Source organism: Trachemys scripta, chromosome 8, assembly GCF_013100865.1.
Source record: "Trachemys scripta elegans isolate TJP31775 chromosome 8, CAS_Tse_1.0, whole genome shotgun sequence".
In the NCBI taxonomy this organism is placed as follows: domain Eukaryota; kingdom Metazoa; phylum Chordata; order Testudines; family Emydidae; genus Trachemys; species Trachemys scripta.
In genome coordinates, this window is record NC_048305.1 from 57,217,941 (window position 1) to 57,290,029 (window position 72,089).

General features: G+C 41.7%; 1 protein-coding gene across 1 annotated transcript; it reads right to left on the reverse strand.

Annotated features, from left to right (window-relative positions):
- Positions 1 to 25,104: 25,104 nt before the first annotated feature.
- PTGS2 (prostaglandin-endoperoxide synthase 2) lies at positions 25,105 to 35,607 on the reverse strand. Its single transcript, XM_034780027.1, has 10 exons — positions 34,957 to 35,607; positions 33,569 to 33,685; positions 33,277 to 33,420; positions 32,363 to 32,506; positions 31,669 to 31,850; positions 30,768 to 30,851; positions 30,243 to 30,489; positions 28,372 to 28,658; positions 27,526 to 27,673; positions 25,105 to 27,340 (listed from the first exon to the last, which is right to left on the reverse strand). The coding sequence occupies exons 1-10, from the start codon at positions 35,006 to 35,008 to the stop codon at positions 26,931 to 26,933; spliced, it is 1,815 nt and encodes a 604-aa protein (XP_034635918.1). The 5' UTR covers positions 35,009 to 35,607; the 3' UTR covers positions 25,105 to 26,930.
- Between the last annotated feature and the right edge of the window lie 36,482 nt (positions 35,608 to 72,089).

Consider the following 72,089-nt stretch of genomic DNA (forward strand, 5'->3'; position numbering starts at 1 on the left):
GGAAAGGGGAAGAGAAAAAAAGAAAGAGATGCAAAACCAAACAAGAATAGGGATGAAATAGATGTGAAAATAAAGTGAATGGGGTAAGAAGAAGAGTAGGTGAATAATGATATTTAAAGGGGGGAGGCAGCAGTAGCACACAAATATCTCAAGTGAACCAATGTGTTCCAATCATCATCTTTTATGACCTAGAGAGAGGCCTCTGCCCTCTTCCCCTCAAACACACACAACCCTTCACAGCCCTTAGATACATGTTAAACAATTCTAATTTCACAGTTTGAAAGCTGGACTTTTTCTGTCAACTGATTGGTTGGTTGTTTGCTCCTGGCTTCTTCTTCTTCTTCTTCCTACTGTTCAGTCTACTCTTCTTCCTTTGTTTATCCCCACCTCCTTCACAGTCCTTCCATTGCAGGCCTCACTCTCCCCCTTCTTTCCTCCCCGCCCCCATCTTCCCTTTTCTTCCTCCCTTCTTAATGTCTCTCTTTATCATACTCCCTCCCAGTCCCTTCCTCCTCTTTACTCCTATCTCCTGCCATTCCCCCTCATTCTATCCCTGCCCCCATAATAGAAAAAAGAAATTGGTAAATAAAAGAGAAGTGAAACTAGCCAGACCATGACTTGCTCCCAACTTTGCACTGACCTTCATGCTTGGAAACTTCACCCCTTCTCCACCTTGTCTTTTTAGAGGGTAAGCTGTTCAGGGCAGGGATGGTCTTTCACCCTGTGCTTGTACAGCATGCTGTGCTAGGAGATCTTGTTCCTGCCTGAGGTCTCTGGGCACTATGTCACTATCAATAATAATTAATGAAGCGCTACACGTACGGAAGAGGTAGGCGGGTTGACGACATGGACTGACATTTGGGAACATATATGGCCGTTAATAAAAGGCTGTTACAGAGATTTCTACTGTTATTGCGTAAGGCATTAGCTGCTTAAGACTGCCATTAAATTCCATGAGTTACACATTAACATATGAGAAATGATCAGAGCTGCATGTATTTGACTGTTGGAGAATTCTACGCATAAGTGAGTTTAATGAATGGTAGCTGTAGATTGAAGTAAACACCTTGGGCCAGATCCTCAGAGAGTGTAAATTGCCGCAGCTCTGATGTTAGTGGAGCTATGCCAATTTACATGAGCTGAGGAGCTTGCTGATAGTACAGTGTTGTACTCCTAGAAATTCTTATACAAAAAGGTCAAGGCTGGAGTACAGGGGTATTTTGGGGTCTCCTCGGTGTATTACAATGCCATGTCTAGCCATCATTACTAAATGGTGCTTTTTGAAAAAGAACAAGCTATATAGGAGAGAGATAACGAACCAGAAACAAGGGGTGAAGACTGACACCAGTGTATACTTCCATAGCTTTTGTAGGGGAAACCTTTTCTATTTTCCACAGCCATGGAGAACTCCAGACACACCACAACGGGTTGAGGAGAGATTTGGGAGGCACAGTACTGTGAGGTTTCTCTCGGCATCCTTAAAGAATGGGGTTTGGGTAGGAAAGCCAGAGAAGTGAGGGCAGAGCTAGTGGATCTATCATACGATAGAATATTTGTGTTCCACGCCTTGCTGTGACAGGAGGAGGTTGAGTGAGCTCACTCGGCTCACTCCTACACTGCAGAAACTTGCCAAAGAGCCCTCCAGCTATGGCTAATTAGGAACAGGAAATAAAAGGAAGTGACAAGGTTAGCTACAGATCTGTCTTAGGAACACCTAAGTGGCCACATGGCTTCACTGCTATTGTTGTTCAAGCTAGCAAGATCAAAGCTAGTTTGGGTATGCCTACATGTACTGCATTCAGACCTTTGATTGCAGTGTATACATACCCTATGAGGAAGTGAAGACACTCATTCACACTGAGAGTAATGAAACAGAGACAGACAGATGCAAGATGGCTACCAACTGAATGCAGCTGTGACTTCCGTCTCATTGAGAACAATGGGAGATAGCATCCATTTTGAAAGAGGCAAATTTTTTGTGGAATTCTTTGTAGTAAACCATTGTATCTAATGCAAAAAAACACCAACCTTTCAGTTATGAAGCATCATTGGAAAGAATTAGCATTAATTCTTTAAAAAAATAGTGTATCCTACCTACAAGACTTCAGTGAGTTTTAACTATATGGGAACTTTGAAGAAACTGTTATTCTGTTACTGAGATCATTAGAGACAGAAGAAGTTGGGCAGTAAGATTCTTAAAGGACCCATTTGTAATTAATTGTAATTACTAAACTAACACATTTAAATTTTTCAAAGAGCCAATGCTGGGATTTTGGGGAGGATATGCTGGCTTTTTTCATACATAATAGAGGTTGGAAACCCTTCTCTGAGTGCAAAACTCAACACTGCTTAACTGTAGAGGTGTTATTGCTACCTCCATGATGTTTATCATCTTGATATATTAATTTTCTCTTCTTTTCTCTCTTGATCTTAAAAACTGTATTTGTAAAAGTTGAGATTTTGAGTTAATTGGCCTGAGTCATATCTGATCACCAGATAGCTTCGCACACCATCCCAAATAGTTTTGAGACAGCAGCAATCTCTCACCATATATGGCATAGAGTAGACAGTATCTTTGCCACATTGCTAGTGCTTGTTCAGTATTTCATGTTTCATAATGAAACTTTAAAATGATACCATTCTGGTTAATCACTGCCAAAAAAGTACCTGTAAACCACAAAAATGCTATGGCAAGTGTTTGCACTTACAGTAAAATATTAACAGGTATCCTGTAAAACAACAGCAACAAAACATTTAAAATGTATTGGATTTTCTGTCATGCTAAATTTGTTTATTTCTTTGAATAATAAAAATATGCCTATACAATGTTGTAGATACCCTATAACTACTAATATTACAACAAAACTTGAGTGGCATTCTTCTTATTCTTTGATTTCCTGTCTTTCAGCTCAATAGTTACGATGAGGCTGAATGAAGTCTTTCCGCCACATTTTATCTTGTTCCAGCTTTGTGACTTTTTTCATCATTTAATGTTCTTCACTGCATCTATCCTATGCATCCTTGGTCTTCCTCTATTTCTAGTTTCTTGTACTCTGGTATGTATCACCACGTATGGTATGCTTCCTGGGTCTATTCTTGACACATGACCAATCCATCTCAGTCATTTTTCTTTAATCATCTGTAATAGTGTTATTTCTTGCCGCCATTTTTTTATATCTTCATTTTTTTTTATTTTCAGCAGTCCTTAGACTCTCAGTATTCCTCTCAGGCAGTTCATTTATTCAATCAGATCATTCATTCATCAGCTTTCCTCTACCTCAGCATTCCGACCCATACAGCAGTATCGGCGTGACAGTTGTCTCATATTTGCTGATTTTTGTTTTTATCAAACTGACTCTAGCCTTTTAGTCATTTAGCAGCATTAAAATCTTCAGAAAGAACTCTGCCAGCCTGTTCCTTTTCACCCCTTTCTCGCTGTGGGGAAGCCCTCTCCAAAACCCCTGTCTTTTGAAGTGTGCTTGGAAGGCCCCCAATTTGGTCTCATTGAGACTGGGGAGAAGAAGTTTCAGAATCTGAACCCTCACAGATAATTATCTACCAGCCATTCCCCTCTTTTAGATGAAGGGGAAATCCAGCTCAAACGCCTTTGCTGACTACAGCGGTGGCAGTGTGGCATGGGAAGAGAGGTGATCTCTGGGGTAGGCCATGTATAGGTGATAACCAACATGTTAAACTCTACCAATGGCCAGTCAGTGCAGATCTCAGCACACTGGTGTCAGACGTTCCCAGGGAGGTGCTCCGGTGAGTTACAAAGCCACTGAATTCTGTACTAGCTTCAGTTTCTGTTTTAAGATGTAGCCCCAAGCAGAGTGCATGAAAACAGTCTGATCTGGTGGTAACAAAGGCATGGATAACAGTGGCAAGGACCACATCTGAAAGGAAAAGGTTGCATGCTCCTAGCCAATTAGTAAATCCTGGGTGGGATTTTCTAGAAAGGAAAGTGTTTATAAAATAAGTGTTTTTTACAACTTACTTTTCAATTGTATATGCATTTCAATAACACTCATCATGTTAGCATCTGAGTTCTCAGGGTCATATTTACAGACAATTGGGAGTAAGTGGACGTATGTGTTCTTATTAAAGCACGGAGAACTTGTATTTAACAATTAAATTATTTTTATTTAAACATTAGAAAACACAGCAACAAGAGTCTGACCAGTGGTTAGAAGGTACAATCCATAGCAACAGTAGACTCTTCTATTTACATGTTATAACTGGCTTTGTGCCTTATCTAACAAATCTAGACTAGCTTAAACTCCTGATGATAGATTGCTCTCTTTAAGAATTATTCAAGTGGATACTTTTATGACAATGTAATTTGAAATGCAAATATCTTATTTATCATCTCACATTCCACCTATCTCATTCATGCTACTGAATTATAGTAATTATCTAAGGGAATATGCTACCATTGTAGCCTGAACTATAAACAAACAAATGAGCAATTGTATTAGTTACTGATTTCTTATGTAAAAAATGCAACCTTCTCCTTTATTTCCCCAATCTCTTCCTGTAAAAGGGCTCGGTCGAGGCTCGTCCCTCTGTGGGGCTGTGGGGTATCCCACCGCCTCGCAACAGTTCCCTATGGGCCCAGGCCCTGTGTCAGGGCAGGGCAGCAAACAAATAGTCAGGAGCTCAGGCCTTTAGGCAGGAACTGAGTGTCTGGTGCGAGGGGGAGACTGCCACCCATAAGTGGGGTGACAAGGGGGATGCAGGCCCACCCACTGCATCCCAGCCCAGGGCCCTAGCAGCGACAGAAGACTCGCTGCTATCAGTGGGGATCCTGACCGCAACACACTGACATTGGTTCTGGCAGTGCTGCGGCCAGACCAGGGTCGGTTGCCCCCGGGCTACTTCCGGACTCCAGCTCGTAAGGTACCTGGATTAGGGCGGTGTCCTCGGAGGTTTCCAGGGCCATCAGTTCCTCGGGGTAGCCGGCGAGAGACAGGCCCGGCTGGCCTGGCCAGTCCTCGGGTCGGCCGCGGCCTGCCGGCATTCCCCAACCCGGAGCTAGGCCACAGGCATCTGGCCTCTCCGGTGGCTGGCGTTCAAGTGAGCTCTGCAGTTGGGCTTTTCTACTTCCTGTCCTGCACCGTGACCTCTGAGGGGCGGGCGCAGGATCCACTGGCTCCGCCCATGTTGATGCTAGGGGAAGCTCATCCCTCCGCGGGGGTGTGGGGTATCCCACCACCTTGCTACACTTCCCAATAAACTTTGTAATTCCAACATTATGCACATTGGAAAACTTAATCCTAACTATAGATACAAAATGATGGTGTCTAAATTAGCTGTTTTTATCAAACTGACTTTAGCCTTTTAGTCATTTAGCAGCATTAAAATCATCAAAAAAACCTCTGCCAGCCTGTTCCTTTTCACCCCTTTCTCGCTCTGGGGAAGCATTCTCCAAAACCCCTGTCTTTTGTAGTTAGGATGACCGGATGTCCCGATTTTATAGGGACAGTCCCGATTTTTGGGTCTTTTTCTTATATAGGCTCCTATTACACCCCACCCCCGTCTCGATTTTTCACACTTGCTGTCTGGTCACCCTGTTTGAAGTGATCTTGTAATCATCATGGATAGTTCTCTGAAAACATCTGCTCAATGTGCAGCAGCAGTCAAAAAAGCTAACTATGTTAGAAACTATTAGGAAAGAGATAGTTATTAAGATAGAAAATATCATAATGCCACTATAGAAATCCATGGTATACCAACCTTAAGTACTGTGTGCAGTTCTGGTCACTCCATCTTAAAAAAAAAAAAAATTAGAAAAGATATAGAGAAGGGCAACAGAGATGATTAGGGGGTTGGAACAGCTTTCATATGAGGAGGGATTGAAAGAGTGGGACTGTTCATCAAAAATTACGACTAAGAGGGGATATGATAGAGGTCTATAAAATCATGAATTGTGTGGAGAAAGTGAATAAGGAAGTGTTATTTACCCTTCACATAACATATGAATCAAGGGTCACACAATGAAATTAGTTTTAAACCTGCTGTCTATTAACATGGGAAGTACTTCTTCACACAATGGATGGTCAACCTGTGGAACTTCTGTGGCCAAGGGATGTTGTGAAGGCCAAAAGTATAACTGGGTTAAAAAGGAATTAGATAAATTCATGGATTATAGGTTCAACAATGGCAATTAGCCAAGATGGTCAGGGATGGAACCCCATGCTCTGGGTATCCCTAAACTTCTGATTGCCAGAAGCTGGCACTGGATGACAGAGGATGGATCACTTGATAATTGCCCTGATCTGTTCATTCCCTAGTAAGCATCTGGCACTGGCCCCTATTGAAAGACAGGATACTGGCTAGATGGACCATTGGTCTGATCCACTATGGCCATTCTTATGTTCTTATGTAGGTAGTTAGGGATGGGCCAATGAGATTGGAGTGAGAGAGAAACACATTCCATATCTTTCTTTCAAAACTTGGCCTATTTCTCCAACTGTTGGAGAAATATGCATATCCTTTTTCTGAATTTCTATAGGTACTAATGCGGAGAGTGGACTAGATGACCCATCTGAGGGAAGGGAGCGGAAGGAGACTCCACCGATTGGAAGGCAAAAGATGCACTGTCCTAGGGATGGGGGTTCCACGACCACCACTCCCAAGAGGAGGAGGAGCGTGGTGGTGGTCGGGGACTCCCTCCTCAGGGGGACTGAGTCATCTATCTGCCGCCCCGACCGGGAAAACCGAGAGGTCTGCTGCCTGCCAGGAGCTAGGATACACGATGTGACGGAGAGACTGCCAAGACTCATCAAGCCCTCGGATCGCTACCCCTTCCTGCTTCTCCACATGGGCACCAATGATACTGCCAAGAATGACCTTGAGCGGATCACTGCAGACTACATGGCTCTGGGAAGAAGGATAAAGGAGTTTGAGGCGCAAGTGGTGTTCTCGTCCATCCTCCCTGTGCAAGGAAAAGGCCTGAGTAGAGACCGTCGAATCGTGGAAGTCAACGAATGGCTACGCAGGTGGTGTTGGAGAGAAGGCTTTGGATTCTTCGATCATGGGATGGTGTTCCAAGAAGGAGGAGTGCTAGGCAGAGATGGGGTCCACCTAACGAAGAGAGGGAAGAGCATCTTCGCCAGCAGGCTGGCTAACCTAGTGAGGAGGGCTTTAAACTAGGTTCACCGGGGGAAGGAGACCAAAGCCCTGAGGTAAGTGGGGAAATGGGATCCTGGGAGGAAGCACAAGCAGGAGAGCACAAGAGGGGAGGACTCCTGTCTCATGCTGAGAAAGAGGGACAATCGATGAGTTATCTTAAGTGCCTATACACAAATGCAAGAAGCCTGGGAAACAAGCAGGGAGAACTGGAAGTCCTGGGACAGTCAGGGAATTATGATGCGACTGGAATAACAGAGACTTGGTGGGATAACTCACATGACTGGAGTACTGTCATGGATGGATATAAACTGTTCAGGAAGAACAGGCAGGGCAGAAAAGGTGGGGGAGTTGCATTGTATGTAAGAGAGGAGTATGACTGCTCAGAGTTCCGGTATGAAACTGCAGAAAAACCTGAGAGTCTCTGAATAAAGTTGAGAAGTGTGAGCAACAAGGGTGATGTCGTGGTTGGAGTCTGCTATAGACCACCAGACCAGGGAGATGAGGTGGACGAGGCTTTCTTCTGGCAACTAGCAGAAGTTGCTAGATCGCAGGCCCTGGTTCTCATGGGAGACTTTAATCACCCTGATATCTGCTGGGAGAGCAATACAGCAGTGCACAGACAATCCAGGAAGTTTTTGGAAAGTGTAGGGGACAATTTCCTGGGGCAAGTGCTGGAGGAACCAACTAGGGGCAGAGCTTTTCTTGACCTGCTGCTCACAAACAGGGAAGAATTAGTAGGGGAAGCAAAAGTGGATGGGAACCTGGGAGGCAGTGACCATGAGATGGTCGAGTTCAGGATCCTGACACAAGGAAGAAAGGAGAGCAGCAGAATACGGACCCTGGACTTCAGAAAAGCAGACTTTGACTCCCTCAGGGAACAGATGGGCAGGATCCCCTGGGAGAATAACATGAAGAGCAAAGGGGTCCAGGAGAGCTGGCTGTATTTTAAAGAATCCTTATTGCGGTTGCAGGAACAAACCATCCTGATGTGTAGAAAGAATAGTAAATATGGCAGGCGACCAGCTTGGCTAAAAGGTGAAATCCTTGCTGATCTTAAACGCAAAAAAGAAGCTTACAAGAAGTGGAAGATTGGACAAATAACCAGGGAGGAGTATAAAAATATTGCTCAGGCATGCAGGAGTGAAATCAGGAAGGCCAAATCACACTTGGAGTTGCAGTTAGCAAGAGATGTTAAGAGTAACAAGAAGAGTTTCTTCAGGTATGTTAGCAACAAGAAGAAAATCAAGGAAAGTGTGGGCCCCATACTGAATGAGGGAGGCAACCTAGTGAACGAGGATGTGGAAAAAGCTAATGTACTCAATGATTTTTTTGCCTCTGTCTTCACGAACAAGGTCAGCTCCCAGATTGCTGCACTGGGCAGCACAATATGGGGAGAAGGTGACCAGCCCTCTGTGGAGAAAGAAGTGGTTCGGGACTATTTAGAAAAACTGGACGTGCACAAGTCCATGGGGCCGGATGCGCTGCATCCGAGGGTGCTAAAGGAGTTGGCGGGTGAGATTGCAGAGCCATTAGCCATTATTTTTGAAAACTCATGGCGATCAGGGGAGGTCCCAGATGATTGGAAAAAGGCTAATGTAGTGCCCATCTTTAAAAAAGGGAAGAAGGAGGATCCGGGGAACTACAGGCCAGTCAGCCTCACCTCAGTCCCTGGAAAAATCATGGAGCAGGTCCTCCAGGAATCAATTATGAAACATTTAGAGGAGAGAAAAGTGATCAGGAACAGTCAGCATGGATTCACGAAGGGGAAGTCGTGCCTGACTAACCTAATTGCCTTCTATGATGAGATAACTGGCTCTGTGGATGAGGGAAAAGCAGTGGACGTGTTATTCCTTGACTTTAGCAAAGCTTTTGATACGGTCTCCCACAGTATTCTTGCTGCCAAGTTAAAGAAGTATGGGCTGGATGAATGGACTGTAAGGTGGATAGAAAGCTGGCTAGATCGTCGGGCTCAACGGGTAGTGATCAATGGCTCCATGTCTAGTTGGCAGCCGGTTTCAAGCGGAGTGCCCCAAGGGTCGGTCCTGGGGCCAGTTTTGTTTAATATCTTTATTAATGATCTGGAGAATGGTGTGGACTGCACTCTCAGCAAGTTTGCAGGTGACACTGAACTAGGAGGCGTGGTAGATACACTAGAGGGTAGGGATCGGATACAGAGGGACCTAGACAAATTAGAGGATTGGGCCAAAAAAAACCTGATGAGGTTCAACAAGGACAAGTGCAGAGTCCTGCATTTAGGACGGAAGAATCCCCTGCTCTGCTACAGACTAGGGACCGAATGGCTAGGTAGCAGTTCTGCAGAAAAGGACCTAGGGGTCACAGTGGACGAGAAGCTGGATATGAGTCAACAGTGTGCTCTTGTTGCCAAGAAGGCTAACGGCATTTTGGGCTGTATAAGTAGGGGCATTGCCAGCAGATCGAGGAACATGATCGTTCCCCTTTATTCGACATTGGTGAGGCCTCATCTGGAATACTGTGTCCAGTTTTGGGCCCCACACTACAAGAAGGATGTGGAAAAATTGGAAAGAGTCCATCGGAGGGCAACAAAAATGATTAGGGGTCTGGAGCACATGACTTATGAGGAGAGGCTGAGGGAACTGGGATTGTTTAGTCTCCAGAAGAGAAGAATGAGGGGGGATTTGATAGCAGCCTTCAACTACCTGAAGGGGGGTTCCAGAGGATGGAGCTCGGCTGTTCTCAGTGGTGGCAGATGACAGAACAAGGAGCAATGGTCTCAAGTTGCAGTGGGGGAGGTCCAGGTTGGATATTAGGAAACACTAGTTCACTAGGAGGGTGGTGAAGCACTGGAATGCGTTACCTAGGGAGGTGATGGAGTCTCCTTCCCTGGAGGTTTTTAAGGCCCGGCTTGACAAAGCCCTGGCTGGGATGATTTAGTTGGGAATTGGTCCTGCTTTGAGTAGGGGGTTGGACTAGATGACTTCTTGAGGTCCCTTCCAACCCTGATATTCTATGATTCTATTATTCTAATTCTGGTTTCCATTCCCAGGGTGAAGCTGAAGCATCAAAACTCAGGGAGGCTATTTTTGTGGTGTTTCTGGTTTGTGACAGTAAGCAGAAGTGCCAGAAATCTTACGTGAGCATTTTCTTGTGAGTATTTCAGCCCACGTGTGCAGAGTCAGAAGGTTCAAATAAGCTTTGACTAAGCATCTAACCCTTTTGATATGCAATGGTATAAAATAATTGGAAACATTCTTCTACTGTTGAGACCTTAATAAGGCTAAATGGTGATTGGTGCTTAATGATGCCTGTTGATTTTTATGTCCCTTAACAACTCATGTAAGGAAATGGCTTTCTCCTGTTTTCCATTCTGCTCCACTGCACTTTGAGCCTGGAATGCGCTGTATGGTATATGCTCTGAATTTTTAGGAAGGGTCATGGAACTTTACAAATGGTGTTTTCAGTTGAGCAATTCCAGTAAAAAAAAAAAATAGTAGCAATTTCAAAGACTTAACATGGACACAATGGAATTGCAGACCTTATTGTATGAACAAGCATTTTCCAAAAAGACACTGGTAAAGGTTCTTACTATGCACAATAATATTTATAGCTGGGTTAAATTAAACTATGGAAAATATCTACATGCATCTACATAAATATCTACAAGCAAGTATGTTCAGGTAGTAATTCTTAAGAGGAAATTGTCTTCCTTCCTAGAAAAAGGAAGCTGGGGAATGTTATCAGTTTATTTATGTTTTTTTTCTAAGAACTGAGTAGCTTGCTTGCTTTTTGTTTTGTTTTAATGCTTTTCCATAAGACTCCAGTTAATCTGTGTCTTCACTGGCTGCCCCATTCTTACATATCTTATTTACGGTGCTGTTCTAGTTTGAAAAGTGACATTGTAACAGTGGCACCAGCTGACTTGAGTTATACCCACTGTGTGTGGGTGCAGAGTCCAATCTGTTGACTTTAATAACAAATATAATATGTGGAGTAATATTTTCAAAAGTGCCTAAGACTTTGGAACACAAGATGTGTCGACTTGTGCTCCTAAGTACTTAGGCACTTTTGAAAATGCCACTTTATTGCCATTTCTTCTGTTGGCTTTGCAGATATGGGAAAGAATATCTTCAAATTTCACAGGGGCCCTCTGCTTTTGGGTGAATTTTACCCATAATAAGGCCAATGTGCTTTATGCAAAATGGAAAAGATTAATGAAGAATATAAATCAAAGCTGCAATAAGGCACTCTGGTAGAATGTTTAAAAAGTAGACTTTTTATGTCCAAGTGACTCATCACAAATACAGGTTCCTGACATGCAGGACAATTATCTTCAAAGTCCAATTCCATCATTCACTCTCTTAGCCAGCAGAAACTGGCTACATCATTAAAAGTGGGTCAGGCAGGGAAGACAGTGTCTGGTCCATGAGCAGCTCATGGAGAATCTGCTGTGTCAGATGCACGCCTTATCCGCTCCAGGCATAGTGAAGGAGTGGAGAGAGAGGGAGACAAATAGGTGGAGGAGAAAATACAGATTAAAATAAAAATATGTATAAAGTTTATGATAAGATAAATACTTGGGGTCTCTTTGGTCATCCACAGTTTTACTGAAGTTACTAAACCAAATGCTTCATGCAATAGGCCATTAAGGACAGGTACATACACAAGCCTGTTCGTGATATATATTTTGGTGGAAAACAGCTGTTCTTGTGTGAAAGTTATTTGCAGCCAGTGCTAATTGCAACAAAACTCACTACCATATTTGGCTCTTCTACTGGGAATTTTGGGCAGAGTTTATGGGCTGTACGGACACGAAAGAAGACCTATCTTCTCATCCACACTGATGGCATGATATGACCCAATCTTTGTACAAAGGCCAGAGATCAACATGGCTTAATATACTTTGTCTGAGGATACTGATTACAAACTCCTACTCCCTCTGGGCTTCTCAATGTTCTTGCTTAGGTGAGGTTAAAAGGTTGTTTTGTTCTGGAGATATTGTAATTGTTATGGCGTGCCCCCACAGCTGTTTAGCATTCTTTTACTTAAATTTGTTTTTAGTATAATTTAACAGCTTTTGTTTTCTGTCTGTTTTGTCTCCTGAAGGTTTTTGGGATAACCCCTTTTTGCATTTGACAGGTTAGAGTGACAGTGTCAGCCTACAGTATATTCCCAGGGAATTCACTAGAAGCAAAAGTCTTTTTCTCCCTTTGCCTCCCAGTAACAATATTTTCTCTTGAGGGAGTGTTAGTCTGTTTTACAGCAGCAGTGAGGGAGGTTCATTGTCCCGAGATTGAAGGGTAGGGCACTGCCGCTTCATGCCTGCAGGTGGGGAATATTGGAGGGGAGTGATATCATTTGAAACGCACTTTAATAAGTTTTAGAATAATCACTTTTTTTAGACTGTAGTGCCAAAATCCACATCTCACATGTTACAACCAACTGCATTTTGGAAACGTGTACAAGTTTAATCAGCAAACAAGGTACAAACAGTGAATATTCTGAGAATGTTGTTCTCCTAGAGGGGGTTCAGAAGGGGAGGGATGTGGAATGAGTTTATTAAATGAAGGAAGCATTAAATCTGTTGTTAGGAAGGAATTTAGAAAGTAAACAAAGTATCAGGGAGAGGGATAGCTCAGTAGTTTGAGCATTGGCCTGTTAAACCCAGGGTTGTGAGTTCAATCCTTGAGGGGGCCATTTGGGGAACTGGGGTAAAAATCTGTCTGGGGATTGGTCCCCCTTTGAGCAGGAGTTTGGACTAGATGACCTCCTGAGGTCCCTTCCAACCCTGATATTCTATTCTATCTTCCCCTCCCGCCCAAGCATTCAGCAGTTTTGAGCAATCAAGTTAAAATTGGCTTTGAGATTACAACACTGGGCATTGCTAATGGGCTATTGGCATCCATGGGAACTAATAATGAAGAACTAAGTTTGTATGGCTTGTCTAAATGACCTCAGAACCCTCAACAACTACTAGAAAGGCATAAATGCCAAGTAGGGGGAAAGTTAGTTTAGAGTTTGCACAAAGATACATAATTAGGAGCAATGAGATAAAGAAAAGAGAAATTTAGGGTGAACAGTAAGTCACAGGCCTAATGGTGAGATCTGTTAGGCCGCAGAAGAGTCTCCTAACAGAAATGGTTGAACTTTCTGTCCTTCTGTCCATTTGAGTTACAAGCACTATGAATACATGAGAGAACAATCCTGCATTGACAAGAGGATGGACTAAATGACATAATATGTTTTTTCCTTTCCTTGATTCTACAGTTTCTTGTAAGCAACGTAGTAGTAAGGTAAGGAAATAAAATCAAACGCTAACAGAGGATATTGTGGGTGTTAAAAAAAGAAAAGAAAAGAGGTCATGGTGTGTAACACATGTAGGCGTTGTTAATGCATAGTTGCACAAATGGTTTACTTTCCGTTGTTTTTGACGTTCAAGTTTTCTGAAAGCAAACTCAGATTGCTCTACTTCTTCTGAAAACATATTAAAACCAAAATCTGTGCTTTCAGGATATACTGTACATTAAAGGATAACTATTATACCACCAGTCTTGGTAATGAAGACATAAATTCAGTCTAGGCGCCATAAGAACATAAGAATAGCCAGACTGGGTCAGACCAATGGACCATCTAGCCTCATATCCTGTCTTTTGACAGTGGCTGGTGCCAGATGCTCCAAAGGAAATGAACAAAACAGAGCAATTATGGAGCGATCCATCCCCAATCATCCCAGTCTCTCCTTTTGGTAATCAGATACTTCTAGACACCCAAAGCATGGGGTTGCTTCCCTGCCCATGTTGGATGTTGGCTAACATCCATTAATGGACCTATTCTCCATGAACTTAATTCTTTTTTGAACCCAGTTATACTGTTGTCCTAGGATATATTATATGATTTGTGGTATTTTTCCACTAGGGAAGAAAAATGTATAGCCCAAATTTTCAAACATGGTTGCTTAAAGTTGAGTGAGTACTTCTAAATCCATATTTAAGCCCTGAAATAAGTGGCCTTATTTTCAAAGATATTGAGTGACTTAGAATTCCCTTTGACTTCTATGGGAACTACAGATTCCTTCCACCTACTCCAGTCCTGAGGAATCCCCCTGCACCAGAGCCTGCTGATCTTACTTGGTTTTGCCCTTCAGCCCTGATCCAGTAAAGCATTTAAGCATGTGCATAACTTTAAGCACATGGATTGCCCTAGCAAGTATTGTGAAAGATGTTACAGGGGCTGTTTGGGGATTATTGAGAATTTCAGGGAATTTTAAGACTGTTGGACCCGAATAACACTTATTTTGTTTAAAAGTTTGCCTAGATGCAAGTTTGCCATGAACTTTGAGGGGAGCAAAACAAACTACTTTCCTTAAAACAGATAGAATCCTCTAGGCTCTCTTAAAAAAAAAAAAAGTGATATTATGCTTGTAAGTGTTTTGAATGGGTGCAATTAATAGAAGTGAATATTCTGGTTCTTCTATAAATCAGGTAGTCAGCAAATTGCAATTAAATTGGAGAGTAATGTACATTTGGATGTGAAATTCATAGCAGGTAGGGACAGAAGATTATTTTAAATATCTACACATTTGGGTTGAGATTTTCAAAGCAGTCTAGGGGATTTACATACGTTTCCATTAGTTTCACAGTGGCAAATATGCATTTAAATCCTCTGGACTGCTTTGAACATCTCAGTCATGATTTATATAGGACAAACTTATGTTTCCAAGTGAATTAACACTTGGGTTAATAGTTGTAAGTAAAATCTGATCAGATGGTCTAAAGTTACACTGTCTTATGGAAGAGCTAGCATTTCAGAGCTGAACAAGCTCTACATAATTTTGTCTAATTATTACCTTTGATAGGCACATAGCAACTCTCATTTTGTTTGTTAAACAGAATTAATGGATGTTGTCCAGGTAACAGAAGCACAGTTGTGATTACATACTAGAACTGGAAGCTTACTGAGTTGTGTAAATTCTCATCATGGGGATTTTGAAGACCAAACACCCAAAGAAGCCTATTTTGGAATTAATACCAGCATTTTGACCATTTTTGATGTTGCATTACTATTCACTGAAACTTCTGTAGCCCTAAGACCACATAGATAATTTGATGCCTTTGCAATCCTATAGTGTTTTTTTTGTTTTTGTTTTTTTTTACATCAAAGTGTATTTCATCTCAAAACTTTAATCACCCATCATTTGAAGTCAGGGGATCCCACCAGCATACCTTTTAGATGTATTCTTATCAGCACTTAGGCTTCTTAGTTTTACCCTGAGGCAAAAAGGTAAGGCTTGCAGACAGCTTCTAGGTGAGTACTTCTGAAAATGTTTTCCTTGGGTGGATCTTCACACTACATTGGGAAATACGATGACTGATATATAATGAAAATCCAATCCCTCCTGGTGTTGCTTCCTACAGTGGCTAGTGTGTTGGATCTTTCTTCTAGTTTTTAGCTTCATTGTCCCAATTTGTCCAGGTAGCTGCTATGAAAGTGTGCTCCCCCAGGTAGAGCAAAAGGGTGCATGCTCAGAGAAAAGGCTGCCACAAATACAATAAAAATGCAGAAAATGAATGGGTGTTAAAATTGTCAGCAGGGCAGGTCTGAACAAGGAGGCAGCACACACCTATATTCACAACGGTATAAGAGTAAAATAACGAGATACGCCTCGTTACCAGTGGAAAAAATATACTTAAACAACAGAACAGGAAAATGAATGAATGTTAGCCAAAGTGCTAACGGAAGACTTTTTCCTTTCCAGTTTAAATGCATTTTTTGTATTGATCTTTCCCATCTCCCTCCCTCTTCCCCTCTCCCTCCCAGCTTATAGTCCATTTATGCTTGCAAGGAAATATGAGCTAATAACTTGCTGCTATGTACAATAAAGATGTCAGGCACCCACTTCTAGGATGCTTTTGGTTATGCTACTGCCTGTATTCTACCATTGTCTCACTGGGAACAGGTACTGAATAACAGCAAAAAATGTTACGGTAAGGCTAGTTAATTGGAAAATGTTGTCAAAAACAACATTTTTTTGTTTCTTTGAAATTTTCAGTGGAAATTTTTGAATTTTGTCCAACCTTTCCCGCGGAAGCAAAACCAACCAACCAACCAACCAACCGACAATACCAACAACAAAATACCCAAACATTCTGGCCCAAAAACAAAACTGACATGTTTTGGGTTTTTGGTTTCGTGGGGGGAAAAAAATGAAAAATGTCAAGGAAAGGAGATGCTTTCTGCAAAAAAATTAATTTAGTCAAAATCCCAATATATTCTCTCTCTCTCTCTCTCTCTCTCTCTCTCTCAAAAAATAAATACATTGGTTGATAGCAAAATTTGACCATCCCTAATTATGATACAGGGTTGAAAGGTGTACCGTTACAGCAGTGTGATTCTATGAGGTCGATAGAATTTCAGTTGTGTAACAGAGAGCTGAGTTTGGTCTTATATACTTTAACTGACACAAAGACACATACAGTAGAAGATGACTGAAACATTAACAGAGTATATTTGACTTCTCAAATTTTAGCTTCACAAAAACTTTGGATAAATAAAGCAAGCTTCACTTCTATGTAGCACTGCCCTTAATATGAACTAGGCAGTCAGCTCTCGTGGAATAGGGTAGTTCCATTGACTTCCATGGAGCTATGTCAGTTTACACCAGCTGAGGTTTTGACTCAGGACTTTTGAAGGGGAAGAGAAGAGAGGTTTGGTTGTTTATGTTTAAAATACTTCTGTTCATAGCAGGAAAAGAAATACCGCCTTCAGAGAAGCAGTAGGTACCTGGCACCATGAAAGGATGCTAAGAAGCAATATAGTCAAAAGAAGTGGAGCACTGAATCAGAGTTCTAAAGGAAGCAGTGCACATAAGTATCTCTGCTGATGTTTAGACAGAAAATGTTTTGTGGAAGGTTATATTATCCATTGTTTGAAATTCCCTCGGCTATGGAGAGAAATAGTTTGATTATATGGATGATTGTCTAGCCCCCTTGTTTAAATATCATTTCATGCTAAATGGTGTTTGACAGCTGTGTTTTAGTCTTGACGGAGCCCAATGGAAATATAAGCCTGAGATTTGTTATTTCATAATTAGGCCACCAGACAGATCACATGAAACATGACTGTATACAGTATACCGCTAATCCACAATTTATTGTAAGATGCACAAAGTTCAAGTATGGTGATTGGGGATTCAGAAGTACAAAAGTAGAGAGCGAAGGGCTATGAGGTGCAGATGGACGCCCTGACTGTCGGAGCCCTGGCGCCTGGGACCCCTGCAACAAGCATGTGCTGTGGACCTGCGGGATCGGTTGATGCTACGCATGTCTCATGCGGCACCTCATGGTCTCAGATGCCATCTGATGGTCCAGGGATATCTACATCGAGCACATTACCGGCCACTGACAGTACCAGGAGGCGTGAGCCAGAGTGACATCATTCTCCCACTACGAGAAAGGGACCAAGTGACCTTCTCTGTTGGATCATATGAACTGGAACCATAAACTCCCTAAACATTAAATCTCACCAAATGAGGGTCAATACATCCTAATAATCATATCCACTCATTATACTCCACACCCGAACACAATCACTCTATGAACTTCATACCCTCATATCTCAATGTCTGTACTTTGACCCATCAACCTTTTACCCCCAATCGGGGATATTGCAGATTATGTATTCCTCATGCCACCTGATCTTAAGCCAAACTTTGCACCCTCAATAATCTGTATGTTATTCCCTGATAACCAGAAACTTCTATGCTCAAACTCTGTTCACAATTTTTTTTAACATCATCTTAATAAAATTTTAAAATCTGTTCTTATCACAATTATCTAAACTACCTGGCTGATACCATGTGTGTGTATGAAAGGGAGTCTACAGAACTGGAACACAGACCATTGATGTGCTACAGAAAGGAGGCTTAGTTAGGAGAGGAGGTTGGATAATTGGAGATCTAATCAATTTAGTTTTAAAGAAATAGAAAAAAATATATTAATTTCACTTCACTGGAAGCCCTGCCACATTCCTATAAAATGCTGTCATCTCCTTTCCCATTCTGTCCAACTATCCTGTTCTATTCGCTAGCACATATGATTTTGAAATAGACATCATATATTATTTTTATAACAGTTAACCTATATTAAAGACTATTAATGTGTCCAGGAAATTCCATGTTGGTTGCAGGTTTGAGAAAACTCACAAAGCAAAAGTCTCAAAGTCAGTTACCTTCCTACTCTCGCCATCTTTCCCCAGTCTTTTGGATTCATTGATTTGTTTTCTGTCTAGTCAATCTCTTTTCTGTGCTGGATTAAGTTGATCTGATATGTTCATATAACTTATTAGCAGGTGGGATCATCATGGCTCAGTCCTGGGTTTTTTACTTTGCTTTTTTGTACATTGATAAGGTCTTTCAGGTTTTATTATAATTTCTGTTTTGATGGTGTTCAGCTTTCTCATTTCCTAGTTTACCTTTTGATAGTCCTTCTGTTACTCAAAGCTGGGCAGATAGCATGTGTTGGATGCACCAGAACTTCCCCATGTTGAATGAACATGGCTATAAACAAAGGTTGAGATTTTCACACCAATCAAGCAAATTTAGACACATCTTCCAGCCTGTGTGTCTAAATTCCCTAGATTGATTTGAAAATCTCAAATCTTTGTCTTTTATTGATTTTTTTTACACTATCTCCTCCCCTCTTTTTCTTGAGATCCAGCTAATTTCTCACACCTGAATTGCAGATGAGGAACCTGGGAGTCCTTTTTGATTGTGACATATCTTTAACTGTCCATAGCAATAGGGTGACCATATTTCCCAAAGGGAAAATGGGACATGCTGGGGGCTCCCCCAAGTCCCCCTCCCTGCTTGAGGCTGACCAAAGAAGCTCACCTAAGCCCCCCTCCCTGTGTGGGGCTGGCCTGAGCTGTTCGCCCAAGCCCCCTCCTTTCACAGAAGCTGGTGTCCCCACTCACCTGAGCTCTGCTTGCCCCCCACCTGAGGCTGGGGCTGGCATTGCTGCTCACTCAAGCCCCGCCTGCTCCCTGCCCAAGCTCTGCCTCCTCCCTTGTGCAGAGCTAGCATTGCCACTCGCCCGCCTGCACATTCCTCTGCACCTCACTTTTTTGAAAAAGGTGGATCTTTATCCTGTTTGCTCTTTGCAGCTGATCGAGTTGGCAAGAGCAAACAGGTCAAAGGCCCACTTTTGCCGAAGGAGTTGGGATGTTCCACGACAGGGCTTAAAAAAGGGACTGTCCCAGCCAAAACTGGAGGTAAGGTCACCCTACATATCAATCTAATCTTGCAGAGTCCATCTTTTTAAGCGCAGGAAGTAGCTGGCGTCCACTAACCATTTCCATTTGTATAACACAAATGTAATATCAAGGAAGAACAAAAAGGGGTAACTTAACTACTTGAAGAGCAAGCTCCTGCATCAAAATCTTGGGATGCTTCCAACTAAATCTCTGGACCTATGAAATGAGAGTTAAGCCCCTTTCCCAGGGCAACTTTCTTTATATTGAACATTCACTACTGAAACAATGCCTCGTGAGGATTCATCCTGTAATAGACATAGTTAGCAATATCCTTTTCTGGTATCTGGCCCTTAAAATTTGGAAAAGACAAGCAGCTAGCTACATCCCTAAAATATCTGGCTGCCGCTTACTGCTCTCACTTCCTCAGGAAGAAGAAAAAGGGAAAAACATAGAAAGAGCTAAGAATATTTACCAGTCAGAAAGGAACATAAGAACATAAGAAAGGCCGTACCGGGTCAGACCAAAGGTCCATCTAGCCCAGTATCCTGTCTACCAACAGTGGCCAATGCCAGGTGCCCCAGAGGGAGTGAACCTAACAGGCAATGATCAAGTGATCTCTCTCCTGCCATCCATCTCCACCCTCTGACAGACAGAGGCTAGAAACACCATTCCTTACCCGTCCTGGCTAATAGCCATTAATGGACTTAACCACCATGAATTTATCCAGTTTTCTTTTAAACTCTGTTATAGTCCTAGCCTTCACAACCTCCTCAGGTAAGGAGTTCCACACGTTGACTGTGCGCTGCGTGAAGAAGAACTTCCTTGTATTTGTTTTAAACCTGCTGCCTATTAATTTCATTTGATGACCCCTAGTTCTTGTATTATGGGAATAAGTAAATAACTTTTCCTTATCCACTTTCTCCACATTACTCATGATTTTATATACCTCTATCATATCCCACCCTTAGTCTCCTCTTTTCCAAGCTGAAGAGTACTAGCCTCTTTAATCTCTCCTCATATGGGACCCGTTCCAAACCCTTTATCATTTTAGTTGCCCTTTTCTGAACCTTTTCTAGTGCCAGTATATCTTTTTTGAGATGAGGAGACCACATCTGTACGCAGTATTCGAGATGAGGGCGTACCATCGATTTATATAAGGGCAATAATATATTCTCAGTCTTATTCTCTATCCCCTTTTTAATGATTCCTAACATCCTGTTTGCTTTTTTGACCACCTCTGCACACTGCGTGGACATTTTCGGAGAACTATCCACGATGACTCCAAGATCTTTTTCCTGACTTACTGTAGCTAAATTAGCCCCCATCATATTGTATGTATAGTTGGGGTTATTTTTTCCAATGTGCATTACTTTACATTTATCCACATTAAATTTCATTTGCCATTTTGTTGCCCAATCACTTAGTTTTGTGAGATCTTTTTGAAGTTCTTCACAGTCTGCTTTGGATTTAACTATCTTTAGCAGTTTAGTATCATCTGCAAACTTTGCCACCTCATTTTTTACCCCTTTCTCCAGATCATTTATGAATAAGTTGAATAGGATCGGTCCGAGGACTGACCCTTGGGGAACACCACTAGTTACCCCTCTCCATTCTGAGAATTTACCATTAATTCCTACCCTTTGTTCCCTGTCTTTTAACCAGTTCTCAATCCATGTAAGGACCTTCCCTTTTATCCCATGGCAGCTTAATTTACATAAGAGCCTTTGGTGAGGGACCTTGTCAAAGGCTTTCTGGAAATCTAAGTACACTATGTCCACTGGATCCCCCTTGTCCACATGTTTGTTGACCCCTTCAAAGAATTCTAATAGATTAGTAAGACATGATTTCCCTTTACAGAAACCATGTTGACTATTGCTCAACAGTTTATGTTTTTCTATGTGTCGGACAATTTTATTCTTAACTATTGTTTTGACTAATTTGCCCGGTACAGACGTTAGACTTACCGGTCTGTAATTGCCGGGATCACCTCTGGAGCCCTTTTTAAATATCGGCGTTACATTAGCTAACTTCCAGTCATTGGGTACAGAAGCCGATTTAAAGGACAGGTTACAAACCTTAGTTAACAGTTCCGCAACTTCACATTTGAGTTCTTTCAGAACTCTTGGGTGAATGCCATCTGGTCCCGGTGACTTGTTAATGTTAAGTTTATCAATTAATTCCAAAACTTCTTCTCGTGACACTTCAATCTGTGACAGTTCCTCAGATTTGTCACCTACAAAAGCCAGCTCAGGTTTGGGAATCTCCCTAACATCTTCAGCCGTGAAGACTGAAGCAAAGCATCCATTTAGTTTCTCTGCAATGACTTTATCATTGGAGGAAGTGGCAAAACTGCAGAGCAAACCCTTAAAGATCTGCATCTACTTAAGTATTATGCTGTAAAATCAGGGTTTATACCACATCCCACCGCACCTAGGGTGAAACAATTACCTTGCTGACTGCAAATATTCCATAGTGCAGGTCACACCGAGGAACATTCTTGCCCTTTGTGTCATCCTAGACTTGCCTGTGCTCAAAGGCAAGGCGGATCCCTTCTGCTATTGAGCTACCCCATAGATATGCCTCATTCAAACAATCCACCCTGCTTGTCCCTACACTAATTTAGGGCGATAGGGACCCTCTTCTTCTCTATGACTGCCCTGTGAAGCAGTGGGAAGCAGCCAGAATCACCATCTGCACATGACTTTATCCTGCTAACACCCCTCCTCCACCCACAATAAGTCACCTGACTGGGGTCATAAGCCTTTCAGCAAAAGCATAGGTCTCTCTTCTGTACCCCATGAGCAGTGCAGTGCTCTTGGTTGCTTTCTCCTTCCTCTCTCTCTCTGCTTGGCATCAAAGGCAAATGCAGTAATGTTGGGTCTAGGTGCTCCTCCCTCCTCTCCAGCCACATTTTAGAAGCTGGATGACTGTTCTAGCTGCCTCTTCTGTGGCTATATGGACAGCGGCAGTAGGCAATCTCTATCCTTCCCCTGCTGTCCCCTCACACGCAGACCAAAAGGAAGGGCAGCTGAAATCCATGCCATTCTCCTTTAGAGATACCCAGAAAAGGCAGTGCCAGGCTTTGTGCATGGCAAGCCCAGCACTCTGAGGCTGAGAGTGTGCTGTATCTCCATCTCTCCCTGAGGGGAGCTTTATGGGAGAATGCACTACAATCACATGGTGTAGTTACTGCCCCTATGGATCTGTTAAGGATACAGCTCACATGGTTCCTGGCAGCAGGGTCCTATGATATTGCACAGGAAAGCAGTGATGGCAGAGCCTTCCCTTCAGGGAATGTCTGTGACAGGTGGTGGGGCCAATCTACTTTAGAGATGTTGTGGTCTGATATTAATGTTTGACCTTGCTGCTTCAACAAGATTAGTTGGCCAAGTGCAATATGAAGTCCGTGTTTTACCTACTCCTTGATACCCCCCTCTCACTCCCACAAAAAGGATAGTTTCACAGTTGATGGAACTTGCTAGGTTGACAGAGGAATGCCCATGGGCAGCTCTTACTTGTGAAGCCATTAGCATGTCCTTGGAGTAGGAGAGAGCAAGGTAAATGGGCTTTGATGTCCTTGGGACATTGTTATTCAATTTTCATGGGACCAATCTCCAGGAATCTAGATGAGGGTGAGGCATATCTGGAATCTTTCCTTTGGTGGACAAAATGAACATCGGGTGTCTTCTTCAGGCATTTCATGTTCTGAAGTTCTTCTCCATGTTTGGTTGCAGAATGAGATGTGAACAGGAAGTTAGTACTATGGACTGTTGAAATTGTCTATAATGTGCAGGGGATGTTGTGATCTCAGAGTTATGGGAACCATGTGAGTTTGTGTGCTGAATCACATTCAGCAAAATGTGAGTTTTCAAACACAATGGAAGTAAATAATACTATTGCAGAATTTGTGTCTCACTTTCTAGCGGCCACATTTCAGCAACTAGCTCCAGAGGGAGAGGATGAACCAGCCAAGATGGAATACCACCTCTGGTGTCTTGTTGCCTGACATGGTGGATCATATGGTCTCCTAATCATTGCTTATTCCAAGGGTCAGCCTATGGTTGGGAGATCAGCTATGAAGACCTCTTGTTTAAACTATTCTTTGTTCATTATATTGATGGTTAATTATATTTGATAAAATTGCCCCCCATCCTGATTCGCTTTCCCTTTACTTTCTTTCTACTATGTCCCCCAAATCTTCTCTTAAAGAAAGCTGGAGTCACAATGTAGAACTGATAAATGAAATTGTTTTTAATTGTTCTCTTTATTAATGTAACTTCATAAGTAAAGTTTTATGAATGAAACAACATTCATTCATAAACCAGGTTACCCCAATAACTGGCTAATTGACAGTTAAGATGCTTGTTAAGATCCATAGCTGTTCAGACACTTGCTCTTGTAAATTTCACTGTCAATCTAATTCCTGCTTAAATCATTAAGACTTGCACTGTTTCAGTATTGTAACTTCTGTTCACCATTCATTACACTTGACTACATTGTAACTTCTGTTCACTGCCATCCACTACACTTGTCTATATTTTAACTTCTGTTCACTGTTTGCCATCCACTACACTTGTCTATATTGTAACTTCTGTTCACTGTTTGCCATATTGTAATTCAAACCCCATTTTAAAACGCTTACTCCATTTTGTAAGGGCTTGCTGCAACCTTCATTTTTGCAAACCCTGCCGTAATCTTATTAGTTTAGTTTAGATGTGTGAATGTGGTATGTATGGATGATGGAATCAACCTCCAGTCCCAGCCTGTTCTGATGAAATAGAGTTCAAACACTAACGGCTGAAGATGCAGACAAGAGCCCTAACAAAGTAAGAAGAGTCCACCCCAAAAAGAGAAGTACAAAGGTACAATAGAAGGAAGATCAAAGCCAGGTCCCAGGCTGAAAGTCACATCTGCAATTGACGGGTGATCAATCACCAAACCCAGAGGCAGGGTGACACAGCAAGACCTATAGACTCTGGATTCAAACTAAAGCCTACAAAAAGGATGGGTGAGAAGGAGAACTTTGGAGGAGGGTAACATTCTGCTGCCAACATGGAAGGGCATCGGTGCATGCCCAACAGAGACCCAGCTCGTCCTTGTGCCTGGCTTTCCTGGCCAGTTAGCCACCACAAGCTACGAACCCAAGCTACAAACTCAAGCCACAGACTCAAGCTATGTTCAGGACTGGTAACTATGCAGCAGCTGCAGAACATCTGATGGATGTGTGTGTGTGTGTGTGTGTGTATAAGGATTAAGATATTAGTTATTGGTCATAAATCAAATTGTTATCATAATAAATGTGGCATCTTTGTCTTGTCCCCTGAAAAGATCCTGTGTAGTTTTGTCTGTATAACACCACGTGTTTTGCTGCCTTCCCCTCCTCGTATTCATCCCTCTCCCCCGACCATGTATTGGCTGGGAAGTTTTCATTTACATTTTTGTCCCCCACCTCCTCCAAAAAATCAGGAACACTTTTCTGACACAAATTTTGCTAATTTTTAACACATCTTTGCATTAGGACTTGCCAAAAGCTATAAATTCTAGATCTTGATTTACCCTAATCTTGCATTATTAGTAAACATAATGCATTTTCTAAGATGAACTCTTGCGTGGGATGGGAGAAATAAAATTATATGCTGTTCTTATGATATTATGAATCAACTAAAATGTTCTGTTGCAATCAAGTATGAAATACCAGTACTCACAGTTAATGTCTGTACATTTTTTATTTTAACAGTTGTATTTTAAACATGTTCTTTTTGTAAAAAAAATAAAGGTGGAAAAATCATTCAAACATATTTAATATAAAACATTACATATAAATAATCTCATGCACTCATAGCCATATATGGTAATCATCCCAACCCTATCAGTTGGGATTATATATTATTAATTAATAACTTATTAGAGTGCTGACATTGTGCTTGCATTGTACAAAATAGAGGAAGACTGGCTTTCTTTCCCATGTAGCTTATGATCTACATTCAAACTGGCTGTATCTGGAACTCTCATTTTGAATTTCATACAAAGGGACAGAAGGATTGGGCCCTAATTCTGAAAACTAACTCAGTTCAGAGTTGTAATAGAGTGGGCAACAAGATGGTGCAGATTTTAAAACAATTTTTTCCCCTAGAGTGGATTAATGTTGAAAGTTTTTGGGTAAGTCCATTTATGAACATTTACAGTTCTGAATTTAAGAAACCTCAGCATCTTTTAATGTGCATTGTGCTTTCTCCACTTTGTGCATTGCACAGAAAAAAAAATATCCCCAAACATATCTGTAAAAAGCCTTCCAACCAAATACACTTTGGTGTACAATAGACTGTGTGTTCCTCTTTCAGTTATCAGTATTGAAAGTTACAAATTAACATCTCTTAAAATGAGCAGCCTAATTAAAATAATCAAAGTGTAAAAACAAGTAACTAGAAATTTAGGGAAAGTCACAGTCAAATTGTAACAGGGCCATATTCATACTAACATTTTCCTATCCTATATTAAGGATGCAGTATATACAGTGCTGGGAAGACTGTATCTTTCAGATGTGATATAAAATGGAAGCCTTGTCCACAAGTGGTCAGTAAAGCTCCCTGGACATTTTTTTCTCCCAAAATTGTTTTCTGACCAATTCCAGCCTGAATAATTGCATTCTTTCTACCTAAATCCCCCAGCAGTTTTAATAGAAAATGCCATTCTACACCCGCTCCTAAAGATAATGAAATGATCCCTGCATGTAAAAATCTAAAGTGCTATTATAAAATCATTTTGTGTAATTTCTTGATATGATTTCTTGCAATATACAACACAGCTATCAAAATATAAATGCCCTGTTATCCCAGCCTGGCAAATAACTACTTCTAGCTAAATAGCAGCAAATTTTTCCCTCCACCCTACTATGTTGTGCAAACTCCAAAACCTAATTGGGATTTAAACACAGGTTATATATTTTTATAAAGTACATTTTAATTTTAAAAAGAGTATTAATGGAACGTTAAAGCATAGGTTTCAATGTCCAAAGTCAGAAAATAAAAGTTAAGGCTCCTCATTAAATGTTAATATAAAATATGTGCATGATAGTGAGGTAGTGTTTGTGAGAAACATAACTTTTTCATTTGCTGACTTTATACAAACATTTAAAGTTGCATAATTTGTTTTACATTCATTTACTATTATGGTACTGTAATTAGTAATTATTGCAGTTTTCATTAATCCAATCTTCTTGTTTTTTTGATAGCTCATTTTCAAATTAAAATATATGTTGACAAAATAACTTATTCCTGTAGCATTATGTTGCCTATCAAATGACAAAACAAAACATTTACTGTCAAGTTTTATAGCAAAACACCCCCAACAACAACAACAAAAAAGGACCATTTTCCATTCACTTTGGAATACTTCTTTCTGTTGCAGAATTTGTAATTATGGATCCAGTGATGCAAACTTTAAAAACAGTGGTCTGCCTTGATCAGTGGAACCCTTGTCTGAGTAAGACATAGTCTGGATATCATTTTTTAAATATAAAGATATAAATATAAATAATTTATATAATTACTTAAATAAATAAATAAATCAATGTACTACAATTCAGCGGATCTCTCTTTCATTAGCAATGTGGGGTTGATATCCTCCATTGAGGAGCTTGAGGAACTGACGTTAATGGTGGCCGTTTCTGTGGCTTCAGAGTTTAGGACATGGAAGGCAGTGATGGGACAGCCCTTCACGTTATTGCAGATGAGCTTTTGTAGAGAGGCAGTATTGATTATTTCAAAGCCCACTTTTCCGCCAAAGGTGCTTGGTTTCCAGTACTCTGGAGAACAGATAGCATTTCCCATCAGCCCTTTCAAAGAGAATGGTGCTCCAAGTTCCACCATGGTCTCACCAAAGATGGCACCAGGACGAGGCCTTTCTACTAGAAGGCCAGGGTACAGCTCCATAGCATCAATGTCTCCATAAAGCTCTTCTAATTCAGCTGCCATTTCTTTTTCTCCTGTAATAATTATTAATAAATAAGAATAGTAAATGGAAAATCCCACCTTTTAGCACTCTTCTTTTGGTCTTTAATCCTACTTCCCACCACAACCCAAGTTTATATAATCCTGGAAACAAACAGTGACCCATCTACTGTATTAACCATTTGTAAGAAAAGGCCCCATTAGAAAGAATAGCTCTTACCTGTAAGTTCCTCAAATGACTTAAAAGGTTTCATTAGGAAGCGTTTTCGGTACTCATTTAAGGACTGGTATCTCATCTGTCTGCTTTGATCAATTGAAGCCTTAGCTACTTTCTGTACTGCAAAAGGAACGTTCTTACCCCCAGCAACCTATTGCAAAAAAAAGATACAAAGAATAATAAGAACTCTAGGTAAACTCCTCACAACTTTTATAGTGTGTATAAACTTTGGGTGGAATCCTGCTTGCCTTCCTCAGGCAACATTTCCATTGAGTAAGGAAGTGTCCCTTGAATGGCTTTTAGCCCTACAATTTCCATTAACACTGGGAGAGTACCATGGCCCAATTGATAATATACAGCTATTGTATTGCACTTCTCTGAGAGTGCAACCTGCTACAAGTAGATACATTTGTTAAGGCCCAGAATTGCTAGGATTTTAACTTTACAACTGAAATTCACTATAAAATGAGTGCTATTTTCAAGTAAATAATATTTTTTGCCAGATTATATCAAGCTTTGGAAGAGTTTTTCCTTTTCCTTTTTTAAATTAAAAGGCCATTTTTGACCTGACCCTGAAGCCTTCCTACAAATAAAACTCCCATTGAAATCAGTGAGAGTTCTGTCAGTATTAAGAGTGAAGAATCTGGACAATAACATTTAAAGTGCATTTGCTTTGGTAACTCCAGTACTAGGAAGAATTAGATTTTACTATTTGAACTAGGAGGTATCTTTCTTTTTCACAGAAGAAATTCCAAGTAAACTTTTACCCAAGTCTCTGGCTTATGTTAATTGGCAAACAAAAATTCTAGACTCTGTCCAAAAGCTAAAAATCTTAGTAAGAATATTTACCCTGCCGGCAATTTGCTTGGAGAAGGATTTCACCATGTGGGAAAGGCCATGTTCCACCATGATAGAGTTGTTGTAGAGAAATTGCTGGAAAGTGTACTCCTGGTCATGGATCTGAAAACTGTCAGGCAGAAGTGGGTGCCAGTGGTACAGAGTGTTGAATTCGGCTGCAATTCTATTCTGATATTGAAATTGCTGGTTAAACAGCAGCTCGGGATCAAACTTCAGCTTGAAGTAGTAGCCACTCAACTGCTGCACGTAGTCTTCAACAACAATCTTGATGGTCTCTCCTGTTAGTTCAATGAAACAGGGAAAATGTGTATCAGTTTTGTTTGCTTGAACAATTCTGAATGTTCAGCCAACTGTGTAAGAAAGGATGTAAATGGTGGTAAAATAGCCAAGGATTGTTCTAAAATAAATATATTTTGGGGGAAGATTCATAAGATGTCAAAGATTTCTTAATGCTTTGTAAACTCTTACAAACTCTTATAGAAGTGAATAGGGATGAAAATGATAGCAGTTCTAAAATGTAATAAACATTTAGAATTTAGTAGCGAAGTGTGTCCTTTCTATAATTTCCTTTAACAATTCTATAGCAAGGACATAATTTGCTATTACGTTCTATAGGATTTTTCTGTAGGGAAAACATTGCCAATTTTATCCAGAAAAAGATATAAATATCTCAACACAATTCTGAGTTGCTGTTTCTGTCAAATACAACTATCTCCTTTTAGTATACTGTTGCATTCTTCATTTGGGGACAACCAATTAGTTGTCTTGCCCAAATGGAGTGTGCATAAACATTAACATGAAAATAAATGTCACTGGCTAGAGACCATCATTTTGGGTTAGCTTTCCAGTAACTTCCTAAATTCTAAACCGAATAAAAGCTTTTCTCTTAACCTGTAACAAAGAGCAGCGATTGCACTGAAGATAAGACATTTTAGCAGCAGCTGAAGGTCATCCGTCTGCACATGCCTGACATTTGAGAATTAGGCTATGTCTACACTTACAAGCTTATAGCGTCACAACTGTGCCGCTGTAAGAGCGCTTGTGTAGCCACCTTATGCCAACGGGAGACAGCTCTCCTGTCTACATAATAAAACCAGCTCAACGACTGGCGGTATCTATGTCAGTGGGAGACATAGCGCTGTGCACACAAGTGCTTATGCCGGCAAAACTTATTTTGCTCAGGAGGGTGTTTTTTTTTTCCACATCCCTGAGCGACAGAAGTTTTGCTGACATAAGTGCTAGTGTAGACATGGCCTTAAACTCACCTTCCTGCTTCCTCACTATGCACCTCACAGTTCTATTCCCTTAGTAAAAGAAACAGAATGCAACTTGATTTAGGAATTCTCCACTGTTTGATATTCAAGATACTGGTTACAATGGACTGTTTTCTCATGAACTGTCAAATGCTGAACATAGGTCATGAAAACTTAAAAAAAAATTCATTGTGATTTGATTTAACAAACTAAGTAAATTTTGTTCTATTATTAAACTTCTTGAAGCTGCCTAGGGGAGGAAAAACCTCCCAGATCATTGTAACATGTTGATAACTTTTTTATGTACTGTATAATTAATAGCTGTTTAAAAAAACAAAACAAAAAAAACAAGGCCTCCATTTTCAAAAGTGGACTAGTGATTGTGTCCCTCTGTTTTTGGGTGCCTAGCTTGAGACATCTTAAAGAGACCTATTTTCAGAAAGTTCTGATCTCCCTAGGCTCTGAAAATACCTTTAAGGTATTTTAAGCTGGCCCCCCAAAATAAGGAGGCACACAAAATCACTTTTGAGAATGCAGCCCCCTGAAGCTGTGCTCTATATCTGTGTAAAATAGTTTAATATGGAAAGTCTGATTTTCATGTTTACTCACCTATCAATATGAGCCTGGTAGTTTGGAAAAGCTGCTCATCATTCCATTCTGGATGCACCTGCTTAAGGATGTCACAGACCCGATTGTGCTCTCTGAGCCATATTGTGGCATACATCATTAAACCTGGGACCAAACCAAACACCTCATTGCCTACAGAAAATTGCAGGTGCTTAGGAACATGAGGTGGGTAGATCATTTCTGCCTGAGTGTCCTTCACAGTGGGAGGGTACATTTCTCCATCAATCATCTGCAGTTAAAAAAAAAAAGGAGAGAGAGACTAAGAATCGCTGACGATATATAGACGTTCTCCAGTATTTTATTTTTCCCATTCTAAAAATAGACTGTGGACCAAATTCTGCCCTTGTATTTATGTGTGCAGCTCCTACTGAAGTAAATGGGACCTGCTAACACCATGGCTGAATTTGGCCCTCTGTGTTTTAACAAGATTCATACTATTAACAAATGTTAATTATAAAATACCATTGTTCTCCTATTAGACAATAGGAATTTTAAAGTGAAACACACCTGATACTTCAGCTTTCCATCCTTAAGTAGCCTCAGCTTAAGTTGTCTATCCAAAGTCTCTCCATAGACGTGGTTCAAGTCAACCTATAAAATAAAAGTATTTGAAACATGAAGCCAAACTACATTTCTGGTCATTTTAGGATGACTCCAACTCCTGTTTAAGTCAATGGGAGTTGGATTGGGGCTTAAATGTTTGCATATTAAGAATACTATGAGGATTGGCACCCTATGAATACCTTACATAAAGATTTAAAAACAAAGTCAGCTTTTTTGTTAGAAATTGATTAAATAATGCATAACAATTAGTTTTTAAATTCTCAGTCAGTTCAAAAAGACTGCTTCAAACATGTGTCTAAAAGAATGGACAGCCTGGAAACTATATAATATAATATTGTAAGATTCTTGTGGACTTTTAAACTGGAATTGGTTTTAAAGAAATAATAGATACTCATGTGAAATAGTTGCTTTTCAACAGCAAAGTCTCTTTTAAAAGTGTAGCACATGACAATTATTTTACAGTACTGTATATGCTTTTTTATGCATGATGGAAACAGTCCAACAGAGGGTCTCAGTAGATATGGATGGCTTTGTGTGAAAACAATAACACCACATTTGGAAAATTAAGACTGTGCAGATAAGGAAAATTAAATCATTTGGTATTTTTGATAGAATTATTTAGGCTCCTATAGTCTGGACCGGAAAAGCCTCCATCTTGTTGAACAACAGTTTTGCCAGCCTTAGGACTGCAGTGTCAGGCTTTCAGTAATACAAAGAATGCTGCGTAGTATGTGCATCACAATGTTTATGTAGCTCCTAACGTTCTGAAGGATGTTGTTCTTGCCACAAAGGCTGATAAACTTTGCTGCTCTTTTCAGTGAGAGTCACAACTTTATGATCTTACCCCATGGCCGAGAGCTTTGGTGAAGGCTGGCCCTTTGTGGTGATCTGTCTTAAAGAACTGGTGGGTGAAATGTTGAGCAAAGAACGTGAACATCATATTTGTGCCTTGAGGATCAGGAATAAATTTTTTCCTCAGCAGAAATTTCTCCACAACTACTGCAGAATCTGGGAGCTCCTTCTTACCTGTAATTTAAAATCATATCAGTTTATTTTCCCTTACATTTGGAGGAAATAAGACTTATTTTATTATTCAATCCAGCTATGTCATTTTCTCCTTAGAACAAGTATCTATCATATATGAAATCTATGAGCTAGCTCCACAGTGGAGCTACTCGATTTATACCTGCTGACAACTTAGCTATAACTTTTACAAACCTTACTCACTTGATTTAAAACACAAGTTGATTGCTAAAAATCTTCATTTCTGCTATATTGAATCTGCAGCTCAGCCTTTTCAATTTCTTTCTTTTATTTCTAGCATTTAGCTCAATAACTACAGTTGGAGTCTGTAAATCATTACTTAGTTTTTAGCTCTTTGTACAGTATATCCAATATACTATTTTACAATATACTGTTGCAGATTTCAGAGTGTAGCTCTGTAAAAAATAGTCTCTTAAATGTTTTCCAAGAGGGCAAAATAAATTGACTCTCCCACACTCCACAATCAAACATTGGAAATCTCTTTTATTCCTTACCTTTAACACCCATGGGTGTTGGGCAGTCCAGTGCCACTGGTGGGAGGGCTCTAGTATAGAAGGAAAGGTTGGAATAGGCTTCCCAGTTTTTGTAACCATACTGGCTGTTGTACGTTGGTGGACTGTCAATCAAATGTGACCTTGCTAAATTTAAAAAAAAAAAAAAGTATTTTTAATGTTGGTCTTAAAACAGTAAATTTAATTTAATTAAGCTACAAGGTCAAATCCTTTCCACCTTACTCTTGTAAATAGACCCATTGATTTCAATAGGATTACTCAAATTAGTGAGGTGATAGTATTTTGGTTATTTTACCGTAGAAATGGGGCCAGGCTTATCAAGTTTGCCTCCAGATATAAACTTTGCCAAAATTTGCTGGTGTGGGATATAGCGTTTTGTTTCACCCTGTTACAGTGATAAGGGGCAAGCTATGATGTTTCAATTTGAGTCTGAACCTCTGCCCAATGTGAAGTATGGTGAGATCCAGGCTTTTTGCTTGGAGCCATCCTTATTTAAGAGCAAATTTACAGCGTGGTACTTTCTAGTATTAAAACCTTATTTAATGGAAAACGTCAGTGTATAATATAGTGTTTGAATCACTACATTCAATTATAGAGATGAACAAATTATATGCTTTTTAGCTGTCATAATTTTTGTTTTACAAAAATAACAGAATAATTTTGATCTATGGTAGACCCCATAAAAAAATTCCCTTTCATCTGTTCTCCCACTCCTTGTGGTTGCCTCCTGATTATGAGGTGAAATGTATGCCATGCTTCTGCTTTCTACATCTCCTGTTCCATATATTTAAAGTATGTATGTATGTATATAAAATCACTAAGCAACACTATATTTCCTTAAACTCTTGTGGCCAATGTCTACAACTGAAGGATAATAGCACAAGGAGGATACTTACATGTCAATACATATCTCATGATGGAATCACGGAAGAAGGGAATGCTGTTTATTATATTCCAGACGCCTTTGAAGTGAGTGAGGATGTAGTGGACAGTGTTCGGAGTAGGTTTCAATGACCGTTTCACCCAGGTCAAGAATTCCGCTGTGAGCATTGAGGGGAAAGATTAAGAATATTGTAAATTATTTATGAGGACTAAATAATATGCAAATCTGAAAGTAAAATACTGCAATATTTTGCAGCTTTCAAGTTTCATTATTGTTAGCTATAAAAACATAACTTTCAGACTTACGTGTAGTACAGTTTTCCCCATAAAATCCTGTCCTTGTACAGTCACATTCATATCGGTCAAAACCTGTCGTCATACACACTCCTCTGTTCTGGCATGGGTTTGAGCAGCAAGGATTAGCTGCAATGAAAATTAGAGTAATGTTAATAAAATAGTATTCGGAATGCATAAATCGATGTTTTCATCTCCCTCAGCAACGTTTTAAGAGCTATGTAAGCAATTTCCTGAGGAATATGGCAGAAAATAAACAAACTGTAGGTAGGTCCAATTCAGACTAAACCCTGCACCGATATACTTAAAAGCTATTAATATAAGAAGAAACAATATTGACGGTTGTTTATGGGTGATTCATTTTCAGTTGGTATTGTATGTAGGAGGCATGGCTAGAGAATTGATGACCCCTCTCAGAATGTTCAGATCATCTCTCAATATCCCATTTAAAACTTGTAGTATAACTACAAGTTTTGAAGGTGGCAAGAGAGAATGGGGAAAATGAAAAGTCATAATTTTTCTAGGCCTAATTCTGTTCTCAGAATTCAATGAAAGTTGGGTTCAATAATAAGTGGGCATAATTAGGTACTGTGTTAGCTATTTATAATTCCTTTAGCTCCAAATCCTAGATTTACCTATTTCCTAGCCCTAAACCAGATTCAGTGTTTTGTGTGTCACTTCCCAATCTTGACTCCCCAGAGCACTGGAGAAATTTGGATGCTGCCTGAAAATTTGCAGCTGGTGCCCATCTCTACTAAGAATCTCAGGAGCAACTTTTACATGGTAAATGTAAATCAGAGAGGTTGGGATGTGACATCAACATGATATTTTTAATAATATAATACTAACAACAACAACAACAACGTAAGAATGGCACACTAGGTCAGACCAATGGTCCTTCTACCCTGTGGTATCCTGTCTTCTGACAGTGGCCAATGCTAGGCGCTTCTGAAGGAATTAACAGAACAGGCAATCATTGAGTGATCCATCCCCTGTCATCCATTCCCAGTTTCTAGCAGCCAGAGGCTAGGGACAACCCAGAGCATGGGGTTGTATCCCTGACCATCCTGGATTACAACTCATGAGTTCTGCACTGGCTCCTATGTCAACTGTGTCACTATAGCACATTCTTATCCCTGAGACTCCATTTCTTAAAAGCGTGGGGTGTCATCAGTGCTATTCCAAAGGCAGTGGCACTCGTTAGAAAATTAATTCTGAATCTCGCTCTCCCTGTAGCCCCCTCAAGGCTGTGCCTCCATTCAAGTCTCAGAACAAAGAGAACACAAAACGCACCATGGCAGCCTCAACTTTGGGAAAAGGACAGCGCAAAGCACTGCAAACAAATGCAAGCGAAGGCAGCTCAGCCGCGGCTCTGAGACAGAGAAGGTTTGAGTACTAACCTGCTTGGCTGAAAGCCAGGAGACCGAAGATTAAAGTGCAAGGCACAATCATATCCCAGTGGTTCTTCACGGGAGGAAACTTGCTGCTGCGTAGCCCTGTCAAGTTCTGTACAGACAGCTACTTCTGCTTTCTTGCTCCTTTCACGGTGTGTTGTAGATTGCGTCCACGATTAACTGCATCCTACTTATGGACCAATGAGTGAGTGACGTAAAAAGTGCATCCGGAAATAGCCCTCATATCCAATAAGTCATCTGAATGAAATGGGAATTTCCTTGAGCATGTGAAGAGGAGGGAAAGGTGCCCCCTCCTCAACTTCCTCCCCAGCTCATGGGATCGGGGGAATCCCCAACCTCTTCGCACCCGAGACTGTTTCCCATGCGCCCCCCCCCAAACACGTGGGATGGGTGTTTCTCTCTCACACACACTGTTCCCAGATGATCTCTAGATTTAGCAAAAATCTGGAACACCAGGTTTGAGCTCCTTTGCACCTTGGAGGCTCCATCTCCCAGACTCTTCTGCCAGGAATCGGCCGTGCCGCTGCCCTGCTCTCCCTGCCGGCTCCCCAAGCTGCTGGCGTGAAGGAGCTGCAAGGGAGTGGGGAGTCCGCTCTTCCCAGGCGCGGTTCGTTCGTGCGTGGCTCCCAGCACAAATGTAGCAGCCAAAGAGGGACGGAGAGAATCGATAGCACCCTTGCTTTGTTTTCTTTCCTGTAGTCATCTGGCTCTCCCAGCGCTTCAGCCGCGGCAGCTTTCTTCCAGTTTTCTCCTCTACAAACAAAACATGAGCGACCCCGATTGAAATTTGGCCTCAATATCTCTCCCTCCACCCCGAAAAAAAATCGCCTCCCTCCCCAGCCCCTTAAGAGAAGCCAAAATAATATCTACTTTTACATTTTGTAATTGCTTTGGGAAGTCTCCCTACTATGAGCTCAACTCAACTCAAAATAGACCACAATATTTTCTACATCAGTTGCGCTCAACCTTTCCAGACTACTTTACCCCTTTCAGGAGTTTGATTTGTCTTGCCTACCCCGTTTCAGCTCACTTTAAAACTCCTTGCTTACAAAATCAGACATAAAAAGAGAAAAGTGTTACTGAAAAATTGTGTACTTTCTTATTTTACCATATAATTATAAATTAGAGATGGAAAACAAAATTGTATTGTTTGCCTTTTTAGGTTCCCACCTTTAGCTGGAGAGCTGTCCTCCCAGATTACTGCTGAAAAAAGACTCACCAGGTATATTTTTTAGGTGGAGTATTCCTTTTATTTTCCTCAACAACTGAAGAGTCAGCCAGGTCAGATACTGGGGTTGGTATCATTTGAGCTTATACACATCACAGCTCTGTCCTTTAATCACTTCAAAATTGGGTTTCATGTGAAAGTTTGAGAGTCTTCCTATTGCCAACCATCCCCTGTATTTGTTGTAGGCATTGGTTCAAATCCTACTGTCCTTAAGCCTGTGAATAAGGCAAGCAAAGTTTGGGCCAAGGTGTCTATTTAAAAATATACATGAAATGGACAAATGGTTCCTTGGCATAAATTGAATCTGTTTTTCTGATAGCAAACTATATTTTCCCAAAAGACTTTTTCAGAATGATCACTCCTGTCAAACATTTACATTCAGATAATATCCAAAAGCTCCAGTCAGGGCTGGGTTCTGTTGTGCTGGTCAATACAGACAGACAGAGGCAATTCCTTCCAGGAAAAAAATATTACCTTAAAACAAAACAACAACAACAAAAATAACACAACCCAGATAGAGTTGGGAACCGGGATGATGACAATTATCAGCTCCTCCTCCCATACCTCCCCAAAATCTGTTAGCCAAGTTAGTCTTGATTGTCCTTGATTGTTCTTTATTAAGATTTTAATCAAATTATTATACTATATCACTATTATTCATAGTTTAAAACAATTCATTTAAATATTAGGAGAAGGATTTCATTTAAATGTTTTAAGTGGGTCCAGTGGTCTTTATGATTTTTTTAAATGAAAAAAAAAATTAGGTGAAAATTCAGACAACATCTCATTTTACTTCTGCATAAGCATTGTCTGTTAGGATAAAAACAACAAGGAGTCCGGTGGCACCGTAAAGACTAACAGATTTATTTGGGCATAAGCTTTCGTGGGTAAAAAACCCACTTTGATCCATGCATCTGAAGAAGTGGGTTTTTTACCTACGAAAGCTTATGCCCAAATAAATCTGTTAGTCTTTAAGGTGCCACCGGACTCCTCATTGTTTTTATGGATACAGACTAACACGACTACCCCTCTGATATCTTTTAGGATAGCAGTTCAATCACATGTTTCAGTCAGAAATGATGATATAATCTTTTCCTTGCTAGCAGTGGTTTAATCCCCCACCAGCAAACTTTGATACATACAGTGAATTTAACTACATTTCTACTTAGTTCCTTCTCTTATGGAATACATATAGGTCCTTAGTGATGACTTACCTTTATTTTATATATGTTAACTATCTTAGAAAGGATGCATAGGAATGGCAATATTCTCAGACAAATGGTTCATTTAATCTATTAGTGGACAGTACTGGATGCTTCGGAGGAAAGTGTAAGAAACCCCTTAGGGTTTGTCTTAGGCTGACCAGATAGCACGTGTGAACAATTGGGACACATTTTTGGGGGGGGTTGGGGCTATAGTTGTGTATATAAGACAAAGCCCCTATATCACTCTAATATGTCTACACAGCAAAAACACCAAAATATCCAAACCAAAAAACCCATGGTAGTGAGTCTCAGAACCAGGATCAGCTGACTTGGCCTCATGCTGTGGGGGGCTAAAAATAGCAGTGTAAACTTTGGGGCTCAGACTGGAGCTGATCTCTGAAACTCAGTGAGAGGGGAGAGTCTTGGAACTGACCTTGAACATCTGCACTGCTATTTAGCCCTGTAGCATGGCCATAGGTGGCCAGACAGCAAGTGTGAAAAATCGGGATGGGGGTGGGAGGTAATAGGAGCCTATATAAGAAAAAGACCCAAAAATCAGGACTATCCCTATAAAATCGGGACATCTGGTCACCCTACATGGCCACAAAGGTTGAGTCACTTGACCCAGGCTCTGAGAGTTGCTGCCACAGGATTTTTGTTTGTTTGTTTGTTTTTCATAGTGTAGGAACATACGTAGTGGAGAATTCTAACCTGCCTCTGGAGATGTTTTTCCCCCAAACGCAATCAGTTAGTGCAGAGGTTCTCAAACGTCATTGCACTCTGATCCCCTTCTGACAACAAAAATTACTACATGACCCCAGGAGTGGGGACTGAAGCCTGAGCCCGCCCAAGCCCCAGTAAGTCTAAGCTAGCCCTGGTGACCCACTTTGAGAACTGCTGAGCTAGTGATTTGAACCCTAGCGCAGATGGTTACCTAGTCTTCAATATGAATCAAAAAGCCTGATGTGCTGAATTTGGTTTTCTCATGAAAGCAAAAGATGGTGTCAGGAGGTCTGTTTGAGTTCACTGTGAACCACAGATTTCCCATGTGACCTTCAGCAAGTCACGTAACCTCTTTCCTTCAATGCCTTCAACCATAAAATGAGGTTATGTCCCTACTTAACTGGGAGTTTGTGAGCTAAATTAATTAGTGTTTGTGAAATGCATTAAGATCCTCAGGTGGAAGCTATACAAACGGTAAGCCTTTTTAGTGGTCTGCAACCAGTGCTGATTTGGGGGCCTCCTTGATAGAAACACTAAATTTGAAGTATTTTTTTAAATAATCATAGAAAAAATGTAAAACTAGGAAATACTGCAGGGTTTCTAACTAAGGCAGAAACAACGAGGAGTACCTGTGGCACCTTAGAGACTAACAAACTACAAAAACTGAAAACTAATTTCCCCATCCTAATTTCCCCCTACTGTTACTCACACCTTCTTGTCAACTGTTTGAAATGGGCCACCCTGATTACCACTACAAAAGTGATTTTTCCTCCTGTTGATAATTGCCCTCTTCCACTTTAATTGAATTGTCTCTTTAGAACTGACCCCCAACTTGATAAGGCAACACCTTTCTTTTCATGTACTGTGTATATATATCTGCCTACTGTATTTTCCACTCCATACATCTGGATGAAGTGGGTTTTAGCCCACAAAAGCTTATACCCAAATAAATTTGTTAGTCTCTAAGGTATCACAAGTACTCCTCATTGTTTTTGCTGGTACAGACTAACACAGCCACCACTCTGAAACCCGTAACTAAAGCAGGAGATTCAGAGCTGGCAATGTAGGAATATTATTGAAAAAGACAAATAGTTTTGCTGTATCTGGAGACTTATGTCTTAGTTACATATTGTTATATCATTCTTCACAGGGCCGGCTCCAGGCACCAGTGCAGCAAGCTGGTGCTTGGGGCGGCCCATGGAAGGGGGCAGCACATCAGGCTCTTCAGCGGCAATTCGGCGGCGGGTCCCTCAGTCCCCCTCAGAGGGAAGGACCTGCTGCCGAATTGTCGTCGAAGCAGCGGCGGTAGAAGGGCCGATCGTGGCTTTTTTTTTCCTGCCACTTGGGGCAGCAAAAATGCTGGAGCCGGCCCTGATTCTTCAATAGAATCACACTTCACCTGTGGTTCTGGGATATGCTAGGGATATAGCCAATTTTTCATCCATTTTGTTAAATTTAATGATTGTAAATATATAAAGTGTTAATGCAAGAAACAATGGGTCGAGTTCTCCAGTTTGCTATTGTCAGAATAGCCAAAGGAAAATTCCCCTTGTGTAGCGGGACTCTTTGCTGGTGCAAAACTGGCGGAGACTTCTTTGCCAGTCAACCTAAACACCTCAGACTTAGAGGGTACTCCTAGAGGGACTTACTGGGGTGAGGCAGAGCAGAAGTCCCTTATGCATATCCTCCATTGGTGTAAGGTTGCTTTGGGACCTACATTAGTGGTGTAAGTTAAGCAGTTGCTCAATTGCTCTAACTTACATGGGGGCAGGATCTGATTTCCTGATGGGCCTCCTCTTCCCTCCACCATGCATAGACATAGAAATGACAACTTAAAGTATAGTGTTGTCATGACAGGTGGCATTGTACGTGTTGTTTTACAAGTTTTCTTTGCATGCGAGCAAGTTTTTAGTCTTTGAAGAAATGCTGTGTTAGTTTATTTGGTAGTCCTTTGAGAGAAGCTCTGGCAGATAGTTGGAGACAGTTCTTGGGTTAGTATAGCTTCCTGCAACCCAGCATTGGTATGTGGGCTGAAATTTCTCAAAGAGGGAGTTGCCTGAGTGCTGTTTGATTGCTGCGATTCCAGGACTGGTGTAGCTGTGTGAATTAAATATGTTACACTTTAAATATACCCAGACTCCTCCACTGGGAAGCCAACCAAGAAAGCCCCAGACATCTGCTATCAAATGACAAAGGGTGACATTGGTGTTAGAAGCGGAACGTTGCTGTTGGAATGACTGTGTTGCACCTTAGTCCTGGAGGGCTCTTGAAGAGGATCCTAGGAAATTCTTGTTACAATTGTGCCACTAAATTGGTGGGAGGTTTGGATTGATTTCCCTGACTATCAGGGAATTGCTCCCCTCTGGATACTACTAACTCATCCTTCCCAGAGAGTTTTGACATGTCTGTGGGGCAGGATCCGTTTTTTTTCTTTTGTGTTTGCACAGCACCTAGCACAGTGGAGTTCTGGTCCATGACTGGGGCTCCTAGGTGGCTTGCCCCTGGGAGTCATAAAAATACATCTGATGAGTGATTTTTTTTTTTGGCCAAATGGCATATATTTTGGTGTGTATAGTGTGTTGTATTAAGTATAGTTGGAAGCAGTAGAAACTGACTGAATCATGCAACTAATACGGGGAAGGATTTATTGAGTGCTACTGCCCTCTTCTGTTAGATGTTTGCTTTGTACGGTGTGACCAGATGAAGATAAGTGATAGGGGCAGAGAATTTGCTATTTTATTTTAGATTTCAGAGACCATAGGTGTGTACTCAGGGCAACTAGCCTGTCCTATGCATGTGCTGCCATAGTTACATTCTATTTTTAGCATGCTAGTTCTATGAGAGCTAACATGAATGTCACCTCAAGCTGGGAATCCCATCCCCAGCTTGAAGTGTAGACATGGAAAAGAAGGCTGCAAAGGGATATGATGGCGCTGTATAAATACATCCAGGGGTAAACTCCAGGGAGGGAGAAGAACTTTTTAAGCTAAAGGACAATGTTGGCACAAGAACCAACATGTAGACATGGAACATGAATAAATTTAGGCTGGAAATTAGAAGGTTTCTAATCGTTAAAGGGGTGAGATTCTGGAACAGCCTTCCACTAGGAGTAGTGGGGGCAAACAACCTAACTAGTTTTAGGATGGAGTTTTCTATACTTATTGATCATAAAATTATATGATGGGGTTACCTAAATAGCAGGGAACTGGACTCAGTGAATCAGAAGGTCCCGGCTAGTCCCATGTTCATGTTTTCTGTGATTCACACCAAAATGACCTTACACTAGGGTGACCAGACGTCCCGTATTTAAGCCCCCCTGCTGGTCTCCCAACTTTTTCTTGAAAATTGTCCCATATTTTCTGTCTGCCTCCCCCCCCCATCAGTACTGGTGGGTCTGGCTGCTGTCCAGATCCCTGCTCGCCAGCCGCTCGCCCCCCCGTGTGAGAGAGGTGTATGGGAGTGCATGTGTGTCACCTTTCCCCATGTGAACCCTAAAGCCATAAAGATAAGAATGTAAATAAAAAGAATCCAACCATGTAGTATTTCTTTTTAACAGGGGCTCAGTCAACTAGATGCTATCTGAACATTGGTACTGCATAGTTTTGATTGATTGCTGTTGAACTCGCTTGAATACGAGTAATTTTACCATGTGTCCCATATTCAGCATAGGAAATATGATCACCCTATCTTACACAATCAAAGGGCCAAATTCTCTGCTGGTTCAAATGGGTGGAAATGCCACAGAAGTCAGTGGAGCTATTTACACTTACACCAGAGAATTGGTTACAAAACTCTTTTAATGGTTTTCAAATGTTTCCCTTTCCCTTACTATTCTGGGAAGAATATCATCCTGTTTAATGATAAGTAACTTTCTGGCATGGTAAACCAGTTTTATTTCTTCAATCTGTACTTTTCCACTCTTTCATTGAAGAATACTTACTTCCTGCTTTTCAAAGCTTGTATGTGTCCAGAACAAAGATACATTCTTGAAAGAATCATTAGCAGCTTGGCCAGTACCCAAAATGTAATAGTGACTCAGCCATAATTTAGAAAGAACGTTATTGAAACACTTCAAATTTAGAGTAAGACATGGGTCTTCAGCTTTCTCATGTTGTCATATTCTATCAGTAATAGGCTTAATAGTAGGACTGGCAAGTGATTAAAAAAATTAATCATGATTAATCATGAAAAAATCACGCTGTTAAACAATAATAGAATATAATTTATTTAAATATTTTTGGATGTTTTCTACATTTTCAAATATATTGATTTCAATTACAACACAGAATACAAAGTGTACAGTGCTCACTTTATATTTATTTTTATTACAAATATTTGCACAGTAAAAAACAAAATAAATAGTATTGTTCAATTCACCTACTACAAGTACTGTAGTGCAATCTCTTTATCATGAAAGTTGAATTTACAAAGTAGAATTATATATAAAAATAACTGCACTGAAAAACAAAGCCATGGAAAACTTTAGAGCCTATGAGACCCCTCAGTCCTACTTCTTGTTCAACCAGTCGCTCAGACAAACAAGTTTGTTTACATTTGCAGGAGATCATGCTGCCCGCTTCTTCTTTACAGTGTCACCTGAGAGTGAGAACAGGCGTTCGTGTGGCACCGTTGTAGCCAGCGTCACCAGATATTTACGTGCCAGATATGCTAAACATTCATATGTCCCATCATGCTTCAACCACCATTCCAGAGGACGTGTCCATGCTGATGACGGGTTCTGCCTGGTAATGATCCGAAGCAGTGCGGACCGATGCATGTTCATTTTCATCATCTGAGTCAGATGCCACTAGCAGAAAGTTGATTTTCTTTTTTGGTGGTTCGAGTTCTATAGTTTTCACATTAGAGTGTTGCTCTTTTAAGACTTCTGCAAGCATGCTCCACACCTCATCCCTCTCAGATTTTGGAAGGCACCTCAGATTCTTAAATCTTGGGTCAAGTGCTGTAGCTATCTTTAGAAATCTCACATTGGTACCTTCTTTGCGTTTGTCAAATCTGCAGTGAAAGCCTTCTTAAAACGAATATCATGTGCTGGGTCATCATTCGAGACTGCTATAACATGAAATATATGGCAGAATATGGGTGAAACAGAGCAGGAGACATACAATTCTCCCCCAAGGAGTTCAGTCACAAATTTAATTAATGTATTATTTTTTTAACGAGCATCATCAGCATGGAAACATGTTCTCTGGAATGGTGGCTGAAACATGAAGGGGCATAGGAATGTTTAGCATATCTGGCACATAAATACCTTGCAATGCCTTACAAAAGTGCCAGGCGAATGCCTGTTCTCACTTTCAGGTGACATTGTAAATAAGAAGTGGCCAGTATTATCGCTTGTAAATGTAAATAAATTTGTTTGTCTTAGTGATTGGCTGAATAAGAAGTAGAACTGAGTGGACTTGTAGGCACTAAAGTTTTACATTGTTTTTTTTCGCATTGCAGTTATGTAACAAAAAAATCTATATTTGTAAATTGCACTTTCACAATAATGAGATTGCACTACAGTACTTGTATGAGGTGAATTGAAAAGTACTATTTCTTTGGTTTATCATTTTTACAGTACAAATATTTGTAATAAATAATAATATATATTGAGCACTGTGCACTTTGTATTCTATGTTGTAATTGAAATGAATATATTTGAAAATGTAGAAAAACATAAAAAATATTTAATAAATTTCAATTGGTATTCTATTGTTTAACAATGCGATTAAAACTGCGATTAATTGTAATTTTTTGTGTTAATTGCATGAGTTAACTGTGATTAATTGACAGCCCTACTTAATATAAATGTTCAATAATAGATTTAGTTTAAAACTGTCAAGATAATCATCCATTAGTTTGCCTGCCTGGACTATTTAGTCTATAAACTCTTTGACTCTATTAATGTGCGGTTGAATAATGTTGAGCACAGTGGGACCCCATTCTTGTCTGGGACCTCTAGATGTCACTGAGATACAAATAAATAATAAGCAACAAGGCAAAGGCAGAGAAGCAGAAAAGTTGATCAGCTAGGGATGAATTAAGCAAGGTATGAGTGAGTAGTTCACAGAAAGGGTGTGTGATGTTGTTTGGTCAAAGAAATCGTTCTATAAAAATGTAGTTTGCACTTCCAAATTCGTAGTGAAAAAATGTTAACTTTCCTTTGTTTCTGATCTTTGATATGGCCTCCAGAATACACTAGAATCCACTTCTAGTGAATATGAGTGATGAAATTGCATCCGAAGAAGTGGGCTGTAGTCCACGAAAGCTTATGCTCTAATAAATTTGTTAGTCTCTAAGGTGCCACAAGTACTCCTGTTCTTCTTTTTGCGGATACAGACTAACACGGCTGCTACTCTGAAATTCCATTTGACATCTGTGAAGTTATAAGGGATAACATTCCTCTAGAGCCAGAGTCTTGGAGAGGGGTGGGGCACCGCAACATCCTTATGGAAGTGGAGAAGTTTGAGTTGGTGCTCCCTTTGGACTGTCACCAAAGTTATTGCTGATGGGAACTATTCCAGAAAACCAAACAGGCAATGGGGAGACTGTTTGCGGAGCCCTTGGCGGGCTGATGCTCTGAGGTAAAAGTCAGGAAATCTTGTTATGTGAATTACTGGGACAAAGGGACCAGTATGGGGGAAGGAACTGCCATGTTTGTGCAGACTTTGAAGTAAGAGTCTGCAAGAGGAGGGATTCTGTTTTGCTTATGTAAGCGGGGGAATGGTCCCGCTATTGTGGGGAACTTTCCTGGCTTCTGCACTACCCCGGTGAAGTGGGCTAGCGACAGGATCTGAGTCCTCGCTTCCACTTCCTTTACCCAGAGGCCTCCCTGCCCTTGAGGTCTCCCCTTCCACTCTCCTGTTTGGCAGAGTCCTCGTAAACCCCAACAAGGCTGGGCCCAGGATTCCTGGGGGTCTTGACCCCCAACCCTGCTGTGGTCACTCAGGACAGGGGCTATGGTGTCCCCACTCTGGGATACTCTCTTTGCACTGGGCACCTCCCTGACCCACTGATCATTTCATACAATTTAAAGCAAATACAAGTGGTTTAATTAACAATTAATTTTAAAAAAGAATAAGGAAAAATGGGAAAAGTTAAAGGAAAACACATCACCCCGCTCTGTGGCAGGGGACATTACAAACAGTGTCTCCGGAACGTCAGGGCAGTTCAGTCTGTTCCTTGTAGGTCCCAGGCTCCTTCTCAGGCCCTGGCTGTGCTGCAGAGACGCTGTGGGTTGGACACTTGCTCTGGCGGTGGCCACACGCTCTCAGGCTCTAGGTGGCAGGACCCTTATTCCCAGCGTTGCCCCTGCCCTGTCAGGGTTACAACCCCCCTCCAAGTCTGGCCTGCAGAGCCTCTTGGCTGAGGAGTCTCCCTGCGCTGGGCCTGCTGCCCAGGGTCCCCCTCACTCTCCCCAGCTGCTCACCACACCCAGCTCCGGACTGCTCCAGCCCCAGCCCCGGCTCCAGCTCCACTCTGCCTCAGCCTGGCTGCTGCTGCTGCTCTGCCTTCAGCTCCCTGGGCTGCTTGTCTGGCCTCTCTGTCTCTGGTTGCTACAGTCTGCTCCCAGGACACGTCTGCTCTGCAGGCTGCTTCTGTGACTCTGCTCCCAGCTCTGACCTGCTTCCTGGCTGCTTGTCTAGCCCCTCTGACTCTCTCTGGCCTGTGCTCTGGCTTTCGGGGCTGCAGCTCTGCTTCCAGCAGCTTAGCTCGGGCCCCTGCTCTCTCCTTAGCTTGGCCCCACTCTGTCTGACTCAGGCATTCCAGTTCACACGGAGGACGGGACCCTCCTGGCCTCCTGACTCCCTGATTAGCCTGTCCGCCCTGTCAATCAGGCTGATATGGAGCATTGGCCTCTCCCCATTGTTCCTGGGGACTGTCAGTCTCAGGCTCCTGATTTCCCATCGACCCTTCCCCTTTTAGTGCTGGAAGCTAGCCAACCAAAACACCCCCACTGAATGTTAGTAAGGGGGCAACAGTCCCCTTACACTTAGAAGGCTCAATTGAAGAAGTTACCGCATCTGAAGGATCTTGGCAACTGTGGAAGCATTCTGATCTTTGGTGGGATAAGCTGGGCATAATGAGTAAAATGGTCAATGACCATCAAACATATTTGCAGTACCCCAATGGTCAGGCTCTAATGACAGAAAGTTCATAAAGACAAGCTCCATGGGTGCCGAACTTGTGATGCTGACGAGAGGAACTGCCTGCTTAGGCAGAGTCTTTCGTTGGATACATTTGGTGCAGGTGTAAACATGGTGGGCGATATCACCCCCAATTCGGGATCAATAGAATCTTGCCTTAACTAGGGCCTCCAATCGCTCTACTCTCAGATGCCCCATTCGATCGTGGCAGGCCTCTAACGCCTTGCTGGTACTTCTGCAATAGCACCAATTGCTTTGGGTGAGGCCTCTAGGGATGCTTCTGTCCTCGATAAAGTCATCCATCCTGAACCAATAGGTGGTCACATTCCTTTAGCAAAAGGGCCTTCTCTGGGTAACTTGGTCAGATATGCATTGGAAAGGGGAAAGGATCCCAAGGCTAAAGGATGTCCTTCATCTGTGGATCGGATCTCTGGGCATGCTCCACCTCTTGATCTTTTAGTCTGGGCAGCTGAGGGTCCTATACTCTAGTAAAACTTGAGTAGACTATGGGTGTGGCTTCTGGTGGTGCTCCCAGACAGTCAGTTGCTCATTCTCCATTGGCTGTGGATTGTTCCTCCACAATGGATACTCCCGTTGGCATAAAGCTCTCAGTTCAGATCATTGGGTGATAACTCCTTAAAGTGAGGCCGCTGAGACAAAGCATCCACATCCATGTTTGTTTGACCGGATCGGTACTGCAGGGTGAAATCATAGGCAGAGATTGTCACTAACCACTGGTGTCCTGCTACAGATAATTTTTCTGTTGTCTTGATGTATGTCAAAGGATTATTATCAGTCTCTAAAGTGAACTTGGCCCCATAGAAATAGTTATGGAACCTCTTTGTCACGGCCCACTTCAATGCCAGGAACTCCACTTGATGAGCAGGGTAGTTTCTCTCAGGCGGTGTCAGGCCTTGACTTGCAAAAGCTACTGATTGGAGTTTGCCCTTACACTCTTGATAAAGGACGGCTCCTAACCCAGTGTAGCTTTCATTGACATGAAATTCATAGGGCTGGGTGAGATCAGCATACATCAAAACAGGTGCTTGAGTGAGTTGTTGAATGATTTTGTGGAAAGCCTTCTCACACTCAGCGGTCCACCATTTTCTGAAAGGTGCACCCACATAAAAGTATTGATGCTGGGGTGGGTTCCCCTTCTTCTTATTTGTGTGAGGGTATCCCTTGGTGAGCTCTGTGAGTGCATGCACAATGTGCGAAAAATTCTTTATGACCCTGCGATAATAGCAGCAGAATCCCAGAAACAACTCATTCCTTGAGAGTCGTGGGCCTCGGCCAGGTGGTTATCGCCTTCACCTTCTCTGGGTCCATAGCTATACCATCTGCAGACATTAGGTGTGCCACATACCGCACGGATGTCTGGCAGAAGATGCACTTGTCCAAGGATAAATTGAGGCCAGCCTATTCCAAATGATCCAGGACTTTGCACAGCCAAGTCTCATGTTCTTGTAAACTGCACCGAAACACCACTACGTTATTCAGTACACCAGACACTCTAACAGGTGCATGTCCCCTACCACCCGCTCCATGAGTTGCAGAAACGTGTCTGGAGCCCCAGACACTCCCTGAAGCATGCAATTAAATTGGTAAAAACCCAAGGAGCAAATGAATGCTATTTTCTCCCTGTGACCATTTTCTCTGAGACCATTTTTTCAGACTATTTTCTCTGGTACCATGGGTACTTGATAGTATCCACTGTGGAGATCAAGGACAGAGAACCAGCAGCTGCCATTCAGGCTATCCAAGGCATCATCCACCCAGGCATTGTATATTGTTTGATGGTTCAGAGTGTGATAGTCCATACACGTGCACACCTTGCCACTTCTTTCATACTACAACGATCAGCGACATGTAGGGGCTCCTGGATTCCTCAATGATATTTGCTTGAGCTGGTTCCTCTAGGTGCTGCCTCACATCTTTGATATCAGTGGGGGCTAATTGTCTTGACTTCTCTCAAAAAGGCTGGCCATCCTGCATTTGGATGTGGTGCTCCACATCGTGAACACACCCAACATCGCACTTGTGCATAGAGAAAACAGGGGTCTCAAACTCAAATGACCACGAGGGCCACATAAGGACTAATACATTGGCCCGAGGGCCGCATTACTGACACCTCCCCCCTGCCACCCTCAGCCCCACCCCCACTCCACCCCTTCCATGAGGCCCTGCCCCTGCCCCGCCTCTTCCCACCCCTTCCCTGCCTCCATTCCAACCCCTTCCCCGAAATCCCCACCCCAACTCTGCCCCATCCCTGCCCCCCAGGGGGTGCAGGAGGGGTGTGGGGTGTGGCAGGGGCTCAGGACAGTGGGTTTGGGTGCAGGTTGCAGCAGGGGGTTCAGGGCAGGGGGTTGGAGTGCAGGAGGGATGCGGGGTGCAGCAGGGGGCTCAGGGCAGGAGGTGGGGGTGCAGAAGGGGTGCAGGGTGAAGCAGGGGGCTCAGGGCAGGGGGTCAGGGTGCAGGGTATGGCAGGGGGTTGGGGTGCGGCAGGGGGCTCAGGACAGTGGGTTGGGGTGCAGGAGAGGTGTGGCAGGGGGTCGGGATGCAGGGGGTGTGTGGAGTGCAGCAGGAGGCTCAGGGCAGGGGGTTTGGCTGCAGGAGAGGTTCAGGGAGCGGGCTCTGGCCCAACGCGCACTGGGGGCAGGGCAGACCAATGGGAGCTGCTGGGGGCAGTGCCTGAAGCAACAACAACACACACACCCCTGTGCCCCTCCTCCCCCAGGTTCCGGACACTTCCCAGAGTGGTGCAGGGGCAGGGCAGACAGGCAGGCAGGGAGCCTGCCCTGCCCCCGGTGCGCATCGGGCCGGAGCCGCTCTATGTAAATGCTGGGGAAGGGCAGGTGGGCTGCGAGGAGCTCGCAGGCCGCAGAAAATAACCTCAAGTGCTGCATGCGGCCCACGTGCCGCGTGTTTGAGACCCCTGCTCTTGACTAACTTCTGACGCGGCAGTCCTTCCACTCGGCAGTAATGGGGGAATCCCCAAACTGGAAACTATCCCTCCCAAAAGATCTAGCCTTGGTCTCCTCTTGGTATGGGGGGCCCCCTCACTTGCTGGTATGCATTGGCAGCTCCTGCAGATAGTAGTTCCCTGCCATCTTATGGCACTTCCTCGCCAATCTCTGTAACAGGTTTGCATTTGTCCTAGGATTAAAGGTGTATACTCTCTTCCCTTTGGATATGGGCAGACTAGCACCAATGTTTCTATTTCCTGGGTTATCCTTGCAACATTCTTTGGAAACTGGACATTTAACAGTCTATATCCCCGATAAAGGCAGGCATCAGAGTCAATTCCCCAGACTGTCAGGCTGGACAGGGGACGCAAGGGTAAATGCCGCAGGTGTTCTTGGTAGTAAAATTCATAAAGTATGATGACCTGTGATCTGCTGTCCAGCAACTTCTCACAAATTTCTGAAAATATTCAGTATGTGGCAGACACCTGGCATGAAAAATTTCAGCCCAAATGATTAGCGTTATAAGCAACTGAAAACAGGGTCTTATAATGGAAAGTGTAAGGCAACCTTAACCAAAGGCAGTGCTACCAGCACCAACTATCTTAATTAAGTGGTAGGACTTTTCCTTTCCTTTTACAAGTGAATTTATAGAAGGAAGAAAACAAGCATAAAAATGTAGCATTTTGGCTCCACGATTTTGGTTTGGCTTGTCAGGATAATGCCCTGAGTCAAAATACAGTAGTAAGGCCTTGATCATAATATTTCATCAAATAGGAATTTTCTTCCTATTTGAAATGCATCTGTAAGAATAAATGTTTTTCACATTACAACTAAATATTATTGTATAATCAATCAGATAAAATAGAACTGAGCTGAGTAATTCTGAAATTCTCTGGTATTGTGGTTTGGCCTTTTATACTTTTCTCTCATTTCATTGCCTTCTCCACATTTTCCAGATGTTGCTCTTTTGGGTCTCTTATTTCCTATGTTGACATTTGATCAGCATTTGTTGTGAAAAATGCGTCATAAGGTTTTGTAACCTATTTATATAAAGTGTCTGACGTGTATTTGCTTTTTGTCATTTTACTTAAGAAAGAGATATTTATTGTTTATATTAGGTTAACTACACCTTTGTGGTGTCGCTTGAAGCACACATTTTTAAATAATAACTAACATATCAGCTATTATTTGGTAGAAATACTTTGGCTTATAAGGAAACGGCAGGTGTGAGAACACTGATCCCAAAAGAATGCCACTCAAACATTCCCTTTCTAAGTTCAATTACTGCAAATCACTTTATAAGTACTTCTGTTTAATTGTGAGTGAATTCTTTTATCCATTCTCAGACTTCCTCCAGACTTCTGTTGTTTAGCTGAATGTCAGAGTCTGTAACTTTCCATCACTTAAAAAAAAACAGTCATAACTCTGAATACAATTAACTACAATAATTTATATTGACTAGAAGAACATTTCAGCTTAATGCCTTCTTCAGCTTTCAGCTAAAACCTCTGTTTAAAGAATGAGGATTTTTTAACTTTTATTGATACATTGATACATTTTTCTCAATCACTTTTCAGAGAATGAACAGTGTGCTCCTCTTCTAAAAGAGTAAATGCTATCTGATCAATTTATAACAGTGCAAAAACTACTGCATTCTCTACTACCTCTATCTTTCACACAAGTTTAGGAAGCTTTCCTAAGATTTGTCCCTTGGCTTCATGGGCTGAAACTGCATCTAAGCATCAGATGAATCCCACAAACTCTCTAAAAATAATAATTAACAGATCATGCTGAAGGATAAGATTTTCCTATGATGCTCAAGTCTCAAAGTCAAAACTTGAATGGAAGACTGGTGCTAGCTCCAGTTGAAGGACTTAAGACATTTATCTGTATTAAATACAAAATCCCCATATACATGCAATATTAAGGGAAAACACTCAAAATCAGAAAATACAAAAGTTGTATGTGCAACCTTAACTCTGTCTGTTTGTGTGTATCATGCTTAAGACTCTGTGTTTGTCATGGAGGTTGTGGAAGTCACAGATTCCACGACTTACTGTGACCTTCGTGACTTCCAGTAGCTGGTGTGGAGGACCCCAGGGCCGCCAAGCAGCAGCCCTGGGGAAAGCTTCTCGGGTGGCCCTGGGGACAGCCACACTGGCCGCTGATGGAGTGGCTCTACAGCCAGCCGCACCAGCTGCTACTCTGGCAACCCTGCCTGAGCAGCAGTCCTGGGGGCGGCGGGAGCAGCCACAGCTCAGTGGCTCCCGGCAGCCATCTTGGGGCAGTTGGAGCAGCGGCTGGCCCTGTGGCTTCCCCTCCTCCTTGGTGGTGGCTGGAGCAGCCACTGGCCACCTGGGGCTTCCCCCTCCCCCCCAGTGGTGGTCAGAGTGGCAGCAGGCTCCCTGGGGCTCCCCCCTGGCAGCTGGTGCTGTAAGCCCCCTGGGGCTCCCCCCCAGGCAGCTGTGGGCCCCCAGACCTTCCCCCCTGCCAGTGACTCCCCCTCACAGCGCCTCTCCCTGCCTAAGATTCAATCAGGGATATTTATGGTATAAGTCATGGACAGGTCATGGGTTGTGATTTTTTGTTTCTTGCCCATAACCTGTCCATGACTTTTACTAAAAATACCCCTGATTAAATTGTAGCCTTAATCATGCTAAAGTCTTTAGTTTCATGATCACATGCCATACTCTTTCTGAATTAATGCAATATGAAGTCATTAGGTAGGGTAGGTTATACCTAGTCCTATTGTGACTGTGTAGAGAAGTGTGTGTGTGTGAGAGAGAGAGGGAGGGGATTATTATACCTTTGGGCAGCTGCATGAAGACTACCTACCTTGCAGCTTGTGGACGCTTGAATGTTGGATGCTTGCCCAGGGGAGTGGGCAGGTAGGGGCAGGACGTAGGTGTAGCTATAGCTCTGCCTTCTACCCCATGACACTCTGTTCATGGAGCTCCCACTGAGTAGTACGTTACTCTTCAAGTCACCTCACTCTGGGGACTCACTCTGAGTAAGAGTAGGATCATCTGGCCATAAAGACATTATGCAGTACATTAAAGAAAGTATATCCAGGACTTTGGAAAAGAGATATTTGAACTCTGGAATGGCTTGTGGAGTAAGGTGCTATTCAGGAAGAAGGTACTACTTAGGGCTACTTGTTAAGTAAGGTGCTACAAAGGCTACGTTTACACCATAAGCGAAAGGTGTGATTCCCCTGCTTATGTACACATACTTACGCTAGCTCGAGTATGTACTCAGCACAGCTAAGCTGTGTCTCCACCGCTGCTACCCATACCACTATGGCAACACTGCTATTTATATTGCTGTTTATACTAAGTTGATGAGCGCTGGCATGAGTATGTGTATCTGAGATGGGGAACTGGATCCCTAGCTCGTAGAGTCGACACAGCCTAATGTGACTAAAGGTGACAGAATCTGGCCCTTAGAAAGTGAGAATTGATAAGAAATGGGTGCAGTCAGTGAAAAGTTTTCTGGGGAAAATATTCCAAGGAGTTGCTGCAAACTGTAGTGGACTGGGACTTCAAGAGACTTGGTAGTACTGGCCCACACCGGAAAGTGAAACTAACTGGATCAGATTGTGGTGCATGCAGAGTGGTCACTGGCCAAGCTAAAATAAAGACCTGTTTGTTTGAATCTCCTGAGTTAGGTCTCTGTGTTAGCTGCCTTCAGCTTCATTGTCAAACCAGGAACATTGCACAAACCAGTTATGGTTTGCTGACTTTTTCCATTTTCTCTTTGATGTTTCACTTCACCTCCAATGGAAGCTATGGCTGAAAGATTTTCTTTTTAAAATCTTTTTGTCAAGAGGTAAAAGTCCAAACTATGTGCTTCACTAGTATTAGAGACCACTGAACAGTCCTCAAAGAACTGGGGAACTAGAGACAGTGCTTCAAATGGCCCTTTTTCTAAAAAAGGGCTTGAAGGAACTCATGGAGATATATACCTATCTCATAGAATTGGAAGGGACCTAGAAAGGTCATTGAGTCCAGCCCCTTGCCTTCACTAACAGGACCAAGTACTGATTTTTTTGCCCCAGATCCCTAAGTGGCCCCCTCAAGGATTGAACTCACAAGCATGGGTTTAAGCAGGTTAATGCTCAACCACTGAGCTATCCCGCCCCCCAATGCAAATGAGAGAATTACTGTGGTTGCTATTAATCTTTAGGAAGGCGGTGAAGACCCTGTGGCAAATACTGTGATGAAACAACTCATGTTGAAGCAAGAATTTTAATGCTGGAGAACACTGCCAACACAAAGAGGACCCGAGGCAGAAGATTTGCAAAAAGACATTATGAAAAACAGAGGCAGACATCACGTATCAGAATATCTGTGTTGCCAGAAGTCATAAAAAGAAACAAATAGTTTTGAGTTTGTGCAAACACTTTCTTTATGCTGTCATGGGTCTGTTAAGATGTCTCATTTTGTAATGGAATTGGTACACCAATGGCTGGTTTACAAACAAGGACAAGAGCATGCCTTGAGGAAAAACAGAGACACTGCTGAGATTTTTCTCATGCGTTTGCTTATTGAAGGCACATATTTTTGTTTCTCCAGACTTTTCAGCTTAGGGGAAAAGCAAATAAATAACTCTTCATTGTTATCAGAAAATTGCTTACAAGTGAAATCATTAGCTATGATCTCAAAGAAACATAGGAACTGCCAGACTGGATCAGACCCAAGGTCTGTTTAGTCCAGAATCTCATCTCAACAGTAGCCAGTACCGGATGCTTCAGATGAAAGGTAAGAACCCCACAGTAGGCGGAGGTGAGATAATCTGCCTCCCACATTAGGTCTTATCATGATCTCCTTCAGAGATTGACTTAAACCCTGAAGAGTGAGGTTTGATGTCCTATATTTCTTGTTATCATAACAATTCAGGATTTTCTTGTTATCCATATAAATGTCCAATCCATTTTTCTATCTTGCTAAGTGCCTGGCCTTAATATCTCCTATGCACAGCACATCTGAAGATTCCCAATTAAGCTCACATGCTTATCTGTCAGTCTTAATGAGAAACCTAGAATTTCATCTGAATGCTTTCTGGAAGAAAGCTCTGTGAAGCAGATCTAGAGATTCTCTTTTACTTCCCCTTTTCCCTGCTCTTCAATCAATCTTCTTCCACAAGTACTGAATATTTTTGTTACACCTGTAAAAAGAGGGGCTAGCGGCAGGAAGTTATACTGCTCCATTATTCAACATGTAGTCAGGATGATTGGCACCTCTTACACTATAACATATATGATAAAAATACTAAACCCTTGCAACTTTCCTTCCCAAGTTCAAGGTGCACATCTTTGACTTCTCCTGAAATAATAATAAGCATACTTTTACGTGATGGCGGGTCATGGGAAGCCAGATCTAGTGGCCAGAGCCAGAGTCCACACTCATGAGACAGGAGTCAGCTGGGTCAGGATACTGGGAGATGACAACCATGAGTTGGAAATCAGAGTCAGGCCAGATCAAGATACCAGGGGGTCAGAGGCAGGAGACAAACTAGAGATCAAAACCATGAATCAGATGCCAGGAGTCATGCTGGGTCAGGATGACTGGAAATAAAGCTGGAAAGTGCAAGGCACACAGTCCAAAACAGGGAGGAGCCCACTTGTTCAGACAGTTTCCTGTTTCGGCTGCTGGCTTAAGTGGGGCCAGTGGGCCAATCAGCCGCTCAGGGACTCCTTCAATAGGATCTCAGGGTCAGCGCCTCAAACTGGGGCCAGGCTTCAAGTTCTAGGTAAGCAGTTGTCAGCAATCTGCCACATGGAAGGTTGGAGTATGGCTGCTCCTGCAGACCTGAGTTCAAGACTCATAGGTAATGCCACATACAGCAAAGCAGATGTTAAATATTATTTTTTTTAAACAGAAAAACTGTTCTTATGTAACTTTCCCACTGGAGAGAAGAAGTGAAGAAAAAGAGGCCCACATATGACTTGTGATAGTTATGTCACTTAGTGCACCTCAGGAAGGTGTGGAAATATCATGGTGATGGGCACAGTATAAGAATCTGAATAGAATTGGAAAGGAGAAATTAAGGAAAAGAATGAGCACAGAGAGTTTGATAGAGAACCCTATTGCAGATAACATTTTTGTGTCAGTGTTTGTCATCTCATAGGCTTTAAGGCCAGAATAGACCATCATGATCCTCTAGTCTGACCTCCTGCACACTGCAGGCCACTCCTTTAGTAGACCTATAATGTCTGGCTGAGTTACTGAAGCCCTTAAATCTTCATATAAATCTTGAGATCAGATAAATGATTAAATTTTATAAACAGGACATTTTTCTTTTACAAAAAATATCAGGACATACTTTATAAAGGGTGCTTTATCAGAAAATTTTTGTTTAAACAATTTGCCAGTTTCAAAATATCCAAGATGACAGCATCCAACTTAAAATGTCTCAGGTTTTAGCTAAAAAACATTAAAACGAATAGGAGTTGCACAGCTGAAACTGAAATTTTACCTCTGTTTTTTTATTCTTTATCCCTGTATTCCATTGGCTTATCTCTTGGTTTTGTCCATATGACTAAACCGATCTTTAACTTGGTATGGCTCTGTCTTCATATTTTTCTCCTTGTCCAAATGTGTATGTTAGTAGAACATTAGAGTATATCCATTCTTCAATCTATCTCAGCCTCTCAGTTGAAAGAAAATAAACTGGATCATACAAATCTAAACAGTTTCAGCTTGTACCTGTGGTTATTTAGAGAGGTCTTTGGCTTAATATTCATCAACCTATGAAATGCTATTTCATTTAGGTTACATTGCTGAGGTCTAAGGAGTGCCTCTTATCTCTACTCTCTATAGATTAATCACTTAAATGTTAGCATCACACCATACCTTTCTATAGGCATCTAAAAGGGGGAGGGGAGAAAGCATGTTGTATTATATAGCATGAACTGAGGGTAAAAATATTGGATACACTACATGGTACAATGAATACAAAGGAGATATTGTCCTCAGCCAATGAATAATTCCTTCCATGTACAAAGTGCTTTGCATAGGTTTTGTTTTTCCTTTCAAGAGAACTCATAGTTCAATGGTAAATTATGGCTTCACACAGTGCCGGCTTTCTGTTATTTACATTCATTATTTGTCATTCATTACCCAAGGGACAATGAGCCTTGGGTAACATGGCTAATTGTCCCCACCAACCAAGTAAAATGACAAAATGTTATACACATACATTTTTCTGCTTTTTCCTTCCTAGTGGGAAGCCTATAAACATTTAGAATACCCAAGAGCTAAGTTAAAACCCTTATTAAGAGCTACTTTGCTGTGGCAATATTGCATGCTTCATTCATATGGACAGAAACATAATTTCAAGTAAAAAGAAGAACAGGAGTACTTGTGGCACCTTAGAGACTAACAAATTTATTAGAGCATAAGCTTTCGTGGACTACAGCCCACTTCTCTGAAACCTGTCATAATTTCAAGTGTGTTCACTGGAAGGAAACTGAAAGGGTCCTATCCTGATTATTCTTATACCACATGTTGTTGAGCTCTTTGTTTAGCATTGTCACTTTGGTTAAATAGTGAGAAATTTTCCAGCATGAGTAGAAAGTCAAGAAAAGAATCATTATGGTTGATAAAATCTCATCAAATAATCCAACTATCCTTTACAAGCTTTATCTAATATTTGGAAAGGCAGTAGTCTTGTTTAACTATTTTAAATCTCAATGCAAATAGCTATATTTTTTGTTCCAGCCAAATAGCTGATACAAAAAAGGCCAAATCAGTGCCAGGCTACAGCTCTGATCTCAGCTAAGGCAACTTGCCCAAATTATTTGATAGTTATGGAACAATCTCTTCCCTCAACCAATGGTAACATGAAACATTCCAGTACAATTCAAGCTTGTTATATTTAATATTCAAAAGAAAACAAAGTGAAAATAACATGGATTTTTTTTCATGTTTAAACATACACCTCGTAACCCATGAAATATGTACAAAGAGAACCTCTTGAAAGTGACGTTATTTAATCTAGAGCTTTTTTAGCTATGCTATAGATGCCCTTCTCAGATAAACTCGTGGGTTCTAGCCCAGCTCTGCCCCTCGCCCTCCCACCCCCAATTGCCATTTGCTGGATTTAAAAACAAAACAGTGCAGAATGACCAAATAGAGGGGTCCCTCTACTAATAAAAAAACTGGAAAAAACAAAACCAAACCATTAAGATTGCTACTTACGCAGGATGGTTATTGCAATGCTTGTGGTTTCGCACATATCAGTTTCCTGCTATATGTTGAAAAGATTAGTTGTTTGTTTTCTCAAATATTTAACTTCCTTTTATATTTTGGTACTCAGTGGTTCAACTTTGAACAACATTTTAGACACAAAATTTGGATGAAATGTTAGACTTTAACTCTGTCAAAAAGCCTCTTACTCTCTTGAGGGTCATTTTTCATACCCAAGACTGTCTGCTTCAGAGCAGTCTTTAGGAAGTCACTTATTCTTTCTCTATCATTTTTATTCATCTTTAAAATGAGAATGTGTTTACCAAGTACTTCAAGTTAAACCTGTCAAATGAAGGACTAAACTGAGAGAGGCATGCACAGTCCCCTCACACTCATGTATATAATGTTATGATGGGCAAAAATTCCCATGAAGCATTCCACATTGTATCAGGGTGGGTCATATCTAAAAGCATTCAAAGGAGCGCATGGCTCCCTTGCAGAGTCCCCCTAAACTTGGTTGCTAAATCGTGTATAAAAATGGAGATAAATTTATGCTGACTTATCTTGATGTGGATGTTGTTAGCTCAAGCTGAGATATTAAAGGGGTTGGAGTGCCACTCTGGCTGAGTAAGGTAGGAGCTAATGCAGTTGAGATCATACAGGGAAAGTGCCAGGAGGAGCCAAGCTTCGGAGAAAGTTAAGTCTAAAGTTTTTGTTTTCATTTCCATTAAAGTCAAACCCAAGGAAGGGATAAGTTTGGACTGTATGTGGCAAGCCATATCCTCAGGGGGTGTTGTGACAGATGTGAGATCTGGGGATTGTAAGGTATTCAAACAATTATATTGAAATGTGCCAGGGAGGCATGGATTTTCAGGGCAGTAAGTGTTAAGCGGCTTTCCTAGGGAATGTCTGGGGAGTGTTTAATGCAAATGCCACAACCTGGTTATGCAAAAAGCTAGCCTTTTGAAGCTATGCCCTGAGGAGACAGTGATTAAAAGGTTACAAAGTTATGGAGATCAAAGGCCTGAGCTGTATAAAGAAACAGCTGAACTGTCCAGTTTGAGTCTAGGTCCTGATCTAAAACCTGACATGAACTTGTAACCAAGGAGGCAAACCCAGCCAAACTCCTATGTTGGAGTTGGGGTAATCTCTGATAAGCTTTTACCATGTGTGTAGATTCTTTAATATGTTTTCTCAGTAATGCTTTTTCTCTAAGAATAAATGCACTTTGCTTTGTGAAAGCTGGTTGGTAACTGATGTACACTGTGATAGCTCCTGGAGAAAGAGTTAACCACAGGTTCTGGACCCCAGTCAGATCTTCTGGGAAATTGCAGTGAAGTGCAGAAAAATTTCAAGTCTAAACTTCCGGTTTGAACACAGGTGATGTCTGGGAAGCCTAAAACTTTAAGTGGGTGCCCTCAAGGAAGACCAGGAAGTGAGTAAAAATGCAGTTAATCCTGAAATTTTGACAGGTGTTTCTTTATGTGTGTATTCTGGTCAGAGCTAGGTAGGAACTTCACCTACTTTTATACATATTTGCACCCAGGCTGAGAATTTGTTGTGTGTGTACAGGATCAAGTTTGGTTACTTAAGAGCAAAATTATTCGGAGCCTCTATGTTAATAGAATAGGAGCACATGGGCCAAATTTATCTCATTGAGCTTTGCAGAATTGTGTGTGCTGATCTGACTGTAGGTGGAGTTTCCAGGCAAAGCTAAACCCTCTCTAATGATACCTTTATTAGAATAAAGCTAGGAACAATTTAGTAAAACAGTATAACAGCAGAAGATACAGAAAACTGCCAACTTTTTGACCTGTTTTTTTTCTCTCCATGACTTGTACACTAGCTTCCATATGTGAGCTATTGTTTTATTTAGTTTAGCCTTATTAAAAGATGTGCCTGGAGAAATGTAATCTACTGAATGACTCCAATAGTGACTAAGAACTAGAGAAGAGGGATGGTCTTTTGGTTAAGGCACTGGACTGAGACTCAGGATGTCTGGGTTAAATTCATGTCTCTGCAACAGAATTCCAGTGTGATACTGTGCAAAGCATTTAATCTCTCTGCCTCAGTTCCCTATTTGTAAAATGGGCATAATAGTTCTTTTGCTCACCCTTTGTCTTGTGTATTGGGGTGGTCACCTGCTCCTGGCCTGAAAGGGGTTAAAAGCCAGCCCTTGGAGAGGGCTGGGAGCCTTAGGCTGGGCTGCTTGGGTGGCAGCCTCAGCTGTGGCCATGCCCCAAACAGACTCAGCTGGCCCTATAAAAGAAAGGGAAGCCAGGGGCAGACACATAGTCTCCTCTAGCTATAGAGGGAGATGGGCCTGGCTGCTGGGGAGCTAGAGAAGGTATCTGGAATGGAGCAGGGCTGGGGGATGGCCAAGGGAGCTGGGGAGCTCCGGCCTGGAAACCCCCCAGGCTTTGGCCTAGTATAAGGCCAAACAAGTACTGGGGTTGCAGGGGACAGCCTAAGGCTAGGCAGAGGCAGCAGGTCCAAACCCAACCTTGCCTGTGATGAGTGGCTTATACTGCAGTCTGCCTCAGGAAGCGGGGGCTTGTTGGTGACTGGCAGTAGCCTACGACTGAGGCGAGGTGGGGATAGGGTGTGGGGGTTCCCTGGGGAGAGGAGACCCAGTGAGACTGTGGGGTACTACAGGGGGCAGCACCCCGGTCTAAAAGGGGCACTGGGGTCCAAGAGGGACTCGGAACCCAGCGGGAAGTGGGACACCAGCCTGCAGAGGGCGCTCCTGGGTCGAAGAGCTAATTCCCCGGACAACCAACAGGAGGCGCCGCAGGGGTCAGTCGCCGCCCCGTTACACTTGTCTATTCAAATGTCTATCTCCTACTTTTTATTTGTGCAGCACCTAGCACAATGGGGCTCCAATTTCACAGGAGCCTGTCAGTGCTGATTTAATGTATATCATTAATAATAATGCAAATGCTCAAGAATGTAAAAGGTTCCAGCATCAATTTTGACTTTGGTTTGTTCATTGGCTCATGGTGCATTCTTTCACATTGAGCTAAACTCCATTATGTTCTAAGTGGTGTTCTGCAGTTTACTAGTTGCACATTTGATGAACAAAAGACTTTGAAAACTATTGCGATATATTTTAATATAGGACATTCTGATGTGTACCTTGCAGGGCATTGCTTTTCCACTGCACCGACACTAGCTGGGGCAGGAATGTGGCTGTTTTTTATGCTGCAACTTTCTTCTTCTATTAAGACAGGATATCCTTTTTCTAATAGCATCACTAGATGACCTACAAAATTAGGTAACTAGATTTCTACCTCAGGGCGTCGTGGTTTAAATCTTGTCTTTAGATCATAAGTAAAAATGGGCACACTGGTCTAACTCTTAGTCCCCTTGTCCTCCATTTCTAAACACCATGAAGACTCTCTATACTATGAAACAATTTCTCATTCTTTGCCATAGAGAGGCTGAGCCTGTTTCAGCTCAGGATTGCAGTGCGTTAGCAAAGCTGTGTACAGCACATGCCTGGACTGTGCCTTCCTGTTGCATACATAATTAATCTCTTATTATAAATACAAAATTTACTCAGTTTTTAAAATGAAAAAGAATCTGGGTATAGTCCACCCAGGCCTCAAAAAGCCAATAGTCTATGTAGATGACCTCTACTGCTATTGCCCCATTCACCTCCAATCCTAGAATGTAGGGCTGGAAGGGACCTTGAAAGGTTGCCTAGTTCAGCCTTCCCATATTGAAGTAGGACCAAGTATACACAAATCATCCCTGACAGTTGTTTGTCTAACCTATTATTATAAACCTCCAATGACAGGGCTTCCACTACCTCCCTTGGAAACCTATTCCTGAGCTGAACTAGAGTTAGAAAGTTTTTCCTAATATCTACCCTACATCTCCCTTGCTGCAGATTAAGCTAATTATTTCTTGCCCTACCTTCAGTGAATGTGGGAAACAATTGAGCACCATCCTCTTTTTTTATAACAGTCCTCGACATATTTGAAGACTATCAGGTCACTATTTCGTCCTCTTGTCTCAACACTAAACATGCCCAGTTTTTTCCCAACCTTTCTCATAGGTCAGGTTTACTAAACCTTTTTTCACTTTTGTTGCTCTCCTCAGCACTCCCTTCAGTTATTCTACATCTTTCCTAAAGTGTTGTTCCCAGAACTGGATACAGTACTGCAGCTGTGGTGTCACCAGAGCCAGGCAGAGCATGACAATTACCTCCCGTGTCATACATACAGCACACCTGTTAATGTACCCCAGAATTATATTAGCTTTTTTTGCAACTGCATCATTGTTGACTCATATTCAATGTATGATCCACTATAACTCCCAGATTCTTTTCAGCAGTACTACCACCTAGCCAGTTATTCCCCATTTTATATTTGTGCATTTGATTTTTCCTCCCTAGGTGTGGTAATATGCACTTGTCTTTATTGAATATCATCTTGTTGATTTCAGACCAATTCTCCAATTTGCCAAGATCTTTTTGAATTCCAATCCTGTCCTCCAAAATACTAACAACAACCTCCCAGTTTGGTGTTATCTACACATTTTATAAACATACTTTCCATTCCATTATCCAAGTCATTAATGAAAACATTGAATGGTACCAGATCCAGGGCAGTCCCCAGTAGGACTCCACTAGATAACTCCTCTCAGTTTGACTGTGAAACATTGATAACTACTCTGAACACAATTTTTCAACCAGTTGTGCACCCAGTTTATAGTAATTTCATCTAGACCACATTTCTTTAGATCTTAATCTCAGACAAAATCATGCAAAAGCAGTGACAAGCATGTTCTGGAGTCATTTTGAGTCTGTTAACATCCTGTATGCTTTGCAATTAGGCTTCAGACTAGGGCAATGCATAGAGAAAGTTCTGGTATCACCACCTTCTGGCCATGGATGGAGGCCACATCTCAGCATTCATGCTACTTGATCTCTTCACAGCTTTTGATAAAATCAACCACAAGATGCTGCTGAACTGCCTACATGATTTAGTAAAGGTCTATACTTAAAGCACTGCACTGGCACAGCTGCACCAGTGCAGCTGCCTTGCTATATAGCTTTAATGAAGATGCTGTAAGCCAACAGGAGAGAACTGTCTCATGGGTGTAATTAATCCACCTCACTGAGAGGCAGTAGCTGTGTCAATGGGAGAAGCTCTCCAGCCAATATAAAGCTGTCTACACTAGGATTAGGTTAGTATAACTATGTCGCTCAGGGGTGTGCCCCTGAGTGACATAGCTATACTGATGTAAGTCTGTAGTTTAGATCAGACCATAATTGGAGTAGATAGTGCAGCGTTACAACAGCCCAATCATTCTGCAATTACAGGACTTGGACAGTGGTGGAGCTAAAGTAAGTGGCACAGATCGCATTCTACATTGGGCAGATACAACTATAGCAGAAGAACTGACTATAACATGGTTGTCTCCTGTAATACATGCATCACCTCCCAAGTGCCCCCTCATGGCCAAAGGTGGCTCTGTGGCACCAAGCCTCAGTTTCCCCGTCTGCTCAGGTTCCCAGAAATAGTCCACAAGGGTTTTTCATCCAATAACTCCTCTCCAAGGGGTATGGACTTATTAACAAAAATATCAAAACAATCCTCAAAATGAAATTCCCAAATAAGTCACTCTCACCTCTGTCCAGATAGTCCTTTCACAGACCTCTGCCTGCCATTTCCAGCAATCTGGCTCCAGCAGCTCAGCAGTCCAACCCCCTTTACCACTTTCCAGGCCCTCCCCTGGCTTCTGAGAGTCACTGTAGGAGCCTCCTGCATGCTATAGCTGTCATCTACAACTGCTTTCTCAGGCCAGCTGCACCTTTCCTGCCCTGCCCTGCCCTGCCCTGCCCTGCGTTGTGTTGTGTTGTGTTGTGTTGTGTTGTGTTGTACTCCTAGCCCTGCCTAGCTGGAATGTTAGGCTCTGGTTCAAATTCCTTCCCCCAGGAATCTGTCCCTTCCTCCTTTATATCCACAGGCCTGGCCTGTGTTAATCACATGACCTCATGCATTATTCCCCACCCAGGGAGGTGAGCTGATCCTTGTCACAGGTGGGGCTGAGGTCCCATTTCCCCTTAAAGAAGCCAGCAGTGCTGTGACATCTCCTGGCAAAGATACTTAGTGTAACAATAAAAGTTGTCTTATTTTTTTTAAACCTACTATTAAAAACATCTAAGATTAATGTAAATGAAAAAGATTAGAGAAAAATGTACCTTTTCTCCCAATTTTTCTTATTGTTTACTTTGTGGTTTTGGCAGCACTTTGTCCTTAGTGGAACTTGACAAAAATTGTAGAAAATTTTCATCACAAATGTTTAAAATTTCACCATCATACAGCAAAACAGGAGAGAAAAATACTTAAACTAGGGAAATTGATTGCAAAACTGCAAAAATTGTAGGGGGACTGAGTTGAGGGTCTGCTGTATGATTATTTTGTATGCTAACTTTATTTTAACAATTGACTGGATTTAAAATTAATTGTGTCCCTTTAAAGCATGTTTCCATTTTGCAGCATAAATGGAATCAAAGTGTGTTTTAATAGTGTCTGAAGCCTTGGACATCTCCTGGCCTTACAAGCGATGTGTAACTTTCCTGGGTATATACAGCTCTGGATTGTTCCCTTGCAGGAGCTCCTCATGGGGAAGAAAAATACCTAATGTATGTGCATAACGGATGTTCATATAAATTCAATACATAGATGTAATACAAAAGTGGTTCCTTTCATATATGAAAGTACACACACATGCAACCTCAATGAAAACATGCATACTATTACACACATGAAACACACATCCTTTTTACTTTCCTACATGCAAGATTGTTACCAATTAACCACTCACAAAACTTGAAATTGTTCTGGGTAATTGTGAAAAATGACCAATCTGGAGGAGCTAAACTTGCGGCCTCACCTCTGCTATTCTTCTGGTGATCAGTGACGCTCATGCTGACTTGTACAATGCTTATAGCTAAAAATAAGTGGCAAAGGTCTATGGGAAGTACTACATTTGATGATAACACAATGTGAAAACTTCTGTGTCATGATTAAAGTTTAGATTTAAGAGCCACTGGACAGCATTTCAAATTAGGGAGGAAATTAGTGGTGTACAACTGCACTGACTAGTAGGTCTTTAAACCAGTGTCTTTTTTGAATAGTTGACTGATTAGATTCAGATCTTCTCATACTACATGTAGGCTAATGTAGCAAGCAATTCATATCCGTGCATAGCCTTCCTAGTGTGCATTCTGCATCACATTAAAGTGTCACATGTTTAATGTGGAACAATAGAATGACCATACTAGATCAGACAAATGATCTGTCTATCCCACTATCTTGTTTTCCGATAGTGACCCGTGCAAGATGCTTCAGAGGGAAAGAACAGAACAGGGCAATTTACTGAGTGATCCATACCCTGTCATCCAGTCCCAGCTTCTGGCACTCAGAGGTTTAGGGACACCCCAGAGCATGGGAAGATGTCCCTGACCATATTGGCTAATAGCCATTGATGGATCTATTCTCCATGAACTTATCTAATTCCCTTTTGAATCCAGTTATACTCTTGGCCTTCATAACATCCCCTGGCAATGAGTTCCACAGGTAGACTGTGCATTGCATGAAGAAGTACTTCCTTATATTAGTTTTAAACCTGTTGTGTATTAATTTCATTGGGTGACCTCTGGTTCTTGTGTTATGTGAAGGGGCAAATAATACTCTTATTCACTTTCTCCACACCATTTATGATTCTATATGTCACACTGCCAGGAGTCTTACCATGAAGTCACAGACAGTCCCCTTAGACTCTCCAGTCTATCTTGCCACCCATACAAACTGGATTTAGTGATACAAGGTCACTTACACTAAAAATAACACCACATTCAGGTTTGTTTCAGTACCAAGAGACCAGTCACTTACCCAGATCAATTGGGGACCCTAGATTTTAACACCAAAGACAATGCCTGTAGCCAATCCTGTAATGAACTATCTAAAGGTTTATAAACTAGGAAAAAGAAATGAAAGTTATTTGCAGGTTAAAGCAAGCAAACACACACACAAATGAGTTATCATCTAAATCCGATGAGTGGCATATGATTGAGGTAGTCTGTCACCTTATAGACCTGTCACTTGCCAGTGTCACTTTAAGACCTCCATCATATGCCACCTTAGTTGTCTCTTTTTCTAAGCTCAACAGTCCCAGTCTTTTAATCTCTCCTCATAAGTTGGTTGCCCTTCTCTGTATCTTTTTTTGATGTAACTTAATATATCTTTTTTTTGAGATGGAGTGACTAGAACTGCATGCAGTATTGAAGGTGTGGGCATACAATGGATTTATATAGTGGCATTATGATATATTCTGTGTTATCTCTCCCTTTCCTAATGATTCCTAACAGTCTGTTAGCTTTTATTGACTGCTGCTGTACATTGAGAACTATCCGCAATGACTCCAAGATCTCTCTTGAGTGATAACAGCTAATTTAGACCTCATCCTTTTGTATATGTAGTTAGGATTATGTTTTCCAATGTTCACTACTTTTAATTTATCAGCACTGAATTTCATCTGCCATTTTGTTGCTGAGTCACCTAGTTTTAGGAGATGCATTTGTAACTCTTTGCAGTCAGCTTTCGTTGTAACTTTCCTGAGTAATTTTGTATCCTCTGCAAATTTTATCACCTCACTGTTTTATCTGTTTTTCCATATCATTTATGAATATGATTTGAATCTCTTACCTCAGTTATTGTGGGTTCACTCAACCCTATTTAAAACACAAATTCCATATGAATGACAACAAATGAAGAGTTGTGAGCACTGAAGTGTGTTTTTTTTTTTTTTTGCGCCGGTCTGGTGTCAGAGCAGCAGTACAGTTCACTGCCTTTAGAAAGAACCTGAGTTCAAGGATGGACTAGAGACCTAAGACCAAAACTCTGAAGGGTGAGGTATTAACTCAAATTTGTCAAAACCAGAAATATCTGTTACCCTTTGCAACACTGCTAACAAGTGGTGTTATCAGATGTGATAATATTCCAGATAGACTCATTGAAGTGTAAGGTGATGAGTAGCTAATGGACCATGAGAAGGAAAATCCAAGATTGGAAAGGTGCACTATGTATGGAAAAAGATCAAGCAGTAAAGCTTACTGTAGACTTCTTGGCTTCACAAACTTTTACTTGCTGGTGATATAATAAATTCTGAGGAAATACAGTTAGGAAATTGATTGTCTGAAATAATTAATGGTCTGAGTGAACAGTTTGCAGCCTGAGGCAAAGCTTAGGACCAAAAGACGTACAAAACTAATCATTAACTGGTTTTCAGAAGCCTATTATAAGAATATGAATGTTTTAATAGCATATCTACCACCTAGTGCACAAACGTCAGAAAAGTCCTTCCATCTTCTTAAGATGACTTCTACAGACAGAGTGGAAAAACTAACTATTTTAAAATCACAATAGTGAGTATTAACTCCATCAGTTTGCCTACAATCAATTCAGAGGTAAGACCCAAAATGACTTCTAAATAATAAAGAAAGAGCTCACCTGGGTCCCAATTAGAACAATACTTGAGCATGTGCTTGACTTCAGTGATATTTAAGCTTAAAGTTACATATGTGTGTAAGTGCCATCCTGAGTAGGGATGCTTTCCTAATCGTGATCTTAATACTCCTGCTGAATTTGTTAGCTAAAGTGCATGCTCCTAAAGTATGTGTTTTCACATGATATAAGAGGCTGCCTTGGAAAACAGTTGTCAGCTTTCATACTATTTCACACCATAGGCCAAGTTCTATTCAGAGCCAGGGATGGTCAGATTGGTTGCAAATACACTATTTTGTGTTAGTTCACAAAAAACTTGGTTCTGGGGCACATACTAGAGTGATTTCTTTTGTGGGAAACACATTTTTTTTTCCTCAAGCCACTCAAATACCTTTTCTCCTGCCATATAGTGAGGGAGAGAAGAGGCAGCCAACACGGAAACAGAGTTGCTTTTTGATAAGCACAACTCTGGAGTAGGCTGTGTTCTTGGCATCAAATAAGAGGATACTGATTTTTAAAAATTTGCTGATGATGCTGTTGAGCTCAAATTGTTATCTAGCATGAAGGGTTCTGCTTGTTAATGTTTACATATTGGCTAAGCTTGCAGATGATTTATAAGATGTTTGTAGTTTTAAAAACATTTGATCAGGGGTTGTGGTGATGCAGAGGTGAGTTGTCTTCACTAGCATTCTTTTCTGGTGGTCAAAATCAACCATTTGCTACTGTTTTTTTGCCTCTTAACTGGGTTCTAATATGTCAAACTTCATCTCTCACCCCATGGTGTCTTTGTTTCTGTAATAGCCTCCAACTTGGGCCTTGTATGAAAGTTTAAATTAATCTACCAGTTCACTCTTATACACTGTTCTGTTGACTTCTGTCTCTCTTTAACCTATTGAATGGTTAATGTTCCTCTACAGATGTGGTGATAGTTTGTCCTTAGCATGGTTTGTCCCAGGCTCAACTGGGGGTTTTTGCTCTCTGTAAATGTGGGGTTAGCATCTCTTTAGGGGGGTGAGACAAAATAGTCTGCTTTGGAGGAAAATATCAACTAGTGGTCCACCCTGGCATGGCCCTTTAGGGGTTCAGAGGGGAAGGGGGGGAGAGAGCACGAGTGCTAAAAGTTGTGAAAATGAATGGTGCTTCTAATACATTTTAAGGACCCAAAAATTTACAGAGAGGGCAAGACTTTCTCTCTCACTCCTTCAACTGGGAAGGAGTTGGGGGCCTAGCCAAAAGGCTGCCTCCTCCTCCCTCAGAGCAGGCAGACTTGCCAGGAGATGACTGACCTGCTGAACCCTCCAGAATGGAAGGCTAATTGGAGAGCGGGTTTATCTGAAGGAATCTGGCAAAAGTCTTGCAGCTGACTATTCCAAGGCAAGAGGCCTTATACACAAACCCCAGCTCCAGAGAGAGGCCTGAGGGGAAATGCCTGTCAGGAGGAGGGAGATATTGACTGCTCAAAAGGTGAGACAGTAAGGGACTCTGCAGCAGCTGGGCTGTATTGCAAGGGAAAGGCTGAGAGCAGTCATTGAGAAAGTACCTTCATAGCTAGCTAAGGAGAAGCTGTGAGGAACCATAGATTCAGCTGGGGACTGCAGAGTCCGAGGACTTGGTGAAGATGTTGACAAGCAGGGAAATGGCAGAGGAATTTAAAAAAAAACAGTCCTTATCCACCTAAAACAGGGTCCCAGGGTGGTAATCCAGAGGAGAAAGCTGGCTTGGGTTCCCCTACCCTTCCCCAGATTAAGAGGGAAGGTACAGGCATCGGGGGAGAAAAGGACAAATATTGCGGGCCTCAGACAAAGGTTGAGAACTAGTCTCAAAAGCCATTAGACTTTAGGGTTTCCTATCTGAGACTTTTCTGCTAAACCAGGAAGGGGGACTGGACTGAGCATTGACCAGGTCAGAGGGCTATGTCATGTACAACAATAGACTGTTGTGGCATCAGAATAACGAAAGGGGCAGCTGAACTGAAAGAGCCCCTGCAATGCTGTTGCTGGACATGGGGAGGCACTTTGGAGGTGAGAGGTGTGATTAGAGGGGACTAACACAGGAACATGCAGAGCTGTAAAGAAGGCTCAGAAGTCTTGCTGTTTCAAGACTTAGCAAGCTGCTTAACTACTGGCTGTACCATTAATCACTTTTAATAATCATTTTTTGGTTTCGTACCCATCCAGTAGTAAATATCGTCCTCTGGGTATATTGGCTCAAGAAAGTCTCACTTTATTGGGAAAGCTTATTGTCCAGTCTCTTCTCAGTGGATGGTGAACTATAACTGGTCCACTAGGGACAGCTGTGAGGCTGAAGAGTGTTTCCAAAGTACCCTGGTGTGGGAAGTGATTATCAGATTTGGGATGTATTTACAGGAATGTAAGCTTGCAACATTTGTCTTCCTGTCTTCCAGACAGGAAACTTCTGCTTTTATTTCATAAGAATTGATAAACGGTTCCCTGAAAGTCTTATCACTAGCTGGCCCACCCATGAGAATAAGTACCACTTGTGGGGAGAGAGAGGAACTCAAGGGGAAAAATCAGCAAGTCAAACTAACATCAGCTGAATGCAAGAACAAACAAGTAACATCAATAAGATTAGGGATACAGCTTGTAGATTCATTATTACAATGCCCAGCACTGGAACTTACTCAATTATAAGGCATGTGTGTGTATGTGTATGTGTATGTGTATATATATCCTATGCCAAATAAATAAAAATGATATTTATTAACATAGTTCTAGGGCTAAATTGTGCCTTCACTTACTCCTGTGTTATTTAGCACTTACTGGAGAAGATGGTGTGTATATTAAACTTTATTTAAAATAAATCCAGTAAGAACAGAGGTGAACACAAACCAGAAATTCAGATATGGATCTCAAACCCTCCCAGACACTGGGGGGTTCTCAATCCAGATATAATTTTGTGACCTAAGACCATCTGCATATAAAACAGTACAATAGTACAAAAGATGAGGAGTGACAAACAAAGGGTTTTTATAATCTTGTTCCAGACCTTATCCACAACAGCAATGGCTCTCGTTCTTGTTTTGATCTGTGATCCGCTAAATGGCTGAAAATCATCTTGTGACCCACCACATTCCATACTCCTTTGGAATAGTAGGGTTGGGACATTGGGGCAAACATAATTTTCTTGCCTATTGTAGTCTTTACCCCTATTGGTTAGGGTGCCAGTCTGGAAGTTGGACCTGGGTTCTGTTCCGAGCTTTGCCATTAAGCTACTATGTGACTTTAGGTGAGTCACTTTTGCCAGTCTGTGCCTCTGTTTCTCCTCCCATCTTTTGCTTGCCATGTCTACTTGGATTGTAATTATTAGGGGCAGGGGAGATTTCTCTTACTGCGTGTTTTGTATGGTGCTGGTCACAATGGGGCTTCTAGCTGCTATTTTAATTCAAATAATAACTGAAGACACTAGCCATTAATCAAACCAATAGCAAAATGGCAACACGAAGGGAAACATGTTTATTTCCATGGAATATTAGAAAAATTCCATCACCACAGAATCAGCCTTCATTAAATGAAAGGAGTAAAGTCATTGTGACAGACTGCTTGAAGATTTTGACAGACATTACTCTATCGACCCATGGGTTTGAGGTTATTTCTGCAAGTATACAGCTTAGAAATTTTTTAAAATGAATGTGTAAGAGAGTGAGGGAGAGTGGCTGCAACCCACCTAAAACTTGTTTGTGATTCCAGGTTGTCCACCCAGGAAAATCACACACTAGACTGTTGTATACCTAGCTGAATCCTTTGGTGGTCTTGAACCTCAGTTTCTGAATCTGTAAACTGGGGATAATACTTACTTTTCCTATGTTACCTACATGTGTTTCCAGAATCTTAAAATCTGTAGATTTCTGTGTTAATCATTTACCCTAGATGTTTCTCTACTTCTGCTTGCAAAGTGACTGTCTATCAGCTCATTTGAGTGGCAATTTGTCAGTGGGAGTGTTAATATAATGTCAGTAAGGTTCTTGTAGGTCTTTATCTTTGTTTTCTTAAGATTGCTGTGATACCAAGATTCACAAAAGGACTTAGGTGCCCAACTGCCACTTTAGATGCCTAAATCCCAGAATCAGGCCCAGTGGGATTCACAAAACATGTGCTCAGCTGCTGCTGAACCCTGTAGGTGTCTAAACTCTCTTGATGCCTACATTTTTGCAGTAGAAGTTCCTAGATGACGGTGTCTGTTTCTGCTTCTGAGCATGCATAGTGCAGCCCAGTGTCTGGATGTCAGAGCCCAGAGATTAGAGCTTGCCTAGGGGATCAGGTTCCAAAAGGCATGCTTACACCAAATGGTGGTGGTGGTGGGAACACAAAGACCTCCCTTGTAACTTTTAGCTCAGTGGTTAGGGTACATATATGGGATGTGGGAGACCCCCCTGGTTCAAGTCCCTCTCTATCTGAGGAGGGAAAGAGATTTGAACTGAGGATCTGCCACCTCTCGGAGTGTTCTAGCCCCTAGGCTATGGGATATTCTGATGTGGGCTACCTCAGACTCTCCTTTTGAAGTGGTTACAAATAATATTTTAAAAAGTCATTGGAACAGGGTATCCCTGGAGGTGGGAGACCATGGATCTTGGGGTATCCCACTTACTAGGTGAGTGCTCTAATCCTCAGGTTACAGAGTCATTATCAGGTGTGTGCGCGCGCGCACACACACACACAAACAAAAACAAAAAAGAATGGTCATAGTGGGTCAGACCAATTATCCATCTAGTTCAGTATTCTGTCTTCCGACAGATGCTTCAGAGGGAATGGACAGAAACAGGGCAATTTGAGTGATCAATGCTCTGTCATCCAGTCCCAGCTTCTGGCAATCAGAAGTTTATCATCAACTTCAGCATGGGGTTACATCCTAGGTGAATACCCTAACTATTTGGCTAAAATTTGAGGGTGCTGCTATTGCTGTGGTGCTTCTTCAGATAGTGAGAAATCTATCAGGGATTGTATAATAGAATGATTCCTTTTCAGAATGCCCAGTAGAGTAGTACAGCAGGCCTCATTTCAAAGGATACTGTCAGCTGTAATAGGCAGCCTGGAATAGTGAAAAACACAGATTTTTGGTACTTCCAGACTTCTAATATTGTTTCTGATATATGTCCCAAACTTACTGCCATTGAAGTGAATG

What these genes read in the sequence shown, in the direction of transcription:
- PTGS2 (XM_034780027.1), bottom strand. Translation starts at nt 35,008, where the DNA reads ATGATTGTGCCTTGCACTTTAATCTTCGGTCTCCTGGCTTTCAGCCAA. An exon ending in TACCAGGCTCATATTGATAG is followed by an intron (nt 28,659 to 30,242) that starts GTGAGTAAACAT and finishes TTGAACTAACAG; the next exon opens with GAGAGACCATCAAGATTGTT. An exon ending in CCAAGCAAATTGCCGGCAGG is followed by an intron (nt 27,674 to 28,371) that starts GTAAATATTCTT and finishes TTTTTGCAATAG; the next exon opens with GTTGCTGGGGGTAAGAACGT.